Genomic DNA, 71925 nt, shown 5'->3' with positions numbered 1-71925 from the left:
CTAGGGGGTCTTGTATTTATATCCATAAGTGTCCCCTGGTCCAAGTAGAACTAGGGAAACCAATATGGATATAATCCGAGTAGTCCTTGTCGTTTTCATGTAGAACTCTATTCATCATTCCTTATGCGGAACTCCTCCTATATCCAAAAGTTGTTTTCGTATAAGACATAGTATGCGGTGGGTCCTGCCGAGATTTAGTCAACTACTATTAGGTATGGGGTATCCATAACCCTGACAAAATGCATGCCAGCTTAAAAATCTAAGCTAATAATAAGGTTTAGCCTAAATAAAGGGGATATATATATATATATATATATATATATATATATATATATAGTCAACTGATGCTACGCCTCAGTACCTGCTTGCTTGGGTTTGGGAACGTTGGATTAATATTATTAATCGGCATGACAACTAACAACACGTACGTACTATGACGTCGACGTGAGTAAAGTCAATACAGTTTGTTCTTATTACTGCCGTGCATAGATGCATGAGACTATATCTGGGTTACTGCGAAGTTTCAATGTTTCTCAACGGCCGAGATCGATCGCTATCAACCAATGTATTACGTCTGGGCCATATTAGCAGCCTGCATGTCCAATTAGCAGGGGCTCTGCGAAGTTTTCACACAGTTTCACAACTTGCAATTTGATAGTGATCGTGTTGTCTTAGGGTGAAATCTATACCTATACTAATCGGGTACTTTTTAGGAGCTCTCACGTTAACCAGAAAGATCTGGCCATTGATCAAATAGATCATATTATTGTAACCGTTGATCATTTAAGCTAAATCAGCGTGGCCCACTTAAAAGCCCGTCTACCATGTGCCATACTATCCCATCGTTCGTTGTTACCTATCTGTTCTCCAGTCATGCGAACGGAACATAGATGGAAAGCATGATCGAGTAGATTGATCTGACGGAGAACACGAGCAGATCGATCTAACATCACATCCGCAATGGAAGAGGCTCCAGTTAACCATCATCGCCATGGTCTTATCACAACCATAATGTGAGATGAGACTTCGCGAGCAGCACTTCAATCTATCTTTCTACAATTTTACTTGAACGTCAGGTAAACAATCATGTTTATTTTATTGACCTAATTAACCGTCCTTTATTCATCTTTTGTTTTTTTAGAGCAAGCTAGGGCTCAACAAAACTACCTTCGCCGCTATTTGCGTCTACCAGAATGAATGCATGTAAACGGTGCTTCTGCACAACCTGAGGACATGGCCATGCAACCATAAAAGCAGATTATCGGAGCGTACTGACAAGGTGATCATGCATGGAAAGGTTTCTTAAAAGAAGAGATGATCACGGAAGGGTGGCAGACCAAGTTTGTAAAACTAAATCAGGAGGAGTTGAGGTTAATTAATCTCCATCGGTTTATCAGTTCAATTAGCAAGCTAATCAGGTTCGCTGCCCTTCTTCGTTTGTAAATTTAAACAGGCTTCTCCCTATGCACTGTTAATTAATGAATTCATGCATTAGCATAAGCTAGCTCATTAATTTTGTAAGTACGACACACGAATATTATACATCCATTATTCAGATCTATAGTGCGTCATGTATGTTTTCATGATGTTAAAAAAAAATAATAAGTCAATCTATATATCTATGTATTTTTTAGAAGCTCTAACCGCTGATTAGGTATTTGATCCAATCCAGGTCATAGATCCTAGGAAGCAACCAGTCAAAAAAAAAAAGATCCTAGGAAGCCCAATCTGGCTTTTATGTTTGTAGGCTATTTTCATAGCCCATCTACCATATCTCAAGTTGCAGTTATCGATCGACCATTCAATCTAATCTCCAAGCGCACTTACAGAGGAAAGGCACCAACGAGAGAAATTTTGGCTGGAAATTGCTGCTCACGAGCGATACACGATGTACTTCTTTCGCTTCATGTTTTCATACCAAGCGGCGACGATGATTTGAACTCCTACTTCGCTAATGATGCGCGTCACGCTCCAGCCGTCGTTCATTCTAATTGGGGAAGAACAGTCTCCAATCTGAAGTCGAGCAGGTACTTACTAATTTTAATGGCATAGGATGCATTCGATTTTTGTTTTTGATTGGAATAAGGTACGTATTTTTTTTACTCAAGCAGAAGATTGATTTCTCATAGAAAAACGACGCCGACCTGGGCTACTTACGACATCACATAGGCCATCATCCAATCCAATAAATTTCAGTCGTCAAGAGATGGTTATCAACAAAACAAAAAAAACTGCTTGCACATCTCTATCGTCGCATTTGCGAGTATTAATTTAGTGGCCTATTTAGGACGACACTTGATTACTGATTTTGATTGGAATAATTATTTTTTGGCTGACATTTTTCTTATTGAATGGCTTGAATGTGTTATTTACCTATTCAGTCGAATTCGCATGTTCTCTCCCTATGTACCTCTACTAATTAACTATTTTTTGGGAGCTCTCACATTGATGAGAAATATTTAGACGTTGATTAGATGATCGTATTGAGCGTCATGTGCCTTTTTAAACCCCATCCAATCTACTTTTATCGTGATGTCAAAGCTTCGAACGAGGCAGCCAACCAAACAGTAGAGTCAAAAGAGAGTCAAAAGAAAAGCAGTACTCTCTCCGTACTCACGTAGTAAATCGTTTGGAACAATGTTTAAATCAAACCTTGGGAATATAAATCATTAATAACTCTTAAATTGTTGAGTTTAAAAATATAAAAATTATATGAATAGATTTGTCTTGAAAAATACTTTCATAAAAGTATACATATATCACTTTTCAATAAATATTTTTATAAAAATAAGAAGTCAAAATTGTGTTTTGGAGACCGTGTCGTCGTCGTAAACGACTTCCTTTATGAGTAGGGCGGGAGTATTAATTAGCATTGCAAGTACTTAAGTAATTTCAGTGGAAGCTATGTCATGAATTATTATAAAGTTGTACAGTAACTAATAGAGACGTTTTTTTAACTTAAGTTACTATATATTTTTAAGAAAAACCCGTGCAACGCGCGGGTAGGCGACTAGTACTTGCTAATCAAGCTTATCAACAAATAATATAAAGTCCTGGTTCGTCCTCGTGATTTATTGTTCACTCTTAATTACTTTCTCTAGCTATGAATGAGTTAAATTTTATAAAACATGTAATCCATAGGTTTACACTTTTTGATCGTTAATATATCTTTGAATAGTTCGCTTCAACTTTTGAAAATGGTATCAAAAGACGTCTTTTAAAATAGTTTTGAAATATTATTACGTACTTTGCAATCTTTTCTTGTAGAATTTATATTAATAGTTAATAATGAGGCCGCTGCCAACTTATGGAGGAAGAAAGAAGAGGTGGGGAGGGGGGCGGAGGGCCTCGTCAGCTCCCGGCCAGCCGGTGAGGTCAGACGGCGGCGCACTAAGGCGGGGGAACTGATCGCGCGAGAAAAATACCCAGCTGTTGTGGGGTAATTAAGGAGTTGGGGGAAGAATGTAGTGAGAGTGAATAGAATTGATAGAGCGAGAGAGAATTGAACGACATAATAGAACGAATGGAGTTCTCATTGATCAAAGTAGGCAATATATACAGTGTGAAGGGGTGTCAACCGCAGGGACACGATGGTTGGGAATCATCGCGTCGGTTGTTAAGAGGAGCCGAAGGGGAGAAGGGGCGCGGCAAACCGCCGCGTTCCTTCTCTGTGGGTTGTTATAGCGGATAGATTGCCTCTTTCCATGGATGGATAAGATCATCCAAATATTTCATAACAAGATGAAAGGATACACTACACTGGCCAAGGTCACCTGTGAAGGGTCCAAACCCTCACCTTTGACAGCTTTGAGCATGGTCAGTGATCAGTAGTCACTGGTGAGTCTAGTCACCTTTGACGGGTGGTCGGCCGTCACAGGTGACACCCACCTCTGATGGGCAAGTTACTAGACGGCCGTCAGAGGTATTGGTCTCCGCTATCCTAGGGCCAGTTGGGACCCGTCACAGGTGATTCACCTCTGACGGCCCTATAAATAAATGCCGTCAGAGGTGATGGTCTCTGTAGATAGGAGCTGTCACAGCTGATCTACCTGTTACGGCCCTGAAAGTAAAGTCCCGTCACAGGTAGGTCACCTCTGACGGGCCTTTATTTGCGAGTCCGTCAAAGGTGAGGTTACCTGTGACGGATTTTGGTTCCGACCCGTCACTGATGAGTTAATCACAGAAAAAAAATAAATTCTAAATATTGGCTAGCCTTAGGATTTGCTAGCCATGCCCTCTGAAAAACAGAAACATCACAGATATATTCCAGTCACCCCCCCAATATAACATCACAGATCCATCCCAAAAATTGACATCATTCACATATGCAGTTCAAATGCCACAATTTTGCACATCAAATTCATACCCTTTGAAAGCCAGAATTTCGGTCGTTGCTCATAGAACTGCATATATACTTACCAAATGGATTAAAGCCATAATGTCCTCGACCTCCACGACCTGTCAATTAGAAAAAAAAAAGCAGAAAACAAATGAATAGTACAACGTAAATCGTAGTTGATCAAATTTGATGACAAATTAGCGAACTACCATAAATATTGCACATATGAAAGTAAATTATATTGCACTCCATAATAAAAACAACTTTTTTTACATCACAATAAATTATCTAGCTAAGTTCATGAGTCTATTTGACGTGAAAACGTCCTTTCTTGTTCATTATTTCTGCAAGAATGAAGACGCACACTTCGCCTCTGATAGCGGGCAGGGGGGGTTGATAGGTGAGATCTTGAAGCTAGCTCTACCTTTCTGTTTAATAAATCAGATGTTAGCACGTTTAGAATAGCAATATTGGTATTGAAATGAGCTTATTCGCCATTAGTAACAACCTCAGGGTCGAAATCTTTCACCTCTCTTAGAAGTGTTGACATGTTGTCGCACACATGGAAACCACACTGGTCTCCGATCTGTTGTGCGTATGCGAACTTGGTGTCATGATAGAGTTCGTCCTTGCCCTCCTTGTGCCTACCACCCTTTTCCACATATGGGCCCCAAGCCATATTTAAGGACTTGGTGATTTCAGTGAAATCATAATCTTTCGTCTTATTGGAGTTAAGGTAGTTAATCCTACTCCACTTAGGTACGATGACTAAGAGAATCCAATATCGCCTGCGCGGTGGTTATGTAGCGTTAGTAATAAGAAACTTAACTTCAAAAACAATATGCACGAAGGGTATTGTCCTCTTATTCCTGGTTGTGTGCGCACATGATGTACTCCTTGTCTTGGTGGGCCCATAAACACCGGTTGACATAGTCAACCACATCAGTGAAGCTCTGGTATAAATTGACCTCGCTCACCATGGATGGATCAAGGAACCCAACCTGTTTACCATGGCGACGACTCTCGATCCAACACAACCTAAAAACATTTACTTATTAGAACTAATTTAATTAGGAGATATAGTCCAATCATATCATAAGTATGGAAGGTCTGCACTTACAAGGAGTAGCATTTTAGAAGTCCTGTGTCCAACTTCCGGATCTTGAAAAGGTCGAAGAGGTCATCAAAGCCTATAGTTAGATAGGCAGGCGACGATAGGAACGGCTGGTGGTCGTGATGTCCAACTATGGATGACTCCCTCATTTTCCGCTTGGCATTGCTTAGCTCCATGTATTGCTTATGTAGCTCTCGGCAAGCAATACCCATCACGGCTAACACATTGTCCTCCACCAATGGCATGCCTAGCTCAAATTGGGCCGGCGCCCTCACGACCTTCCTCGCTTTGCTCTCCGGCATCGACGTCGCAGACTTGCCCCTTTTTGGCACCGGCGCCAACTCCCCGACCTTCCCCTTGCCGCGTTCACGCTTCTGGCTCTTGACAAGTGGTGGGGAGCTATCGGCCTTTCTTGTGGTCTTTATTGGAGCCAAGCTTTGAGCTATATCTCCCAAGTCCATATCATCTCCATCAGGAGAATGAGGTACTGACAATGCCGGTCCACGGGAAGCCTCAATTGATAGCTTAGACTTGGGAGGTGTAAGCTCCGTCGGTCGATTTGGACGAGGAGTCATCTTCACAACTATGTCTTCTTTGGGCCATTGTATGAACGTCTTGCGTGCATCGCCCAAAGTCATGATTTCATCATTGGGGGCCACGGGCAACGGATAGCCTGACCAGGTGTCCTTTACTGTATCGATGGACACCTTGGCATACCCAGCTAGCAGGTCTGCGCCGTGGACCTTATCTGTAACCGAGGGTTTGAAAGCCATGCCCTCAGCGACTTCGGGAGTGAAAGTTGGGTGGATCCTCGCCAGTAGGACACACTGTGCTACGCCCTGCATATGTAAAAGTTTGAATTTAATATTGGAATGTGTACAGGTTTTTGATTAGATATGGATCGGATAACATCAATTACCTCTATGTGGTCCACTGCAGCTAGTGGTGCGACCGGGAGACCAGGGGCCGGCACCTCTATGGATGCACAACTACTCCTACGCTGTGACGGACTCGCGTCGTGTTGTGCACAAGGAGTTGGATGCACAGCAGGTGTTGTGCCTCGGGGTATATTCATGTCGGCGAGGACCTTGTTAACCCTTTCTTCCACCCTAGCGTCCATGCTAGCTTGTAGTTCTTGAATGACCTCCAGCTTAAGCTCGGCCTTCAAACGAGCGTCCCTCTCTTCCTTGGAGACTTTCCGTTTCCTGTATTGGGAGCTGTACTGCGGGAGTCCATGCTTCCAGGGCACATCGCTGCCAATTCCCCGAGTCCGGCCATGATGTTCTTTGGTTCCGAGCGCCTTTGTGAGGATGTCATCTTCGCGCCTCTTCGGCGCGGACTCAACCTCGCTTTGTGAAGCTTGTTCAGCAACCAACCCCAACTATAAAAAATAAGAGTCGTTTATACAAACTTCTACTTCATACGAACGGTAATTAGTTAGGTTAAGTAGTGAACTCACCAGTTCCTGATAGACGACGGCATCACTTTTGTTCTGAAATGTGACAGAGCCGTCCGGGTTGACCTTACCCCTTGCCCGCGCCCAGTTGCGAGCTCTTTGTTTAGGGATGTCCGAAAACGGGGCAGGGACATTCGCTGCTGCAGCGGCAACATCCTCTTGGGCCTATATTGGCTCCTTGCCGATGTACCCTGCGGTGCCCAGCCGATGCGGGTGCTCATTCCGCTGTTGCAGTTGGCGATGTTTCTCGCTTGATTCCCTAATCTCTTGGTTGTTCTTCAGAGAGCAGAATTCCTCCCACACTGCTTCGGTTATTTGAGGGTAATCATCGAACGGCGTATGATTGCCGGACGGGTTGACAAAGTCGGTGAAGAGCTTCGACTTCCAATTCTTCCAAGCTTTGCCCATCTTATGGAATGCCTTCCGCTTGAGCCTATCCTTTGCTTCAGCCGGAAATGTGAACCATTTCTCCATTGCCGTCTAAGCTCGCTTGACCTTGCCGATATCTTTATGGAGGATCCCGAAATTCTCACGTGCCGCCAGCCCGCAGCAGTTAGACCATCTTCCAATGACAGTCCTCGGCACCGTGGGCCTACCACTAGCATCAACCTCTCTTAGAACTTGCACTGTGGTCGGCCATATATTTTGTTTTCGGGGGTTTCTACTCGATTTACTCGCACTTGTCCCGCCCGACATCGACGTATGTTCTTGCTGGGGCGATTCTGCAGCACACACAGAAGGCAACATATGCTAAGGGGTGCTAGCTAAAATTTATGTGGTCATGTAGTGAAAATTTATCCTATAAATTACCATGACTTTCGGGTTGTTCGACCGCCGTTGTCGAGGGATGACCTTTGGCAACTGTCTCTGTGGCTGGGTTTGCTTCTTCCTGTATCCTCGCAGGTGTCGAGGAAGTCGGGTTTACGCCGGGCGTTGTCACGGTCTAATTTTTCCAAAAAACCTTATAAATTTCCTATCATTATACTAATTAGCACTAGATACATGTAATACGGGGTATACTATGAAAGATATGGCCTCAGTTTTGCTTAGAAATTATGCATCAATTACCATCATTTGCATGAAGGGAAAAAAAGAGGAAATCATCTACTAGGAGGAAAAAGCAACCCAAAGTAGAACCAAGTGTAGATAGTCTCCTCTTATCAATCCAGAAAAAAGAACAAGTATAGATAAAAAAATGAACAAGTGTAGATAATCTGTTCTTATGCATAAATAAAAGACATCCACGTCTAGTATAGATAAAAAAAATGAACAAGTGTAGATAATCTGTTCTTATTGAGCAATTCATCACTTGCCATTTAACAAGGAACACATGGGGCAGTAGCAGAAGGGGCGGCAAACATAGGAACAAGTATAGATAAAAAAGATGAACAAGTGTAGATAATATGTTCTTATTGAGCAATTCATCACTGGCCATTTAACAAGGAACACAGCAGCAGCAGTAACAATTATAGATTAAAAAAATGAACAAGTGTAGATAATCTGTTCTTATGCATGAAAAAAAGAACAAGTTTAGATAATCTGTTCTTATGCATTAAAAAAAGAACAAGTCTAGACAGAATGTTATTGAGCATTTATCACTGGCCATTTAGCAATAATCTATCACTGAACAAGGGGCACAGGGGCAGCAGCAGAAGCAGCAGCAGCAATTCGATCATATAACAATTCTATAACAGCAACAGCAATTCAAACAAGTGTAAAAAAAAATGAACAAGTATAGATAATCTGTTCTTATGCATAAAAAAAGAACACTCATTCTATAACAGCAACAGCAGCAAACAAATTCATTCTATAACAATCATCAACATTCATCAAAATCAAGCAATCAGGGCCAAACTTCATCTAATATGCATATATTTCATCTAGAGCAGCAGCAAACTTCATCTAAACAGTAAGGAGATAGTAATCAAATATGCATATATTTCATCTAAAGCAGCAATTCATTCATCTAATAATCAAATATGCATATATTTCATCAAAAAAAAAAAGGAGACAGTACTACTAACTTCATCTAAACAACAATTCATCCATTCAAGCAAATAATTGAGCAAAATAACTTCATCCATCCAAACTGCAATTCATCCAGGCGGTCGAGGATGGGGGAGGGGGGTAGCGGTGTACCTGGTCGGCGGTCGAGGAGAAGAGGTCGGGGAGGCGGCAAGGATGGCGCTGGTCGGCGGTGCAGAGGGCGAGGCGGTGGAGATCACTGTGTTGTAGAGGCCGGGGTCGTGTATCCCGACGGCGTGGATCCTGGTGTAGAGGCTGGGGTCGTGTATCCCGGCGGCGTGGATCCCGGTGTCGTGACGGCCGACGTTCGGCGTCGGGGAGGTCCGGGAGGCGGCGAGGACGGCGGCGGTGGAGATGGCGGTGGTGAGGGCGAGGCAGCGGCGGTGGAGATGGCGGTGGAGAGGAGGTCGAGAAAGTGAGTGAGAGGCGGCGGCGGCGAGGGCGAGCGGCGACGGTAGAGAGGAGGGCGGAGAGGACGAGGACGAGCAGTGGCGGTGGAGAGGAAGGCGTAAAGGGCGGCGGAGAGGGCGGAGAGGGCGAGGGCGAGGGCGAGCGGCGTTGATGGAGAGGGTGGCGGAGAGGGCAGAGAGGGCGAGGGCGAGCGGCGGCGGTGGAGAGGAGGGCGTAGAGGGCGGCGGAGATGGTGGCGGAGAGGTCGAGGCGGCGAGGGTGAGCAGCGGCGGTGGTGGAGAGGGCGGCGGAGAGGGCAGAGAGGGCGAGGGCGAGCGGCGGCGGTGGAGAGGAGGGCGTAGAGGGCGGCGGAGATGGCGGCGGAGAGGACGGCGGAGAGGTTGAGGCGGCGAGGGTGAGCGGCGGCGGTGGTGGAAATGGCTGCGGAGAGGGCAGAGAGGGCAAGGGCGAGCGGCGGCGGTGGAGAGGAGGGCGTAGAGGGCGGCGGAGATGGCGGCGGAGAGGACGGCGGAGAGGTTGAGGCGGCGAGGGTGAGCGGCGGCGGTGGTGGAGATGGCGGCGGAGAGGGCAGAGAGGGTGAGGGCGAGCGGCGGCAGTGGAGAGGAGGGCGTAGAGGGCGGCGGACATGGCGGCGGAGAGGTCGTGGCGGCGAGGGTGAGCGGCGGTGGTGGTGGAAATGGCGGTGGCGAGGGCGAGCGGCGAACACTAGAAGAGGTCGAGAGAGTGAGTGAGAGTGAGAGAGAGTGGCCGGATCTGCATCTAGAAAAGGTCCAACCCTAGGTCAACCCTAGTCAAACTTACCTGTGACGGGCGCCAACTATGGGGCCGTCACAGGTGAGGTCACCTGTGACGGGCACAAACTGCAGGTCTGTCACAAATGAGGCCACCTGTGACAGGCCCAACGTTCTGGGCCGTCACAGGTGAGGTCACCTGTGACGGCCCCATAGTTAGAGCCCGTCACAGGTGAGTTTGACTACATCGACTACAATTTTATTTTATTTAATTATTTTATAATTGTACTTCATTATTTTACTAATTTTATTATTTTATTTCCAATGGTTATACGTGCTTAATTATTTTATTTCACTTCTAGTGGGTGCTTCACTTAATTTTTTTATTTGCCTATTTCATAAGCAATATAGTATTGATCATTGCGAACATATTAGAGCCATACAGATAACAGACATGTGTAGACATAAACTACGTACATAAATTACAAAAATAATCCTTCCTCATGGTCGACGCGTGCATATTGAACGGCATCTTCTTCTTCCTCCTCTTCTAGAGGTATTTCTTGACCTATGCCATGGACGTGATGGTTGTAATGATCCTCGTCTGCAATATTGTCCAATCCAACAATTCTCCTTTTCCCTTCACGAACAACATGTAGTTTCTTGTTACACGGGTCAACTATGTAGAAGACTTGAACAACTTGATTGGCGAGAACGAACGGTTCATCCTTGTACGTGTTGTTAGCCAGGTTGACAGTGGTGAAACCTTCATTGTCAACTTTTACATTGCGAACATCGACCCATCGACAACGAAACAACGGGACTTTGAAATTCAAGTAATCTAGCTCCAATATTTGCTTAACTCTGCCATAGTATTGATCACGCCGACCACCGTCACTAGCAGCCTCGATGCGTAACCCACTGTTCTGCACTGTGCATTTGCTGTCTTGCTTTACCGTGTGAAAGGTGTATCTATTTATGTCATATCCTTGCCAGGTGGTGGCACTCCATTCAGGACCCGGTGACAACCACTGCAGTGTTTCACTAGACAAGTTCTGCAACCTGGCAATTCAGTTCTTCAGCCACTCGTTGAAAGAAGACATGTGCTTGTTTCTGACCCAACTCTCTGATCGGTCTGGGTTCTCCTGTCGGAGAACTGCAAGGTGTTCGTCAACGTACGGCACCACCTCAGTCATATGCTGCAGTACCGTGAAATGAGCTTTATCATACACCTTCCGATCCAACCTAACAATCTTCCTTCCAACAATACCAACACCATCAAGCCTCCCTTCGTGATGAGATCGTGGTAATCCAATTGAAGATGTTTCTGACATGTAGTCCACACAAAAATCGATGACCTCTTCGGTGGTGTAACTCTCGATGATACTCCCCTCGGGGTGTGAACGGTTCCATACATAACCCTTAAGGATCCCTAGGTACCTTTTGCAAGGATACATCTACGTCATGAAAGCTGGACCACAGCACTTTGTTTGCCTCACAAGGTGCACGGGAAGATGTTCCATTATATCAAAGAAAGTTGGAGGAAAGTACATCTCAAGATGACATAGGGTTCTCACAAGTTCTGCCTGTAGTTCATCTAGTCCCTCGGGATCAATGATCTTCTGGCCGATTGCATGGAAGAAGGAACACAACCGCTGGATCGTGTGTCGCACCTTAGGAGGCAAAATATTCCTTATTGCAACGGGCAACAGCTATGTGATAAGAACGTGGCAATCATGTGACTTCATTCCAACCAATTTAAGGTCTTGCAGTGAAACGAACCTACTAATTCTTGATGAGTAACCAGATGGAACCTTTATACCACTCAAACATGTTAGCAAATCAATCTTCTCTTCTTTCGAGAGAGTGTAGTAGGCTGGAGGAAGGTACACCCTACCGGATTCCGTGGTTATGGGATGTAGTTCCAAGCGAACACCCATTTCTTCCAGATCTCGTCGGGCATTGAGACCATCCTTTGTAGTACCTGGGTTAAGCAGTAATCCCATTAAACTCTCGCATACATTCTTCTCGACATGCATCAAATCTATGCAGTGGCGAACTTCAAGATCATTCCAGTATGATAGTCTCCAAAATATTGACTTCTTTTTCCACATGCTCCTCTCTTTTGTCTTTTGTTTTTCCACATGCTCTTCTGTTTTGTCCTTCGACGTGCTCTTCTCTTTTGTCTTTCCAACTTTCCTCTTTTTCCCAAACTCGTTGGTTATTCCCATCACTAAGTTGTGCACCTCTGTCCCTGTTAGCTCTGCCGGGGGTCCGGCTGTATCTCTGTGTCCATTGAAATTCTTTCTCATATTCCTATACGGGTGATACCTTGGGAGAAATCTCCTGTGACCCATGTAGACCGTCTTGTGTGAATGCTTCAACCATTTGCTTCTTGTTTCCTCCATACACTCCGAACACGCCTATTTCCCTTTCACAGTTTGGCCAGAAAGGTTGCCAAGGGCCGGATAATCGTTGATGGTACAAAACAGCATCGCATGGAGGTTGAAATACTCTTGTGCATATGCATCCCATGTTCGTGTGCCCTCATTCCATAGCCTTTCGAAGTCATCGATTATCGGTTCAAGGAACACATCGATATCGTTACCAGGTTGTCTCGGTCCTTGAATGAGCATGGAAAGCATAATATACTTTCTTTTGAAGCACAACTAGGGAGGAAGGTTATAGTTAACAAGCAGAACTGGCCATATACTGTGACGACTGCTCAAATCACCAAATGGATTAATGCCATCCGTACACATTGCGAAACGCATGTTTCTTGGGGCCTTTGAGAATTCCATGTACTGTGACCATAGGAAGAAAAATATATGATGATCGATATATTGAGAATGAAGAGAAGAATAATGTGTTTTTTACCTAGAATTTTAGCAAAAATTCGCCCCCTTTGTCCTCCCAACCGATTTGTGAACAGTGAACTGGTCAGGATGGGAAGCAGTTGACGGTTTGGGGGGTATTTATAGACCTAACACTCCTCAAACGGGTTAGGTAAAAAAAGCCCGTCAAAGGTATTGGTCATACCTTTGATGAGCTTCAATTGAGTTGCCCGTCACTGGTATCCCCTCACCTGTGACGGGCCGGAAAACAAGGCCGTCACAGGTGGCGGCCCATCACCTGTGACGGCTTATAATTCCTTGATCCGTCACAGGTGAGGGGATACCAGTGATGGGTTGGAAGCAAAACTCGTCACTGGTATACCTGTGACGGCTTTTCCTTCTGGCCCGTCACAGGTGATGGGATACCTGTGACGGGTCGCGGCCGGATGCCCCACCGATGACGACAAACCTAGCGACCCGTCAAAGGTGATGGTCATCTCTAACCAGTTCATAGGCCCGTCAGAGGTATGCCGTCACAAATGTAGGGTTCTGGCGTAGTGATAAGCGGGTTGCAGGAATCTTGAAGACATCCTCGCAGTCCAAATTTGACTGATTTTTTTTTCATTTCCATGGAACTAAAAAGAGTAAGACAGCCCCTATCAGGTTGATTGATTCTGAATTTGTCTAGATACTTTACCAGAAGGGCTTGATTCTGAATTGTAAAATTAATAATCCCCAGTCCCCCTTTAAGCTTAGGCTTACATACACTATCCTAGGCTGCTAAAGATTTTTTTTTCGAGTTTATATCAGAACCTCTCTTAAAAACAATGCTTCCTTGCTCTATTAATATTGTCGATGACTGTTTTAGGTAACTTAAAAGTGCACATATAATATATTAGCAATGATGAGAAGACTGAGTTGACCAAATTTTTTCTTGATGCGTAAATTGAGTTTTGTGTTGAAATATTATGAGGTCTTTCTCCATAGGATAAAAAGGCTGAGTTAGCATAAAGTTTTCTCTCAATTCCACTTTAGGCTTAGTGTTACCTAGGGGCAAATCAAGATAGGAGAAGGGAAAGGTGCCAATCTGACAACAAATAAAAACCTGCCAACAATCCAATCCTATATTTCTTACTTTTCATTCAGTTTAAATTGGATTTGTGTTTTTTTTTTCAAATAGAGGAACTTGAATTGAGTAGTACTTGATTCACTAGTAGTATTCCCATTGTATTATACACTTTAATGTCTGTCGTTTATTTTTTCCGTATTATAAATGTTGTCCTATATTAGTTTCCCTATTGGACTATGTGATTATCACCCTTTGCATTATTTCTACTAATCTTACAAAGTTGAACCCCCAAAAATATTTTTCTACATCCAGTTTTTTATCATATAAATATATGTTAAGTTATGCTACACTAAATATTTTGAACACGTCATATGTCTTGTCTTAGCTATCTAATTTCATCCACGAAATCTCACGGCAACGCTCAGGTATCAACTAGTATAATAGCATATAACACTAGCAGAGGCATTAATGGGTACTGCCTATCTATTCGTTTATCAGCACTGATGACTGAAATGGCAGATGGGTCTAGCTAGTTTGGTAGCGAATCTTTGGATAAATAGTTATGAGAAATTGTGACAGCACGTGGTATCACTTCATAAACTTAATTTAAATTTCTTGTGACAGCACGTGGTATCACTTCATAAATTTGCTAATTTAAATTAAACTAGAAAAAATACCCGTGCATTGCAACGGGTGAAGAAAACTGTTTCAATGAGCGTGACGGCTATAATAGTGCAAACTTATTGGGAGTATACATTGTAATTTTTTTTTCTAATATTCACAATGCTGGTGAACTTAGAGCTAAAAATGGTTAAGAGCATATCCGTTCAATAATCATTTCTAGTCTACAATGAAAATATCATATGTATGGTAAAGCTTTTTATCAAAATAAAATGTAACGTTGGGGAGAGCAGCCAGCCAACTAGCCACGCCATGCCTCGCGCTCACCTCATGTGGCTTGACCCCACCGCCCTGAGTTTCGCCGTTATTTTGATGTTAACAATAAAAGATCTTAATAAAAGCTCGGCGTGATCGGGTCAAGCCTCTTGGAAAAACTAATTTTGTTTACAATTGTTATTTTTTTTATCTCAAATCTCTACTATTATAAAAATTGAATATGTTTTTACCGGTACTTTGGTAGTTCGTTCGTGTTTGAATCGATTTTTAAGTTCGTTCGATTTTAAAAATAGAGATATGTGTTTGAGTCGATTTTTAAGTTTGTTTGCTTTAGGAAATACAAAAGACGTCTTATAAGTAATCTCTTTAAAAAAACTCGCATAATAACTTAGAACGTTTTTGAAAATACAAAAGACTCGTATAAGAAATCATTTTAATAAATCTCGCATGCTAACTTGAGATAAGAGTATACTCCTAATTACAACTCATGATTTTCCAAAAAAAATCTAAGTGAATTCACCTAGCTGGACCGTAGAACAATACTAATAAAACTAAAATAGCATTCACCCTTTGCAACGCACGAGAGCATTTATTCTAATAAATATTAAAGTAGAAGTTTATGTTATTTTGATGTGAACAATTAAAAATCTTAATAAAAATAAATTGAATTGAATCTCATGGATTAGTACAATATGTAACACAGTGTCAGTTGACCGCTATTAATTAGTTCAGGCCGTGTTTAGTTCGTTGCCTAATTTTTTTTTATACGGACACACATTTGAAGTATTACACATAGACCAATACTAGAACAAATTGCAAATTCCACCTGTAAACTGCGAGACGAATTTATTAAGCGTAATTAATCTGTAATTAGGCTCAAAAGATTTATCTCGTAACTTGCAACTGTGCAATTGATTTTTTTTTCACATTTAATGCTCTATATATGTGTTCAAACATTTGATATAATGTAAATTTTGGAATCTAAACACACCCTCAGTCTCCTATTTTTTAAAAAAAAAAAGAAAAGAAAGATTGCTGCCGGTTACAGGAGAGTAAAACGTGTGGTCGTCGAGATCCTTATCCTCTTCGTGCTGACTCTATCGCGCTCTCTCTCTCCCATCTTGTGTCTCTTTCTTGTTTACTCTCACTCACTTCACTCTCTCGTTCTCTCTCTCCCATCCTGTCTCTCTCTCTCTCTTTGCTCCCCCAAACCGGCCGGCATTCTGTTCGCTCTAGCGCTGGTCCCCCTCTCTCTCTCTCGCCACCTCTCCCGTCGCCTCGAATCCTAAGCGGTGGAGGCGGCTGCTCCCCTCCCCGGCGGCGACGGCAGTGACGACGGCTGCTACTCTTCCTCCCCGGCATGGCGGCGGCTGCTCCCATCCCCGGCGTGGTTGCAGCGGCTGCGCCCCCCTCCCCTCCCGGACGTGGAGCCGAAGGCGGCTGCTACTCCCCCTCCCCGGCCTGGGCGCGTAGCGGCAGCGGCGGCGGTTGCTTCCCTCCCCGGCGTGGTGCAGCAACTGCCCCCCCTCCTCCCCGGCTGCCCCCTCACCTCCCCGACGTGGAGCCAACGGTGGCTGCTACTCCACTTTCCCGGCATGGCGACGGTAGCGGTGGCGGCTGCTTCCCTCCCCGGCATGGTGGTAGCAGCTGCCCGACTGTCCGTCGCCCCTTCCTCCCTGGCTGCCCCCTCACCTCCCTGATGTGGAGACGATGGCGTTTCGTGGCATGGTGACGGTTTGATTTGTGAATATTTTGAGGATTTTGTGATTTGGGATGTTTATTTAGTAACCACCGTGATGGAGATTAGGTTTCTTGGGATCAAATTCATGAGCTCTAGATTAAATTTGGTTTATTTTTGGTTGTCTCGTTAATTGATTGATTTGGGGATCGCTCGGGGATTCTTTTTTCTAAGATGGACTCGGACTCAACGACCGACGACGGACGAAACGAACAAACCGGAAACCTTATGAATTTTTTAATTAGGTATAGATATAGATTTCATAGGCCGAGAAATACAAATATAAACAAATTTTTTTCTTGATGTGTAAATTGAGTTTTGTGTTGAAATATTATGAGGTCATAGACGACTATATATATTTACTAGGACATATCCTTCTATATGTGACGGCCTCTAACATACCTGAAAATAGCGGACCGTCACAGGGAAGTCATCTCAATCGGGCCGAAAAAGTATCTGATTGAGATATAGTCGCACAGACATATTAGATGGGCATAAAACTTAAGCCCATCACGGATGACACCTATCAGTGACGGGCCGTAGTTTAGACCCGGCCCAACACAGATGACTCATCAGTGACGGGCTATATACTAATCTCCGGTTGAGATGACTTAATCTCTATCGTGCGTTAACTAAAGCCCGTCACCGATAAGTATTTTTCCATCTTTCATATGAAATGTTTATATTCGTAAGTTGAACTAAAGCAATATAATTAACTACAGTATAATAATTTATTTTATGAGTCAAAATAATTTTACGGGAAGTAAATGATATCAAATGGAAAAATTATCAACAACAAGGTTGTATAACTTATCAAGATTTGCAACTTTTAGTTTGGTCATTTTTTTATATAACATTTTTTGAACAGTTTGAATTTGAATTTGAAAATATGACAACTTCAAACAATATTTTCAAATACTAAATAATTTCAACTGAAAAAATCATCAACAACAAATTTGTATATCTCATCACTATCTATAACTTTTATTTTTGTTATTTCTTCATCTGACAAAATGTTAGTAACATTGTTCACAAATTTTACATATATGTGTTATAGTTTATAAAACCAGATAAGAGATATGTCAATTTTGTGAACAATGTTACTATCCCTTTATCAGATGAAGAAATAACCAAAATAAAAGTTTTAGATCTTGATGAGTTATTCAGCTTTGTTGTTGATAACTTTTTCAGTTGAAATCATTTAGTATTTGAAAATGTTGTTTGAAGTTGTTGTATTTTCAAATTCAAATTCAAACGGTTCAAAAAATGTTATATAGAAAAATGACCAAAATAAAAGTTATAGATCTTGACGAGTTATACAACTTTGTTGTTGATGACTTTTTCAGTTGAAGTCGTTCACTAACAAAAAATTATATTTGAATTTCTCAAATTTTGAATTTCAAATTTCAAATTGTCTAAATAGAGTCAGATGGAGAAATGACCAAAATAAAAATTTTGCATCTCGATGAGCTCTACAACTTTAGTTTTGGTGACTTTTCCATTTGAAATCATTTATTAACCCTAATTTTTGTTTAAATTTGTCAAATTTTGAAAATTCAAAATTTGAATTGTTCAAATGAACTTATTTGTACAAAGGACCGATACAATAGTTATAGATCTCGATGAGTTATACAATTTTGTTGTTTATGATTTTTGATGGTTGTGTATGTGAATGAATGTATATGAATGGGGGATGTTGGGGTGTGACATCCTGGTCTAGAGCTTAATAGGATTAATAGAATACTCATACCAACAACAACAAGTTACAACTACTTTTCCGGAAGCCGATCTTTAAAGAACTTTGATGTTAAGCGTGCTTGGCCTGGAGCAATTTCAGACGGCATGGCATGGCTAGCAAAGGCCTGAGGCTAGCCAAAAAATAAAATTTATTTTTTTTTTTGGATTATACTCATCTGTAACGGGCGTTAACTTTGGCCCGATTGAGATGACTCATATGTGACGGGCGTTAACTTAGGCCCGATTGAGATGACTCATCTTTGACGGGCTATAGTTAATACCCGTCACAGATAAGGGTCATCTGTGACGGACTATAGTTTAGGCCCGATTGAGATGAGTGTCATCCGTGACGTGCTGTACTTTAGGCCCGATTGAGGTTAATAGTCATCTGTGACGGGCGCTAGTTGTGGCCTGATTGAGATAGGTCATCCGTGATGGGTTATAGTTTGACTGGTCGTCTAGGTCAAAGCTATCGGTGACGGGCTTTAATTAGGGCCCGATTGTGATAGGTTCATCCGTGATGGCCGTTTGCCCGATTGAGATAACTTTTCACATCAGTGACTTCTAGCCTGTGACGGACGCCGTGCCCGATTAAGATGGGGGCTGCCGCCCGATTGAGATGATAGTATCCGTTCTAGTGATTGTTGGTGTAACATAATCAGTTAGGGAGTACATATTATGTTGACAGTTCCTTTGTCGGTGAAATGGGCTCGGGGGTACATGCAGCAAAGGGAAGTCGCTCTCTCGTCTGGCCGCGTGGCTATGCAGCCGGGGGGGGGAGGGGCCTCGGGGTGCCACGTCGCAACCCTCGGACCCTCAGCGTGCGCCACCCCGAGGCCCTCCCCCGGCCACCACGTGGCAGGGACAAGTGGCAGGGAGGGCAGTCGGGAAGGGGGACGCCGCCCCGCCCTTTAATGCATAGCACCCCAACTGCCCCGCGCCGCATTTAATACGGTGAGAGCAGGCGTGCGGCGCCACGCGACTGACCCCCGTCAGTCGCGCGTGACCGGTCTGTGACTGGTCACAGACGACGGGACGGGTGGCAGCGCAACTGCAGCTCCCCTTTGTCAGGCGAGCAGGAAGAGTTGTGCCCCATCCCATCGGCACGTTCGTAGGAGCGCGCCCCGCGCGTGGTAAGTCGCCAAAGTCGCCATGCATTAAATGGCGAATGACGGGGCGCTCCCCCCATGCCGCCATACATTAAATGGCGAATGACGGGGCCTTCCCCCCGTGACAGGCGGGGGATGGTGTTGGGCCCCACATGAAGATGCGCGGCCATCTTGCTCCCGGTTGGCGGCACACGTGGCCGCCTGACCTAGGTAGGGTGGGTCCCCCTTACGCTGAAGGGTAGGTATGGGTGACGCATGTGGTATCCCCTTGAACTATAAAAGGAGGACCTCGCCTACTGAGAAGGAGGGCGACTCTTAGATGACTTGAGCCCTAAGGGAAGAATAGCTAGAATTCTCCCGGGAGCTTATGAACCCTTGTAAGAACTAACCATAATCCCACACACAGAAGTAGGGTATTACGCTCCATAGTGGCCCGAACCTGTATAAATCTTCCATCTCCACCACGACACCGATCGGAAGTAGGCTTTTGCTCAACGCGCCATTTCCCCCAGACGAACTCACAAAGGGGGTCTCACGATCACCCGCTAGAGAGGATGACTCATCAACATCCTTCGTATTGGAAGAAGTAGCTTGATGTAATTAACCAATATATACCCTCCGTCCCAAAAAAAAAAAGTCCAATCCTAGCTACGAACCCGGACACATGTGTGTCCAGATTCATAGCTAGAATTTTTCTTTTTTGGACAAGTAGTAATATATAACTCTATTAGAAGCATTAATGGTTACTGCCTATCTATTGGTTTATCAGCACCGATGATTGCATGGCAGATGGGGCAAGCTATTTTGATAGCAAATCTTTGGATAAATAGTTATGAGAAATTGTGACAGCACGTGGTATCAATTCATGAACTTGCTAATTTAAATTTCTTGTGACAGCACGTGGTATCACTTCATAACCTTGATAATTTAAATTTCACAGGCAGAGAAAACACAAATATAAACATAAATAGTACGTGCTCATATCAGTTTAAAATTTTCTTGATGGGTAATTAAATTAATCGAGTTCTGTGTTGAAACATTATGAGGCCATAGACGACTATATATGTTGTTGGTCTATCAGTTGCTAGCTCCCTCCGTTTAAAAAAAACCTAACCTCGTGCTAGAATGGGATGTATCCTTGTACAGTAAATTTGGATATAGATACACAAGCCGATGAGCGTGGTGAGCCGCGACCGCGAGCAGGTGGCGCCGATCGGCCGATGAGCAGCAGGACTGCAGGACAGCAGGTGCTGATGAGGAGCAGCAGCCAGCAGGCGCCTGGCCGCCGGGCGGTTGCCGGTTGGCCTGCTGGCCTCGAGCCCTCGAGTCGAGTCGACGACGCAAACACGCAGAGCGGCAGAAGACAACTATAAACATAAATAAAGATCTTGTGACAGCACATGGTATCACTTCGTAAACTTGCTAATTTAAATTTCTTAGGCTGAGAAAAACAACTATAAACATAAATAGTACGTGCTCATATCAGTTTAAAATGTTGTTCTTGATGTGTCAAAATTGAGTTTTGTGTTCAATTATTATGAGGTCATAGACGACTATATAGTGTTGGTGTGACATAATCAGTTATTAAAAAACAATTTTATGGTTCTTAAGGAGATTCTAACAGCAGATAGGAACTGTAATTTTTAGTGTTTATAATTTTTTAGTCTTGAGCAGGTACCAAGGAGTGCTCCATTTTTCATTTATTCTTTTTATCTATTTACCTATCAACAAAGATTTTTTTTTGGAGGGGGGGGGGGCGGGGGGACATCTAATATATACCCAGGAAAACAGTAGATAGTACAAAAGGATAAATTGACACAAAAACGACATGTAAGAAGAAATATAATTACACCGAAGATTTTTCTTGTCGCCTTCTTTGTTTGATTGTTCGCTGCCCGCCGGAGCCTGGAGATTGCAATGAGAAGGCAGTAGGGCAAATTCGGACATTTGTATCACAGTATTATCATAGTAGAATTGAGCTCAACCGTTGCTTTATGAGTCTTACTTCTGGTAGAAAAAAAATAAACGGTGTAGATTGGTTCTATTACCATTGGAGATGGAGCATTACTGTAAACAAAATTTTCCTAAGCCACCAGGTGACACTCTCACTACTACACAAATGATTTTCCTGGACAGGGATCTTTTAGATTGCATGCGGGCGGTAATTAGGACCGCACGGGAAAATCGATTTTCCGGTCCTCTTAAATGGACCGCACGCAAAAATGAGCCGATTTTCCCGTGCGGATCTATTAAGAGAACCGCACGGGAAAATAGTTTCCCTCCTACCCATTTCAAAAATTTCGCCTTTTCCCTCCTCTCCGCCATCCGTGCGCTCCTAAGTCCGGGAAAAATCTCTCTCTCTCTCTTTTATTTATTAACGGCCGATCCTATCATCCCTCTCTCTCACGCGACCTCTCTCTCTCACTCCTCTCTATCCTCCTCGATCTCTCTCTCACTCCACGTTCTCCTCCTAGTGGCGCGGGCGCAGGCAGCGGCAGCGGACGGCGGCGCGCGACCCCTCCCCTCCCCTCGGCTCCCCTCCCTTCCCCTCCCACCCCTTGCAGATCCGGTGGAGGGGAGTCATGGGAACGGCGGTGGCGGACCGCGGCGCGCGGCCCCTCCCCTTGCAGATCCAGCGGAGGGGAGGCATGGGGGCGGCGGTGGCGGCGGTGGGCGCAGGCTGTGGCGATGACGGGCGGCCCACAGCTCCTTCCCTCCCTCCCCCCTCCCCTCCCCTCCCCGGCAGCAATGGGAGCGGGCGACGGATCCGGCATCAGCGATGGGAGCAGGTGGCGGATCCGTCGTCGGCGACCGTGGGGGCAACGGCGGTGGCTGGATTAGGGTAAGGGTTTGTTTTTTCTTTATTTTTATTTCGATTTTTCATTTTCCCGTGCGGGCGGCTTAAGCGCCCGTGATTTTCGCGTGCAGTGCATCGCCCGCACGCAAAAATCACGATTTTCGTAGATGAATCCTTCTAGACGGTTGAATCCTCCGCACGCAAAAATTGGATTCATCCGCACGGGAAAATCCTTATTGTAGTAGTGTCTACAAACGCTCCTAAGCTGCCACGTGACAGAAAAAAATCTAACCTTTAATGTTCATTTAAATTGATGGACTCATTCTTTTAGACCATTAGATTAGATGTAGGAAAAAAACATAGAGAATCCACCCATCCTAATCTACCACCAAACTAGGCCCACCCTATTTGTGTTAACGTACGTATACGTATACGTACTCCGTACCCTATTCCTGTTCTACTCTTTTCCTTCTGTTACTTAGAAAGAAAAATATATATAAAAGCATTTGAGCAACTATAGCATTTAAATCATGCATGTACCTTTTATCAGCTTATGTTGTTAGATTGTTTACGATTAATAAATTTACAGTTTAAAACACATCTTTACTATAATTATATCAGTATTATAGATAAGGTATATATGTTATACTTTAATTTGTAACACCCTATAATTATCACCTTCCAAAATTGGGCCCACCTAAGCCTTACAACCACTAGATTTATCTTAAAGAAAAAGTTCACCTCCCAAAAATGGACCAAGCTAGGCATGTATTTAAGTGCGCACGTTATTTTTTTTAAAAAAAATATTTCCTCTTTTTCACCAATTCCTTCTTCTATTTTCATAATTTATTAGCTTGAAAAGTTTGTTTTATAACATCTAAATCATATAATTTTTTTTTGATTCGCTTATATCTTTAAATTGTTTATGACTAAATTTATAGTAGAAGAAGAAATTTCACTATAATTCAACTTTGAAATAAATGTTATTTTGGTTATATTTTTCAACTTTTGTGTGCCATTCAAGTAATTATAAAAAAAGTCTGAAATAATAAATAATATATATTTTATCACTGTATGTAACTTTGTAATTTAAATTAGATATATAATCATAATTTCCCATAATATATTTTGTTGTGTAAAGGAAGCTTTTCTTAATATCAAACGATTACATCAAGTTGATAGAACCATACTAAGAAAACCCTCGGCCTCTGCATAACTAGGATACACACAGCTAAAACACACACGCCCACAAAAGAGTTTGTAACAAGAGAAGAAAAGCAGTAAAATTTAGGGAGCACCAATCTTTAGGCTAGACCGCCACCCATATGCTTGGGTAAAACACTTCCAAAATATATCAGTTCGAAAACAAAAGTTATGCCAAAATGTAAATAACTATAACATCTAAATTATATAGCTAATATTTGATCCGTTTATATCTTTAGATTATTTTACATTTTAAAGAGCCATATTCACTATAGTTAACTTTTCATATGTCACTTTGGGGTTATATTTTTTTGACTTTTACGTGACATTCAAATAATTATGAAATTATAAAAAAAGATATAGATTTTATCGTTGTATATAATTGCACAATAATTAAATTAGATTTATAACAATATAAGTAAAATGATAAAATGACTGAATTGAACTATTTGGAGAAAATCTAATAAGTTTGTGAAAAAAATAGTTCTTATTCTTTATTAAAATTGGACAAACCACATTGCATGTTCCATTTTCATAATTATTTTTAAATGCTTAGATATTAATGGCCTTATATCAATCATATACCATAGCACTATGAATTTCATCACATATTATTGCATATATAAGGAGCCACTTAGTAATATATAGTTGGTTAAAAAGTTATATTTGTTACTATTAAATTTAAACTTTTGGACTCATGTTAATTATGTCTTTCTTTTAAAAAAACAGTATATATCACGCCTATCACAAGGAAGCGAGATCTACGACATGTCTTTATTAATTTATATATAAGTATATAACAAACTTGCGTCAATCTGAACCAACTAAAAGGATGACTAACTTGATGCTACAAATAAAACATATTTATTAATAGTTATTTAGGATTTGTTAAAAAAACCACTAAATATTGAATTAAACAAGACAAAACACCTTAATTTTAAGTTAGACATATTTTATAAACAAACTCTCTATACTGAAGAAATCATATATAATTATTTATAGGGATTTATTAAATATTATGTGTTTTGAAAGCTAACAAATAGTTTGAAAAAAAATACCTAAGCAATGTTGATGAAGAAAATTTATTCAGAAATATTTCTTTTGAAACATGGCAGTATCTACGATAAGTTTTTCAAACGCAATCTACGATACATACCCGCGCGAATGTGCCCTATCTTCCAAGTTATATAAAGGAGTAGGTTGTTCCTCAACGCTTATATACCAGGAACGCTTCTGCGTAATGCTTCTATGGCCTGGCTGTTACTTCCACGCAACAGCATTCGTATGCTCATGCTTGTACTCCAATTGACAGTACTACTGGTTGATTCTACTTCCCGCCTGCACGGCGTTGGAAGCAGCAGCAATGGCACCGGCGACGACCTGTCCGCTCTGCTGGCTTTCAAAGCGCGGCTCTCCGATCCTCTCGGAGTCCTTGCCAGCAACTGGACAACCAAGGTGTCCATGTGCCGCTGGGTCGGCGTGTCGTGCAGCCGGCGGCGGCCGCGGGTGGTCGTCGGATTGCGCCTCCGTGACGTTCCTCTCGAAGGAGAGCTCACCCCTCACCTTGGTAACCTCTCTTTCCTCCATGTTCTCAGACTCACCGGCTTAAACCTCACAGGTTCCATCCCAGCTCATCTTGGGAGGCTGCAACGTCTTAAGTTTCTTGATCTTGCCAACAACGCCTTATCCGATACTATTCCCTCTACACTAGGGAACCTGACGAGGCTTGAGATTCTTAGTCTAGGTTACAACCACATCTCAGGGCACATACCAGTGGAGCTGCAAAATCTTCATAGCCTTAGGCAAACGGTTCTCACGAGCAATTACCTGGGTGGTCCGATACCAGAGTATTTATTCAACGCTACACCTTCTTTAACCCACATATACTTGGGGTACAATAGTTTATCAGGGTCCATACCAGACTGTGTTGGCTCCTTGCCCATGCTTCGATTTCTTTGGTTGTCAGACAATCAGCTCTCTGGTCCAGTCCCTCCTGCCATTTTCAACATGTCTAGCCTTGAAGCCATGTTTATCTGGAATAACAATCTGACGGGGCCTTTACCTACTAACCGAAGCTTTAATCTCCCTATGTTGCAAGACATAGAATTAGACATGAATAAATTCACAGGACTAATCCCGTCAGGGCTTGCTTCATGCCAGAATCTTGAGACAATTTCTCTGCAAGAAAATCTTTTTTCAGGTGTCGTGCCGCCATGGCTGGCTAATATGTCACGTCTTACTATCCTCTTTTTGGGTGGCAATGAGCTCGTTGGTACGATCCCTAGTCTGTTGGGAAATCTCTCCATGCTCAGAGGCCTTGACCTCTCATACAACCACCTAAGCGGCCACATTCCGGTGGAGCTGGGAACACTGACAAAACTCACGTATCTCTATCTTTCACTTAATCAGCTCATCGGAACTTTTCCAGCCTTTATTGGAAACTTATCTGAATTGTCATACTTGGGATTGGGATATAACCAGCTGACAGGGCCTGTACCATCAACGTTTGGAAACATCAGGCCTCTCGTTGAAATTAAAATTGGAGGCAATCACCTCCAAGGGGATCTCAGCTTCCTGTCTAGCCTTTGTAACTGTCGCCAACTTCAGTACCTCTTGATATCACATAACTCTTTCACCGGGTCTCTCCCAAACTATGTTGGAAACCTCTCAACTGAACTCTTAGGATTCGAAGGAGACGACAACCACTTAACTGGTGGCCTTCCAGCTACACTGTCAAACCTTACTAATCTGCGAGCGCTAAATTTGTCATACAACCAACTCAGTGATTCCATACCAGCTTCCCTCATGAAGTTGGAGAATTTGCAGGGACTTGATCTTACCTCGAATGGAATATCTGGTCCTATCCCTGAAGAGATTGGTACGGCAAGATTTGTATGGTTGTACCTGACCGATAATAAGCTCTCAGGTTCCATACCTGATAGCATTGGTAATCTCACCATGCTACAATACATTTCTCTATCTGATAACAAGTTGTCATCGACTATCCCAACAAGTTTATTTTATCTTGGTATCGTGCAGCTCTTTCTCTCCAATAATAACCTCAATGGTACATTACCATCTGATCTCAGCCACATCCAAGATATGTTTGCCCTAGATACTTCAGACAATTTATTAGTTGGTCAGCTCCCAAATTCATTTGGATACCATCAGATGTTAGCCTACCTAAACCTGTCTCACAACTCATTCACAGATTCAATCCCGAACTCTATTAGCCATCTGACCAGCTTAGAAGTATTGGACCTTTCTTATAATAATCTTTCAGGCACTATACCTAAGTACTTAGCAAACTTTACCTACCTCACTACTCTGAACCTCTCTTCTAACAAGCTAAAAGGCGAAATACCAAATGGTGGTGTTTTCTCAAATATAACCTTGATATCTTTGATGGGCAATGCTGCCTTGTGTGGTCTTCCTCGTCTAGGATTTTTACCATGCCTAGACAAGTCACACTCAACTAATGGTAGCCACTACCTGAAGTTTATACTCCCTGCCATCACAATAGCAGTTGGCGCACTTGCTCTTTGTTTGTACCAAATGACTAGAAAGAAGATTAAAAGGAAGCTAGATATTACTACACCTACTTCTTATAGGTTAGTATCATATCAAGAGATTGTTCGTGCCACGGAAAGTTTCAATGAGGATAATATGTTGGGAGCTGGAAGTTTTGGCAAGGTTTACAAGGGTCATTTGGATGATGGAATGGTGGTTGCGATTAAAGATCTAAACATGCAAGAGGAACAGGCTATGAGAAGCTTTGATGTTGAGTGCCAGGTTCTACGCATGGTTCGGCATCGCAACTTGATAAGGATACTAAGCATATGCTCCAACTTAGATTTCAAAGCACTGCTGCTTCAGTATATGCCCAATGGCAGCTTGGAGACGTACTTGCACAAGGAAGGCCACCCTCCACTAGGATTCCTCAAGAGACTGGATATTATGCTTGACGTGTCAATGGCAATGGAGCACCTTCACTATCATCATTCTGAGGTTGTTTTGCACTGTGACCTCAAGCCTAGCAATGTGTTGTTCGATGAGGAGATGACGGCGCATGTGGCAGACTTTGGCATTGCAAAATTACTGTTAGGTGATGACAACTCTGCAGTTTCAGCCAGCATGCCAGGGACAATAGGATACATGGCTCCAGGTACTTGCACTTACTATTCATGAGAAATTTGTTTTACCATTTGAGTTCTGTAACAGAGTTAATTTAATTTGTTTCTTTCTCTCTTTTTTTGAAAAATCATTCGTTGAACAGAATATGTATTTATGGGAAAAGCATCACGAAAGAGCGATGTGTTCAGCTATGGGATCATGTTGCTCGAAGTCTTCACCGGGAAGAGGCCTACGGATGCCATGTTTGTTGGTGACATGAGCCTTAGGAAGTGGGTTTCTGAAGCATTTCCAGCCAGGCCTGCAGATATTGTGGATGGTAGGCTTCTACAGGCTGAAACATTAATAGAACAAGGTGTTCATCAGAACAATGCAACCTCCTTGCCGCGCTCTGCTACCTGGCCAAATGAAGGCCTTCTTTTGCCAGTATTCGAGCTTGGCTTGATGTGTTGCAGTAGCTCACCTGCAGAACGGATGGAAATAAATGATGTGGTCGTGAAGCTCAAGAGCATCAGGAAGGATTATTTCGCTTTTACAGGAGCAATATAAAATTAGCATTTGAGCGCATTTTGTTTATCTATATTATATGCGGACACTATCTCACTTGCTAGTAGCCACAATTATTCTCAAGTAAGACTCATTCGAGCCTAAAGTACTGTATCGACATATAAATGAAGAGAATTTTTACTGTCCAGCAGGTGGAGGCGGTACCAAATACGTCCGTTGGGACAGATCTAATGGCTGAAAATCGTCAGTATCGTGAGGTACCGTAAATCCTGTGCGATGATACCTCTTCTCCGTCCGCATGAATTGAGCAGGTGGAAGGGTAGAACTGGATTTTTAACTTAAATTTAGAGTTGATTTTGAGGTTTTTTCATCGTAGTTTATTTTTCAGCCTTTACTTTTAGATCTATATGAACACATATATAAAAGTTTTAATTTACAAATTATTTTCTATTTGCAAATATGTCGTTTCGCTTATTCGAAACGATGGAGTCCTTGAGTTTTTTTCGAATGTGAAACCAGATTACTTTCTACTACAAATAAACACCGTAGTTTTTTTTCAAAAACTATACTTTGATCTAATTTCTTTTTAATGTTATCAATAACTACAAAATTAGTATAACATGAAAGTATTTTAAAATACACATATAATGATATGATATGCATGACAGTAAGCATATAAAATAAACTAGAAGTTGAATAAAAAAACGTTTGTTCGTCCCACTTGCATCAGTACTTCTCCTAGTAATATTGATTTGTTATCTTTAACTTAGGTGGCGTTTAGATCTAGGGAGTAAACTTTAGTCCATATCATATTGGATGTTTTGACACTAATTTGAAGTATTAAACATAGACTACTTACAAAACTAATTACACAGATAGAGGCTAATTTATTGAGACGAATCTATTAAGTCTAATTAGGCCATGATTTGACAAGGTAGTGGTACAGTAAATATGTGCTAAACATGGATTAATTAGTTTTAATAGATTCGTCTCGCAAATTAGTCTCTATCTGTGTAATTAGTTTTTTAAGTAATCTATGTTTAATACTCTAAATTAGTGTCCAAACATCTGATGTGACAACGACTAAACTTTAGTCTCTAGATCCAAATTAACACCACCTTAAACTCAGTACTCCCTCGGTTACAGAGCATGTCATTTTAAACACGCATGTTTTAAGTCGAAAAAGTATACTTTGACTCCTTTAACTATCGTCTGAGTATGATTCATGACCTCCAACCATAAAATCGGGTATATCGACTCCTTTAACTATCAAAACCGGTGTAAACAATATCCCTCGCTGGTTTTGGAGGTGGTTTTGGCTGACGTGGCGCCCACGTGGCAGTCTTGACCGAATCTTTGTCCTACGTGGCGCTTACGTGGTATTAGAATAAAAACAAAAATAAAAAAAATATGGGACCCATATGTCATTCACACAAAAAAGTGGGACCCACATGTCATCCTCGCTCTCTCTCTCCCTCCCTTATCTCTATCTCACTCAGAAGCGGCGGCGGTGGCGGTGTCCGATAGGGACGAGGCGGTAGGGAGCGGCGGTGCCGGTGGCGGCGGGGACAACGACTGGCTAGCGCGGCGGCAGGGGTGGCACGAAGGAGCAGCGGCCGTGGTCGGGACGAGGCGGTGGGGAGCGGCGGCGGCAGCGGCGGCGCCGGTGGCGGTGGGGACAACGGCTGGCTTCATCGCCGCCTATGGCAAGGCCAACATCCCGCAAGAATCTGTTAATCTCTTCCGATGCCCCCACCACCACCGCCGCTTCCGACCGCCGCCGCCGCCGCTCCCCATTGCAGTCCACGCCGCCGCTCCGGCCAAGAGAAAGGCCGGGGGGAGAGAGAGAGAGAGAGATAAGGGAAAGAGAGGGGAGGAAGAAGGGAAGGAGAGGGAGGATGACATGTGGGTCCCACACAATACTTTTCTTTTGTGTGAATGATATATGTGTCCCACGTATTTTTTAATTTTGTTTTTATTCTAATGCCACGTAAGCGCCACGTAGGACAAAGACTCGGTCAAAGACTACCACGTGGGCGCCACGTCAGCCAAAACCACCTTTAAGACCACCGAGGGACATTATTTGCACCAGTTTTGATAGTTGGAAGAGTCAATATACCTGATTTTATGGTTGGAGGTCATGAATCATAATCGGACGATAGTTGAGGGAGTCAAAGTATACTTTTTCCAAGTGAAACCAACTCATCGCTACGTTTTGCCTTTTCATACATGGGTCAACACTAGAGGAGCCAAGGCATGCCAACCTCATCATCATTAATTAATTTTTGCTACTGAGTGAATCGGTACAATTAAGCATCAACTGCAAGAGTTTACTATCGAATCTCTGCTTCATCAATCAATAATAAGATTGCCGTTGATTATACAACCGTCGTTGTTGATTTGGACAAGAGAAATCTATTATTTGTGCGGGCCTCATCAGTACAGCAGCAGTGGTCGTTCGACTCGCCGTCGCACAGGCCTCCGTTGAACCCCTTGATTTGGCAGTCACTCATGCACTTGTTCATATCGCAATTTACAAGGACCATGCACGAATCCATTTCTCCATATCCACCTATATATATATATGCACATGTAAAATACATATTTTTAGAGGAAAAATCATTATATTGTTAATGACCCCGACTTTTACAGAGAGCCGAAATAGTTCATACAGAAAATGTAAAATGCATATATACTTGTCAGGCTATATATCAGATTATTCCAGCATCATTGATCACTAATCATTTCATGCAAAAGAGAACAAATTAAACTGTTTTTGCATTTGGATGTGATCAATCGAGAGGTGTATATATATATATATGTATACCTTGTGTAGTATGACCGGATGAGAAATTTACGGTGGCCATCACCATAAGAGATGTGAAGAAGAACACTGCTGCAGCCTTCTTGTTGAGAATTTGCGCCATGATGAGATGAGATGAGAGGAGATCCTTTTGACAAGGAAGCTACTGCATATGCTGGCTACTACCTGGCCCCTAGCTTCATTTTGCAGCTGTTTATATAGAGTCACAAGAGCAAATCTTGGATGATTCATTAGTAAATTACCTCCATTATTATGCATTAATGACGTGTGTGAGGTTTCATTAATGACCGTTTCTCAAATTTATTGCATGAGCATATCGTTTCAATTAATTTTGTTTCTATATCATTTTACCTATGTCGTCGTTTAGTGTCCACCTCTACAAAATATTCCATTGTTCAAACAGGCCTAAATGTACGTTGAGTCATTCGAATGAAACAAAAGCCCATTACAAACATAGGCCCATGGGCTATAAAGCATGTCAGGCTACCAGAGAAGTCCACGACAAAGGCCCAATGTTTACAAGCAAACCACATTCCTTTTTCAGGTCAGAATATTCCTTTTTTTTTTTGTTTCAGCCAGAAATAAGAAAATACAAGGAGCACATCATCTACTTTCATTTTCATGATGGAAATTTATTGACCAGCAGTTCAATCACATTTTTACACCAACTATAAATTGTTGCAGAACCTGAAGCACCATAGATATTGAAGTTTTGGGAATTTTTCTCTAGAAGCTTCACTACTTTTTTCATTTCTCTAACTCTGCTATATACATGTACATATGAGTAGTATATGGGCCTCATGGGCCAACACATACATAACTCAACACTCCCCCTCAAGATGGGCGATAGATATCTATCATGCCCATCTTGTTACATGATGAAGTACACTCCCCAACACTTAAAGCTTTTGTTAAACAGTCAGCTACTTGTTCCCCCGACATAACAAAACCTAGCTTCAAAATCCCTTCATCTAGTTTTTCCTTGATAAAAAAACGATCTATCTCCACATGTTTTGTTCGATCATGCTGAACTGGATTGTTAGCGATGCTAATAGCCGACTTATTGTCACACCACAACTTCATGGGAATATTCATTAGCAACTTTAACTCAGAAAGAAGATTTCTCAACCATAACAGCTCACTTAAACTCACTGACATTGCCCTGTATTCTGCCTCAGCAGTTGAGCGAGACACTACCGGTTGTTTCTTGCTCCTCCAAGAGACCAAATTGCCACCAACAAATACGCAGTAACCAGAGGTTGACCTCCTATCATCAAGGCTGCTAGCCCAGTCCGCATCACAGTAGCCCTCCACACCTAGATGTCCATTTTTCTTGAACCATAAGCCTTTTCCTGGGCTCCCTTTTAAATATCTCAGGATTCTATATACTGCGTCCATGTGACCACTTCGAGGGTCATGCATGTATCGACTAACAACACTCACAGCATAAGTTATGTCAGGTCTGGTATGACACAAATATATCAATCGTCCCACAAGTCTTTGATATCTTTCTTTATTCACTGGATCTCCTAATTCAGCACATAACTTATGATTTTGCTCAATTGGTGTAGAGGCAGGTCGGCAACCGAGCATACCTGTGTCACAAAGTAGATCCAATACATACTTTCGTTGTGAAAGAACTATCCCTCTAGGAGATCTTGCAATCTCAATGCCCAAAAAATATTTGAGCTGACCAAGATCTTTGACTTCAAATTCTTTGCTTATATTCTCTTTTAACTGAGCTATTTCTTGAGTGTCATCTCCTGTAATAATTATGTCATCCACATATACAGCCAGGATGGCAATCTTCTTTCCACGGTGACGATAAAACAATGTATGGTCTCCATTGCACTGTTTGTAGCCCATGCCACACATTGCACGTCTAAATCTATCAAACCAAGCCCTTGGTGACTGCTACCTGGCCCCTAGCTTCATTTTGCAGCTGTTTATATAGAGTCACAAGAGCAAATCTTGGATGATTCATTAGTAAATTACCTCCATTATTATGCATTAATGACGTGTGTGAGGTTTGATTAATGACCGTTTCTCAAATTTATTGCATGAGTATATCGTTCAATTAATTATTTTTCTATATCATTTTACCTATGTCGTCGTTTAGTGTCCACCTCTACCAGCGCAAAATATTCCAGTGTTCAAACAGGCCTTAATGTACCCATGGGGTATGAAGCAAAAGCCCATTATAAACATAAGCCCATGGGGTATGAAGCATGTCAAGCTACCAGTGAAGCCCACGACAAAGGCCCAAATTAATGTTTACATGCAAACCACATTCCTTTTTCAGGTCAGAATATTCCCTCTTTTTTTTTTGTTTCAGCCAGAAATAAGAAAATAAAAGCAGCACATCATCTACTCCCATTTTCAATCACATTTTTACACCAACTATAAATTGTTGCAGAACCTGAAGCACCATAGATATATTCAATTCAACCGTAAACACATAGAAGCAAAGGGTAATTGATCACTGGGTATACACTGATGCTATTCCTAATACAGAAGAAATGGATGCAAAGGATATATATATTTCATTCGCTCATATACCACGAGAGAGCGATGAATCACTGCTGCACAACGCTCACTGTGGTTGCCATCAATTTGACATAGTCCTTTCTAATCTTGTTCAGTGTCACGACCACATCGCTCATCGCCATCCTTTGCTCGGGGGAGTCAGCCGAACAGAGCAAGCCCAGCTCGAACACTGGCACAAGGAAGTCATGCATGTTACTTGAAGAAGAAGAAGAGCCATCCTGTAGAAGTTTGCAGTCCACCACATGGACAAGCTCTGCAGGAAACGCCTGTTGAACCCACTGCCTGATGTTCAGTTCTCCCACAAACATAGCATCTGTGGGTCTCTTCGCAGTGAACACTTCAAGCAGCATGATGCCGTAACTGAACACATCACTCTTCCGTGATGCTTTTCCTAGAGTCCCTTACTCTGCTCAAGAAAAATTAGACACCAAAAATTAGTTGCACCCTATCTACTCAATAATAATAAAAGATCGGGCAAAGTTTGAGAAAGACAAGAAAAACTATTAAGTACCTGGTGCCATGTACCCAACTGTTCCTGGCATGCTAGCTGAGATCATGGAGTTGTCATCACCTAACAACAACCTTGCAATACCAAAGTCTGCCACATGTGCCGTCATATCATCGTCAAATAGTACGTTGCTAGGCTTCAAATCGCAGTGTAAGACCACCTCATAGTGCTCATGATGCAGGTATTCCATTGCCATTGACACATCTAGCATAATATCCAACCTCTCGAGAAAGCCTAATTGCTTCCCTTGTTCTGAGTGCAGGAGTGCTTCTAAGCTACCCTTGGGCATGTACTGAAGTACCAGTGCTTTAAAGTCCAGGTTGGAACAAGTGTTCAGAATCTTTATCAGGTTGCGATGTCGAGCCATTCGGAGCACACGACACTCGGTGTCAAAGCTTCTCATGGCATGTTCCAGATGCTGGTGTATAACTTTTATGGCAACCACCATACCGTTGCTCAATCGTCCCCTAAAAACTTTTCCAAAGCTTCCGAAGCCCAACATGCTATCATCGCTGAAATCATCGGTTGCACGAAGAAGCTCTTGCAATCTGTTGATTATAGCTTACCGGGTCAGGGCTTTTGCCCCAATCTGTTTTCGACAGCATACTGTCGTTGTAAGCTCTTTAATTGTATTGTACCCTTCATTTCTTAATGAAATTGGTCGACCGAACCTTTCGGCTGACCCGGCAAAAAAAAAAAAAGCTCATGCTAGGAGAGCAATTGATGGCTGATAAGGTCAGCCTTACCAGCAGAAGTATTTTGATGGTTAGCTTTCTTTCTAATCACTACATACAGGCAACAAGCTACAATTCCAACTACTATGATTATAGTAGGTAGCAAATATTTTAGCATGTGACCATTATTTCTGTTGGGGGAGGTGGTTTGGCATGGTGGGAATCCTAAACGGGCAGCACCACATAGCCCTGAGTTTCCTTCCAAGTATTGTAAAGTGATGTTTGCAAAGACACCTCCTTCCGGTATTTGACCATGTAGTTTGTTGAAAGATAGGTTCAAGCTAACAAGGGTCGTAAAATTAGCCAAGTAGTTTGGGATGGTACCAGAAATACTGTTATGGGATATGTCCAAAGTTTGCAAGCCAGTTAAATTACCAAAAGAGTCTGGAACAGAATCATAGAATCCGTTAGCTGATAGATTCAGGTGTGTTAACATCTGAAGTTGTCCTATCGAATATGGGATTCTACCAGAAAAGTGGTTGTCAGAGAGATCCATGATGGTAATTTGCTTCAAATACCCTACATCAACCGGCAGTGCACCACTCAAGAAGTTTCGAGAAAGATCTAGCCTGACGATTTTATCAAGATGAAATAAGCTTGGTGGTATAGTTGACGTTAATTTGTTATCAGACAATAGAAGGTGCTCTAGATTAGTGAGGTTCCTCATGTCCTTTGGTATGGAGCCAGAAATTTCGTTGCTTTCAAGGAACAGTTTTACAATGTTCCTTAGAAGTGCAGTATTCGATGGGATGAAGCCAGACAAGCTATTTCCACTTAGGTCAAGCCATTGGAGATTCTCAATCGTCATGATTGATTCTGGAATTGCATTGCGCAGTTGGTTATGTGAAAGATCTATCACCTCAAGAGCAGTTAAATTTGAAATGGTAGCTGGAAGCGTGCCAGTTAACTTGTTGTTAGATAACGTGAACCATTTCAGCTGTGACGACAGGTTCCCAACATAGTCTGGGAGGATTCCGGTGATATAATTCAGGTCCATTTGGAGGGTAGAAAGCTTCCTACAATTGGAAACAGTAGAAAGGAAGTTGAGATCCCCGTGTAGATTGTTTTCAGTAACATCAACTGCCGTTAGTGAGTTCATGCTATCAACTGTCGATGGTAATGATCCATCCAGCAAGTTTCCTTTCAGTAGCAGGATTGCCAACGATGAAAGGTTGCCAAGAGAAGCAGGAATAGGTCCTGTTAGTTGATTCATCGCAAGATGCAACCATGAAAGTTGGCCTAGGTGCCCAATATCTGCAGGGATGTTTCCTGTTAGGTTGCACGTCGTCAAATCTAAGACTGTCAGCATGGTGAGGTTGCTAAGTTCAGTAGGGATGGGGCCAGCATCAAAGTTATTCCCACCCAAGGAGATGGCATCAAGATTGGTCAACCTGCCCAGCCATGGTGGCAAAACACCCTCGAATAAATTATAAGGCATGGCAATAACTTGGAGGTATGGACACGCTGCGAGCCCCAGTGGAATCTGACCAAAGAAATTGTTTTTACTGATGGCGAACCATCGTAGAACTGGGAGGCTGAAACTTGTATTACCAGGGATAGGGCCAGTTAAACCATTCGATATAAGAGAAATGGTACTTAATTTAGACATGTTGAAGATGGCTGGTGGCACCGCCCCAGTTAAGTTATTGGCCTGAAAGTTAAGGTGTTGGAGGATTGGCAAGGAACCGATGCAACCCGGTATCAGTCCTGACAGGCTATTGTTACCAACGTTGAGATAAGTTAGCAAAGGCGTGTTGTTGAACAGATCGTCCGGAATCGATCCAGTGAGGTAATTGTGACGGAGATTCATGCTGCCAAGACTGTGCAACCCCTGCAGCTCTGCTGGGATTGGACCGTATAGCTGGTTAAACTGTAGATTAAGTAGCTGAAGCCTCGTGAGGTTCCCTATGGCGATTGGGATGCCACCAGACATGGCATTGTGGCCAAGATCAAGGAGCTCGAGGCGATGCAGCCTTCCTATTTCGTTCGGCACCGAGCCAGCGAGGCCGGTGTTGGTGAGGTTGAGGATGAAGAGAAAAGAAATGTTACCAAGGTGAGAGCTGAGTTCTCCTTGGAGCGGTGACGCGCTGCCGCCGGCGGCGGTGGCTGCTGCACGAGACACCCACCCGCCGGCAGAACGGCGTTCCGGTGGTCCAATTGCCGGCAAGGATGTTGTTAGGATCGGAGAGCTGGGCTTTGAAGGCCAGCAATGCAGCGAGGTCGGTGTCGCTGCCGTTACTCTTGCTGGCGATCGGACCTAGAGAGGGAGCACAAGGCACAGTACTGGACGAAGCGATTAACAACGCCGCAACGAAAATCCATACTGGCAATCGAACAAGAGCCATGTCTGGTTGTGTGTGATGCATTGGCAGCAAGAGTATGCATCATACTTCACAGTGACGATCAAGTTGAGCTTTATTTAGCACAGTAGTGCTAGTTTGCTTTCGACATGTAGGACGACCTTGACTGTTGCTCTCAGAAAGCGAAAGAAACTTAAATGATACTCCTTCCGGTCATAAATATTTGACAGCACTACTAGGTAAACGCTGGAAAATAAAGACATCACAAAATATATATTCAGCAGATCGCGGTGTGCACGACACGCTAGATATGATAGCTGTGTCGCTCCGTCATCAGCCATAGGCTCACTGAAATTTTTTTTTTCTGTCAAACAATTTGACGGCAACGGCCTTACGTACTCTTTTGTTGATTGGGTGGTTAGAACGGCAACGATTGTGTAGTTAGAGCAAGTTTAATAGTATAGCCTGCTACTAGCTTCAAATCATCTATAGCTAACGTAATAGACAATTCATACAATAGTTGTTTACTATACTATTAATATCTGGTCTCACCTGTTATACACACATTACGTCTTGTAATCCATGCTGCAGCTGACTACAGATATGTAATCTGCTGCTCTTCTCTCTCTTCCTTTATTTCTTTAAAGTATGATTATAGCTGGTATATAGCCTACTTTTGTACTTGCTCTTAAGCAGTTTCAATAGTATTGCTGGTTGCCAGCTCCATCCATGTCCACATTAACTAGAGTAAGCTAGCAGTTAATCTCGAGATGTATTTCTTTTTCTTGTGGGACCCAACTGACTAGCATCTTTCATTGCATTCATCTCACTACTTGTGGGCCTATGGCCATTTTTAAAAATTGAAAATTCCTACCTCGTAGACTTTTTCACCTTAGAGCTCATGTAGAGCTGGCCGACTATTGTCACCCGTTCCTACTACCTTTTTTCTTCTCTGTCCTACAGCCTCGTTAGTTTTACTGAGATGGCTATCGGTTATTGTACCCGCTCTCATCCGGCTTTCTGATCTTTTTTGCGTGCATGACAGCCTGAAGATGTGCTCTCTGAAGACCCTGTTGTCTTGTGGACCTTTTGATGTTCTGTTAGCCTGGAAAGCTTGTTAAGTTTTTCTGCTTAGGTGTAACGACCCGCCTCTCCCAGGCCGGGCCCACTTACATCGGTAGCTTTTATAGGTCATAGAATGCCCTCACACCACTTACATCTGGCAGCTTTTATAGGTCATAGAATGCCCTCACACCACTTACATCTGGCAGCTTTCATAGGTCATAGAATGCCCTCACAGACCAACACATGTCTTTTCTGCAACACTTTGTCCTCACTCGTGTGCACCCGGGAAGAATTTCCCGGTCGGTCACCCATCCCAAATTGCTTCAGGCCAAGCACGCTTAACCCTAGAGTTCTTTGGAGATTAGCTTCCGGAAAAGAAGTTGCAACTTGTTGATATGAGTATTCTATTAATCTTATTAAGCCCTAGGCCGGGATGTTACACCTGTCACGCCCCGAACTAGCCCCGACCGGAACTAGCCCGTGACGCTCCAAATTAACCTGTTAATCGATACCAGTCCCAGGAAACAGTGCTGGTATCACAAGAAGACAGAATATCACAGCAACAGAGGTCTCTTTATTATAGAGTAGGAGTACAGTCATGTTGGGCTGCGGACAGATCCCGAGCTCACAACTGCATTACAAAAGGGAAGCAGAAGCCAAGACTTGGACCAAACATCACAGGCGCGACTTGGGAACTAGGCCGAAACCCTAAAACTCATCGTAGCCGGCTTGCTCCTGGAAGAACTCCTCGTCAACGGGATCCGCTTCATCTTCTTCAGCAACTGGGGGGTTATTTATATAGAGCAAGGGTGAGTACAGCAGTACTCAGCAAGCCATGGGAAATAAGTGTTTAATGCAGGCTTCAAAGAAAGGCTGTTGTTTTTGCAATTGATTTTATTTGAACTCTTTTCTGAAACAATCTAAGGGAGTGCTTCTCAAATGACACGGATGAGACAGTGCGTCTCGTCCGATCAGAGTATGTGCAATGTATCAGTCTTTTAAATTGATCAAGATTGGCACCCGGCCAACAGCTTTCAAACGGCCACCCAGGTCTGGCTGATCTCATCAGCCGCAGATTTTCCAACCATCAAACCCATTCCACAACAGCAAATTTCACAAGGCAGTAGTCAAACAAAACTACGCTAGGAATCACCTCACATCCGCCCATGACCGTGGGCACGGCTGTTCGAACAGTTTGTTAACCTCTGCAGAGGGGGTACACTTTACCCACACGACATTACTAACCCGGATCACCCAGCCCGTGGGGATCAGCCACGTCCGGAGACCTCCAAGCTTTCATGACAAGGCATTTCGAAAGCCGACACAGGTTCACCATATGCCAACGAGAGGGGTCCCAGACCAACACCAGATTAGGTCCCAGACCATACTATGCCAGGAAGCCCAGGGGTCCTCCCCGACACCACCCCGACGAATCCACATGTCTCTCGGCATCAAGGCTCCCCTGATAAGCTAGTTACTCAGCCAGGGGTGTCCCATTCCACCCATGTGGTCGTACTTGTCTTATGTTCGGATGAAAATTCCAAGGAAACGGTCCTTAAGTGCAAGAGCGGGAAACCGTACACCCGGTACGTTCCCCGGTCCGCGGTGTTGGAAATTCATTTAGTTCGCAAGCACCGACCCAGGTGTCGGGTTTTCCAAGTCTTTTGTAAAACCCAAGTTTTACCCAAGATGTTTTTCAGATTTTAAGTTTGAAGGCGACCGTCGATACTCGTGCAAAGTGCACGATTTCCGAGGCGCAACTGGGTGGTTACAAGGGAATATGGTATAACAATTAACAAAGGAAGGATCAAATGCAACAAATTAGGTAGGTCCGCCAATCTGCCTTGCAGACGAGACAAGCAGATTAAGTGCGATCCTATCAATGCATAATATTTTTCAAGCAACATATTTAAGTTCAAATATAGGCTCAAGATGTTCAAAGGTGGCTTGCCTCGCTCGAGATCTTGAGCTTGATCCTCGAAATCCTCGCACTGCAGGTCTTCGGGCTTCGAAACTACACGCAAAACGGGACAACTCAACAAACGGCGAAAATAAAGCCCTATTAATGACCTCTAAGCGTGCCATTAGATAGATCTCGAGATTTGACGAATTTTGGAAGTTGAACGGAGTCAAACGGATTTACGGTTGGGAAGATATTGAATTTCTAAGGTTATTGGATTTTTGGTCTAAAGGAAAAGGATTTATTTAAATCCTTTTTGAAAAAGAAAAGAAAAGAAAAGAAGGAGGGAGGGAAATTAGACTTCCCTCGGGCGGCTAGGGCGTGGCCCGAGAGAAAGGGGCGGCTCGGCCGAGCTTAATGGGCCGGCCGGCCCAAGAAGGCGGCCCAAGGCACGCGCGCAGGCGGGGAGGGGAGAGAGAGAGCCGGTGGGCCGGGTCCATCCCGCGTGGTCCCGGGTGGGACCCGCTTGTCGGTGGCTCGGCTCACCGTGCGGAGGGAGCACGCGGCGCGCGCTAGGGTTCGGGGAGAGAAACGCGGTGCACGCGCGCGGTTCGCGGAGGACGCGGATGCGGCGGGCCCACGCGCAGCCTCACGTCTCGCGGTGGACCGCGCCCGCGAGCGTGGTCGGAGGGAGCGGCTGGCCGGGGTCGGCTCGACCCGGTCTTGGCCGAGCTGGCGCCGACGTGGTGCCTACATGGCTGCCACGCGGGCCGGCGGGAGGTAGACGACGATGTCGGCCGAAACGGACGGCGGATGGCGGCTGCGAAAGACGGGGCGAACCACGGCGATACAGGCGAAAGCAAGCACACCGGGTGGTTGCACGAGACGAGGGGAGACGAGCCAACGGCTCGGATTCGCCGGAGGGAGCTCGACGGCGGCGGATTGCGATGGCGGCAACCGGCGGCGAGGGAAGGGGGAAACGGCGATGAGGTCACGATGGGCCGATTCCCGGCGGTGAGAGCATCTACGCGGCTACGGGAATCCGTTGCTAGTGTCGGATTGGGTGGAGCGACGCCGAGCGAGGCCGGCGACGAGCAGGCGTTACGGAGCACGGGCGGCGACGGCGGCGAGCACACAGCGAGCGGCGGCAACGGTCGGGGCGGCGCCAGCTAGCTACGGGAAGACTACACATGCTACTACCGAAAACTAAGGGGAGGAGATGGAACGAGGAGAGTGAACGGAGGAAGGCACTACCGAGATGAGGCGGGGCGCTGTGACGAGAGGCCGACGGCACTGGAGTGATCTCTCCGGCCTCGGGCCAGGGAAGAGGAAGGAGAGGGTGCGTCCGGAGTCCCCTTCCGCGTCCTAACGCGCACCGGCTCCTCCGGCACACGCGATGGCGGCGGCCGGCGAGAGAGACAGCAATGGCGCGGGCGAGAAACGGGGAAGATTGGGAGGGGAAAGAGGAAGGGAGGCGCTTGGGTTTATAGGGCGGCGATGTCGGTTTGGAAACCGACCTTGGGCGGTCAAGGGAGCGAGCTGGCGCTCGTCGCTCGTGGCCAAAACGGCGACAGAGGCGGATGACGCCGGTGGGGAGGGGAAAAGGAAAAAGGAAGGGAGAAAGGGAGCTTGCCCCTTGCCACTTTGGGAAAAGAAGGAGGGAGCGGGGGCGACGCGGCAGAGGGAGGAGGAGCTCTGCCTCCGTCCCTTGGAGGCTAGCGCGTGGAGTGGCGGGGGCCGGGTTGTGACGACGGCGATGACGGTGGGGGCGGTGTGGAGCGGAGCGGCGACACGGGCGACAGGCGCGGGCAGGCGCGGCAGATGCTGACGGCGGCAGCGACCAGGCGGTCGGCCACCATGGCGCGCGCGCGCGCGTAAAGCAACGGGCGGCGCGGCGATTTCGGCGGCGTCGGCGGGAAGCGGCAGCGAGGGAGGAGGGCGCTCAGCTCGGCGCGGTTCACGCGCACGCGTGTGCAGCGCACGGGCAGAGCGGGGGAGAGGGGGAGAGAGAGAGAGAGAGAGAGGGAGATGGGCCGAGAGGGATTCGGCCCATCGAACCCGAGGGAGGCGAAATAGACTTTTGCGGAGGGATTTGATTTGGGAAGGATTTGGATTCGGGATTGAACTCAACGATAGATCGGGGATCTGAGATCTGAGATGGTACGGACACTAGTCAACAAGCAAAGAAACGGATTTCGCAAATAGGGTTTTTAAGAGATAGTTTTCCCGCTAGGCGCCACGACGGAACGGGCGCTACATTAGGACTGTTAATTGTGGTTGTTTAAGGCTGAATGAGCCGGAGTTGTGATGCTGTGCCGATAATATTCCTTTTTTATTTATTTATTTTGGCCAGAAATAAGAAAACATAAGTAGCACATCATCTACTCCCATTTTCGTGATGCAAATTTATTGACCAGCGGTTCAATCACATATTTACACCAACGAAATTGTTGCTAAACCTGAAGCACCATATATATATATATAGAGTATTCAATTCAACCATACACAAATACAAACAAAGGGTAATCGATCACTGATGCTATTCCTAATGCAGAAGAAGAAAATGATGCAAATGATATGTATTTCATTCGCTCATATACAACGACAGAGCGATGAATCACTGCTGCACAACGCTTACTGTGGTTGCCATCACTTTTTTGCCGGGTCGGGTGGCTGCCATCAATTTTTTTTTTAAACCGTAGCCAGGCTAACTTAGAGTTATATTAAAGAGAATAAAAAGTATTTACAATATCATCAAGGAAGGAAGGTGAAAGAGAGAGAAAAAAGAAAACATGAAGAAAAATAGAAAAGAAACACACACTAAATAAAATGAAAATCTAAGCGGATATTCTCGCAATATTTTTTGCCCCACACATGCGCCATAACTTGACATAGTCCTTTCTAATCTTGTTCAGTGTCACGACCACATCGCTCATCGCCGTCCTTTGCTCGGGGGAGCCAGCCGAACAGAGCAAGCCCAGCTCGAACACTGGCACAAGGAAGCCATGCATGTTACCTGCGGCGGCTACACGATACACCAACCCACTGGCAGAACGGCGTGCCGACGGTCCAGTTGCCGGCAAGGTGAAGGATGTTGTTAGGATCAGAGAGCTGGGCTTTCAAGGCAAGCAGTGCAGAGAGGTCGGTGTCGCTGCTGTTGCTCCTGCTCTGACCTAGAGAAGGAGCAGCAGCAGCAGCAGCCACAGTGGATGAAGTGATCAAGAACAACACAACGGATATGCATAATATTGGAGATGCAAACTCCATGTTTGGGCTCTGATGCATTGCCAAGATGATGGTTGCATTGTTTATGGGGATTATCGGCTTGAGATTTATTTAGCTCTCCATTCCTCTTGTGCATGTATGTATGCTGCATCCAACCATCTATGACCTTCAACATCCAAGACTTTGACTATCAGTCAACCTGAGGTCAACAATTGCAGGAAACTACATTATGAATCTTTTTTTTTTCTGGAATACTTCTTTGTGCACTTTTGTATTAAGAGACTGTGAACCTTATCTAGCTCCTGTACTGTTCCCATTTTAAAAGGGGGTGAAGGAGACCTTGATGAAAAGAGGCCAGGATTAGGATTTGTAGTTGGGTACCAATCTGAGCCGTTGGTTCTTGTCGCCGGGAACGGAGAGGAGTTCGCCGCCGCCGCCGCCGCGGGCTCCCTGTCCTACCCAGGACCCTGCCACCGCTCCCACCTCTTCCGCTGCCACCATCTCCACCAACTGCTCATGCGGCCCCCATCCCCCTCTTCGCTCCGCCCAGTTTCAAGTCGCCGCCAAGATCCAGGACCTCCTCGACGCGGCGCGCTCGCCGGAGTCAGCATCCCCAAGATGCTGGGCTGCTTTCAGTCCCTGATGAAGGATTTCAAGGTATTTGATCTCTGACAACTCCATGAAAACGTGTCTGCTTTTCACAACTCGTATGCTGATTTGAACCATCTCCTGTCTCTTCACATCCTAATCGTGGTAGCTAATTGGCGTGATTCTTCACTTATCTATCTATCTATCTATCTATCTATCTACCCATTGGTTGATTAATTCATCTAGATATTTTTGTTCTTACCAAAGATTATCTCTTGGACTGTTGCGTACTCGTTGATTTCGGTATCATCGATTTGTCCTAAATAATAAGAACTATAATCATATTTCCATTTCCCGTTTGGGCAGTGTGTTCATTGTTCTCTCCATTTCAATGTTATAAATCAAACATTGCAAATCGTAAACAAGATAGTAATATATAAGGAAAACTATCCTGTGACCTATGACTATGAGCGTATCTATGCAACAGATCATTTCCTGCCATGTCATGGTGCAAATTTATGTAGCAGCAGATCAATCACAGATGTACGCAATTTAACTATTGTGTAACTAACTAAGAAACAGAAGAGATTTATTCATATTCATCCATACACATAAAGAAGTAAAGAGTAATTGATGCTATTCTTCTGTTATTCTTAATTAATGCAGAAGCAAATATGGATGCAGAGGATGATTCGTTCTTTCGTATACGCAGTCAGGCAGGGTCAATGGAACACTGCTGTTTGGTTCTCATCTCTTCCCATAGTTGCTATCGACTTGACGTACTCCTTCCTAATCTTCTTCAACGTCACAACAACATCACTCATCACCATTCTTTGCTCTGGCGAGTCAGACGAGCAGAGCAAGCCCAGCTCAAACACTGGCATAAGAAAGGCATCAATGCTACTGGTAGAAGAAGAGCTGTCCTGTAGAAGTTGGCCATCTACGACATGGACAAGGTTTGCAGGAAATGCCTGAAGAACCCACTGCCTGATGTTTAGTTCTCCCACAAACATAGCATCTGTTGGTCTCTTCGCAGTGAACACTTCAAGCAACATGATCCCATAGCTGAATACATCGCTCTTCCGTGACGCTTTACCAAGGGCCCCGTACTCTGCTCAAGAAAAATTGGTCACCAAACATTAGTTGCACCACTTGATAATTACTCTATAAAAGATCAACAGGTTTTATCAAGCACAAATGCGACTAATTACCTGGTGCCATGTACCCAACTGTTCCTGGCATGCTAGCAGAAATGATGGAGTTATCATCACCTAACAGCAGCCTTGCAATGCCAAAGTCTGACACATGTGCTGTCATATCATCATCAAATAGTACGTTGCTAGGCTTCAAGTCACAGTGCAGGACCACCTCGCAGTGCTCATGGTGCAGGTATTCCATTGCCAGCGACACGTCTAGCATAATGTCCAACCTCTCAAGGAAACCTAATTGCATTCTTTGATCAGAGTGTAGGAGTGCCTCTAAGCTTCCGTTGGGCATGTACTGAAGAACCAGTGCTCTGAAGTCCAGGTTGGAACATGTGTTCAGTATCTTTATCAGGTTGCGATGTCGAGCCATTCGAAGAACACGGCACTCAGTATCAAAGCTTCTCAGGGCATGTTCCAGATGCTGGTGTATAACTTTTATGGCAACCACCAAACCGCTGCTCAGCTGACCCTTAAAAACTTTTCCAAAGCTTCCAGACCCCAACATATTATCATCACTGAAATCATTAGTAGCATGAGCAAGCTCATTATATGAGAGTAATTGATGATTTATAGTGTCAACCATATCAGCAGGATTCTCTTGATGCTTAACTTTCTTCCTAATCATTACATATAGGCAACAAGCTACAACTCCAACTGATATGAATATAGCGAGAAGTAAATATTTTAGCATTTGGCCATTTCTTTTGTGAGAGGTTTGGCACAGTGAAAATCCTAAACGGGCAACACCACATAGCCCTGGGTTTCCCACCAAGGATTGTAGCGTGATGTTTGTGAAGACACCTCCTTCTGGTATCTGACCATGCAGATTGTTGAAAGACAGGTTCAAGCTTGTGAGGATGGTAAAATTGGCCAGATATTCTGGGATTGTACCCGAAATTCTGTTGTGAGATAGATCCAAAGTTTGCAAGCCTGTCAAGTTGCCAAAAGAATTTGGAATCGAACCATCGATTGAATTGGTTGATAGGTTCAAGATGGTTATCATCTGAAGTTCCCCAATCGAATCAGGGAGGCTCCCAAGAAAGCGGTTCCTGGATAGATCCATGCTGTTTATTCGCTTCAGTTGGCCTATATCAATTGGCAATGCACCACTCAAGAAGTTTTGAGACAGATTTAGCTGGATAAGGCTTTCAAGACGAAATAAGCTGGGTGGTAAAGTGGATGATAATTGGTTATTAGATAACCTTAGGATCTCTAACTTGGTGAGGTTGCCGATGCCCTTTGGTATGGAGCCAGAGAATTTGTTGCCTTGAAGGAATAAATGTTCTGCATTCTTTAGCATTCCGGCATTTGATGGGATGGAGCCAACCAAGCTATTTCCACTAAGATCAAGCTCAAGGAGATTCTCCATCTCCATGATTGACTCTGGAATTGCCCCTTGCAGTTGGTTGTCTGAAAGTTCTATCACTCTAAGGCCAGTTAAATTCGAAAAGGAAGGTGGAAGTTGACCAGTTAACTTGTTCCTATGTGATCTGAATTCTTGCAGTGTACCTGATAGGTTCCCAATGTAATCTGGGATGCTTCCAGTGAAGTAATTCATGCCAATATAGATCCAGGAAAGATTTCTACAGTTGGAAAACGTAGAAAGGAAGTTGAGATCCCCATGTAAACGGTTTTCCGAGACAATAAAGTCTGTTAAATAGTTAATGTTCCCTATTGATGCTGGAACCGATCCATCCAACTGGTTTTCGTTCAATACCAGGCGTGCTAATGAAGACAGGTTGCCAAGAGAAGCTGGAATCGGTCCTGTTAGTTGGTTCCCTAAAAGTTGTAACTCCCAAAGTTGGTCTAGCTGTCCAATATCCACCGGGATGGCTCCTGTTAGGTTGCAACCGTTGAGATCTAGTGCAGTCAGCATGGTGAGGTTGCTAAGTCCTGCAGGGATCGGACCAGCATCAAAGTTATTCCAACTCAAGGTGAGGCCAGTGAGATTCCTCAACTTGGACAGCCATGATGGCAAAACACCCTCGAATAGATTGTCATGCATGGAAATGGTTTGAAGGTATGGGCATGCTGCCAGTCCCATTGGAATTTGACCAGTAAAATTGTTTATACTAATGTAGATCCGTTGTAGTGCCGGGAGGCTGAAACTTGTGTTGCCCGGGATAGGGCCAGTTAAGCCATTCGAGGCAAGAGCAATAACAGTTAACCTAGACATGTTGAAGATGGATGGTGGCACTGGGCCTGTGAGATTATTGTGCTGTAGGACAAGCCACTCAAGCATGTGCAAGGAGCCGATGCAACCTGGTATTGGTCCTGACAGGCTATTGTTGCCCATGATCAGGCGACGCAATGAAGGCGTATGGTTGAATAGGTCGTTTGGTACCAAGCCAGTGAGGTAATTCGTCTGGATATTTATGTTGATAAGGCTACGCAGGCCCTGCAACTCTGTTGGGATTCGACCAGATAGCTGGTTAAACTGGAGATTAAGAAGCTGAAGCCTGGAGAGGTTCCCTATGGTGGCTGGGATGCCACCTAACATGGCATTGTGGCCAAGATCAAGGAGCTCCAGGCGATGCAGCCTTCCTATGTCATCCGGCAACAAGCCTGTGAGGCCAGTGTTGGTGAGATTGAGGACGGAGAGGAAAGATAGGTTACCGAGGTGGGAGCTGAGCTCTCCTTGCAGGGGAACGTTCGGCAGCTCCAGGGCAACGACACGCTGCTGATGGCGGCTGCACGAGACGCCCACCCACTGGCAGAACGGCGTGCCAGGGGTCCAGTTGCCAGCAAGGATGTTGTCAGGATCATGGAACTGCGCTTTGAAAGCCAGAAGTGCAGTGAGGTCAGTGTCGTTGTTGCTGCTCTCGGTCAGACCTGGAGAAGAAGCAGCAGACACAGTGGACAGGGGGATCAACAACAAAGCTGATAAGCATACTAGAGATCCTAAAGCCATGTTTGGGCTCTGATGCATTGCCAACAAGATGGCGCTATTTCAAGGGATGATTGGCTTATATTTATCCAATACATCATTCCGCTGTGCATGCAGTCATCGCCTTCAATTGTAAACTCTTTTCCCTACCTTGCTTAATCAATCTTGTCGGCGTCAATCTGGTTGCTCGGTGATGAAGTCAACCAAGAAGATGCCATAATTTCAGGGGATGATTAGCTTGAGATTTATTCCACTGCTCAAGTAAACATCTGCCACCTTCAATTATAAATTGTTTTCCCTCCATTGCTCAATAAATTTGTTGGTATCAATCTGCTGGTCTGGTGCGGTGAAGAAATCAACCAAGAATATGGCATTATTTTAGCGGATGATTGGCTTGATATGTATTCAGCGCTCAACATTACCCTGCCCTTGCAACCACATGGTATGGTGCCTTCAATTGTAAAATGTTTTCACTTCCCATATGCTCTATAAATTTGGGTGTCAATCCGCGGCCGGCGAAAAAGTCAATCAAGAACATGACATTATTTCAGAGGATGATTAGCGCTGAGATTTATGGAGTTCTCCATTCTTTGTGGATGCAACCATCTGGGCTCCTTCAATTATGAACTGTTTTCCCTCCATCGTTCTATACATTCGGGCAGTGCCAATCGGTGGACCCGGCAAAAAGTCAACCAATATGTCATTATTTATGATTGGCATGAGAATTATTCAGTTTTTCTCTATATCTACTGAACGTGTCATTGTTTTGTTGATTGCATCCATCCGGTGCCTTCAATTATAATTTTTTTCGCCTACATTGTACTCCCTCCATCCCTAAATGTTTGACACCGTTGATTTTTTTAAACATGTTTGACCGTTCGTCTTATTTAAAAAATTTAAGCAATTATTAATTTTTTTCTTACCATTTGATTCATTGTTAAATGTACTTTTATGTATACATATAGTTTTACATATTTCGTAAAAGTTTTTGAATAAGACGAACGGTCAAATATGTTTTAAAAAGTTAACGGCGTCAAATATTTAGAGAATGAGGGAGTATAAATTTGGGCAGTGTCAATCTGCCGACCAGCAGCCAGAGGTGAAAAGGTCAACCAACCAAGAAAATGTCACTATATCAGGGGATGATTGGGTTAAGATTTATTCAGCTTTCCATTAATTATGCCTTGCATGCAACCATTTAATTTGGCGCCATCAATTATAAACTGTTTTCAAGGGAATAACTAGTCAATCTAGGCATTCTGGTAAAAGTATGCATCTCCGTTGTCTGGCTGTATAGATGGACATGTGTTGACAGTAATGTTCAGGTTCAGATTATATGTATCCTGATTCCTGAATTGAGTACTACATCCTTCGGTTACAGAAATATGTCGCCCGCCGTCCGCCGGTCGCCAGCGGTTGCAATCTTCACAATCACGGTGGTCACACGCCTGTGCGTGAGTGTAAGACGGAAGCAGATCCTCTAATATGAACTCCCTACTAACGTGATCACTGATAGGTGGGCCCGCAACCGCAAGCGATGGGGCCCTCATGTCAGCCACCATGTTCCTCTTATTTTACTTCAGAGGATCCTAATCCGTGTGAGATAGGGGTGAAAACGATATAGAAACTTTCCGGATTCCAGACTTATTTTCGAAAACGGAATCTATCAGTCGTAATTTTTTCGGAAACGTAAACGAATTCGGAAATATTTTCTCGGAAACGGAATAAAAAATGATAAGGGCAATTTTCGCTGGAACTCAGAATCGGTCGGAAACTTTTCGGAAATTTTTGTGACTGAAATACTCTGGATTCTTTTTTTTAAGCACTAAATAGTGAATACCATGTTATTTGGCTGTTATTTTTTAAAGAGTAAATTTCAGAAAACTATACGTTTTGTGGTCCAAGTTGCAGAAAACCACACACTTTGACACTTGACACTTAAGTACATATATTTTGGTAGTGTAGTTTCACAAAACCACACTATCAATGAAAGGATTCACCCGCGAGATGACGTGGCTGTTTCACAAAGGACGAGGGCGTGGCATCCTATTACCAGCCATCGCACGAAATTAATATGATATGCCACATCATCATCCTAGATGGAATAACTACGTCATCACACGGGTGAATCCATTCATCGATAGTGTGGTTTTGTGAAACTAAACTACCAAAATATATGTACTTAAGTGCCAAGTGTCAAAATATGTGTGGTTTTCTGTAACTTGAACCATGAAACATGTAGTTTTGTGAAATTTACTCTTTTTTAAAAAATATTTGCTATGCAAATATGATGTTACATAAGAATATTTTTTTCCTGCAGTGGGATTTACCACCAGCATTACTCTCTTAAACATAGATAATTTATTCCATAGATTGTGTTTTATGATGTACTGTTGAGAATTAACAATTGGACTTATATGATTGTGTTTTATAAATAATTGTTGACCGTTGAGACCTGAGAATTGGATTTATCAGTTTGAGGGGTTGTTGTATTCCGATAAATTTTCGTTACCGTATTCACGCCGGTTCGTTTTCACTCCGTTTTCGGTTTCGATAATATTCAATTCCGTTTTCGTATCGGGGTTTCCGATTCCGAAAAAAATATGAAAACGAAAACGATAAAAGTGGCAGAATTTCAGAAAGGACCATTTTGCAAATATTACATCCATATCAGGTGTTGTTTCGTAAATTTCAGTGCCGAAAATTTAATGTCGGTTAAAGAAAGGGATTTTTATGAAAAAACGTCAGGAGGAGGAGGAGAGTTGGGTACCAATCTGAGCCGTTGGTTCTTGTCGCCGGAGACCGCCGCCTCTCTCTGACGCCGGCGGCGGCCTCCCCGTCCTACCCAGGACTCCGCCACCGCTCCCATATCCTCCTCGTCCACCTCTTCCGCCATCGCCATCTCCAGTTCCTCCACCAACTGCTCATGCCGCCCCCATCTCCAGTACCTCTTCGCTCCGGCCAGCTGCAACTCGCCGCCAAGATCCAGGACCACCTCGACGCTGCCGCGCGCGCCGGAGTTGGCTGAGTGGCGACCACCCGCAACCCAAGCTGCTGTGCTGCTTCAGTCTTGGAGGAAGGATGGATTTCAGGGTAATGGTCTCTGCGAACCCCCATGAAAATATGTGCTTTTACTGAACTCCAATGCTCACTTGAACCAACTCCTACCCAACATCTACACATTGCTTGATCTCTTCATCTACTAGATATCTTTGTTCTTAGTAATGATTATCGCTTGGACTGTTGCGTTCCATTTCCCATTGGGTAGTGTTCGTTGTTCTCTCCATTTCTGTGTTGTCAAAAAAAAAAATTGTGCAAATTGGAAAGAGGATATGAGGAAGGCTATATATCCTATGGGCCATAACAGAGCGGGCATGTCAGGCAACCAGTGAAGCACATGTCTTAATGTCCAGTGTTTGCACCCAAACTTGATTCCTTTTCTAGGTTTGCAATGTTCTTTTTTCTATTATTATTATTATTTTCACCTGAAAGTAAGCACATTCAAGCAGCATCCATCATTTACTCCCATTTTTACAGTGAAAATTCATGAAGCAAAAGATCAGTCATACATGTACACCAAACAAATATTGTATAACTAACGAACAGAAGAAATATGTTCATATTTGACCATAATAAAGATATAGAGGCAAAGATTAATTGATCACTGGACATGTTGCTGATGCTATTCTCTTGTTATTCTTAATGCAGAAGCAGAAATGGACACAGAGGACAATTCATTCTTTCGTATATGCAGGCAAGGCCACGCTTCCTGTCGTTGATATCGATTTGACATAGTCCTTCCTAATCTTCTTCAGTGTCACAACCACATCATTCATCGCCATCCTTTGCTCCGGGGAGTCAGCTGAGCAAAGCAAGCCCAGGTCAAACACTGGCACAAGGAAGCCATGCAAGCTACTGGGAGAAGAGCAATCTTGTAAAAGTCGGGTGTCCAGTACATGGACAAGCTCTACCAGAAACGCCTGGTAAACCCACTGCCTTATGTTCAGTTCCCCCACAAACATAGCATCTGTGGGTCTTTTCCCAGTGAACACTTCGAGTAGCATGATCCCGTAGCTGAACACATCGCTCTTTCGTGACGCTTTTCCAAGAGCACCATATTCTGCAGGAATAAAATTGGTCAATGCTTATTGATTGCACCATACGATAATTATGAAAATACCACTACTTTGAGCAAGAGTACAGAAGCTGCTAGTACCTGGTGCCATGTACCCAACTGTTCCCGGCATACTCGCAGAGATCATGGAGCTGTCATCACCTAACAATAACCTTGCAATGCCAAAGTCCGATACATGTGCAGTCATCATCGTCAAGTAGCACGTTGCTAGGCTTCAAATCACAGTGTAGGGCCACTTCATGGTGCTCATGATGCAGGTATTCCATTGCCATTGAAACATCTAGCATAATGTCCACCCTCTCAAGGAAACCTAATTGCATTCTTCCTTCAGAGTGCAGGAGTGCCTCTAGGCTACCATTGGGCATGTACTCAAGAACAAGTGCTCTGAAGTCTAGGTTGCTACAAGTGTTCAATATCTTTATCAAGTTCCGATGTCTAGCCATTCGAAGCACATGACACTCCGTATCAAAGCTTCTCATGGCATGTTCCAGATGTTGGTGTATAACTTTTATGGCAACCACCAAACCGCTACTCAGCTGACCCTTATAAACTTTTCCAAAGCTTCCAGCCCCCAACATGTTATCATAACTGAAATTATCAGTAGCACGGACGAGCTCTTGGTAGGAGAGTAATCTGTTGCTGATCATGTCAACCATACTAGAAGAAATCTTTTGATGCTTCTTAACTTTCATTCGGATGACTACATATAGGCTGAAAGCAAAAGCTCCAACTACTATGGTTATAGCAGGGAGCAGATATTTTAGCATGCGGCCATTTCTTTTGGAAGAGGTTGTTTGGCATGATGGAAGTCCTAAACGTGCAACACCACATAACCCTGAATTCCCCACCAAGGATTGCAATGTGATATTTGAGAATACACCCCCTTTTGGTATCTGACCATGGAGATTGTTGAAAGACAAGTTCAAGCTAATAAGTATGGTAAAATTGGCTAGATACTTGGGGATGGTACCAGAAATATTATTATGGAATAGATCCAAAGTCTGCAAGCTAGTTAGCTCACCAAAAGAATCTGGAATTGAATCATCGAATGAATTAACAGATAGGTTCAAGTAGGATATCATTTGAAGTTGCCCAATCGAATTTGGGATGCTACCAGTAAAGCGATTGGTAGAGAGATCTATGTTGTTAATTTGCTTCATATTGCCTATATCAACCGGCAACACATCACTGAAAAAGTTATGAGATAGGTCTAACTGGATAAGGCTAGAAAGATGAAATATGCTCGGTGGTACAGTTGATGATAATTGGTTATTTGATAGTACTAGGTGCTCTAACTTGGTGAGGTTGCCCATGTCCTTTGGTATGGAGCCAGATAATTTGTTGCTTTGAAGGAATAGCTTTTCAGCATTCTTTAGCATTCCGGCATTTGATGGGACAGAGCCAGCCAGGCTATTTCCACTGAGATCAAGCCACCGGAGATTCACCATTTCCATGATTGATTCTGGTATTGTACTGTGGAATTGATTATCCGAAAGTGCTAGCACCATGAGGCCAGTTAAATTCGAAATGGTAGACGGAATTTCACCACCTAACTTGTTTCCAGCTACAACAAATGACTGCAGTGTGCTTGACAGGTTACCTACATAGTCTGGGAGGTTTCCAGTGAAATAATTAGAGTCAACTCGAAGGAAAGAGAGCTTTCTACAGTTGGAAACAGTAGAAAGGAATTCAAGATCCCCCTGTAGGTGGTTTTCCGCAATATTTAATCCCCTTAGCGAGTTCATGTTACCAACTGTTGCTGGTACTAATCCATCCAACATGTTTCCCATCAATAGCAGGTATGATAATGCAGAAAGGTTGCCAATAGAAGCAGGAATGGGTCCTGTTAGTTGATTCATTGAAAGATGCAACTCTGAAAGTTGGCCTAGGTGTCGAATGTCCAACGGTATGGGTCCTGTTAGGTTGCATGATGCGAGATCTAGGACACTCAGCATGGTGAGGTTGCCAAGTGCAGCAGGGATCGGACCAGCATCAAGTTTATTCCCTCCCAAGGAGACGATATTGAGATTCGTCAGTTTGCCCAGCCATGGTGGGAAAGCACCTTGGAATAAATTATTAGGCAGGCCAAGAACTTGGAGGTACTGGCATGCTGCAAGCCCTACTGGAATTGGACCAGTGAAATCATTTCTAGTGATGGAGAACCATTGCAGAGCTGGGAGGTTGAAACTTGCGTTGCCAGGGAGAGGACCAGTTAAGCCGTTCAAGCCAAGAGCTAAAGCACGCAGCGTAGACATGTTAAAGATGGCTGGTGGAACTGGGCCTGTGAGATTATTGACTTGCAGGACGAGAGTCTGTAGTATTGGCAAGGAGCCAATGCAACCAGGTATTGGTCCGGACAGGCTGTTGTTACCAATGTTGAGATAAGTTAGCAAATGTGTATTGTTGAATAGATTGTTTGGTATCAAGCCAATGAGGTAGTTCCTACGGAGATTAATACTACTAAGGTTCTGCAGGTTCTGCAGATCTGCTGGGATTGGACCAGATAGACTGTTAAACTGGAGATCAAGAACTTGAAGCCTCGTGAGGTTCCCTATGGTAGCTGGGATTCTACCTGACAGAGTGTTATAGCCAAGCTCAAGTATCTCGAGGCGATGAAGCCTTCCTATATCATCCGGGAGTGACCCCGTGAGGCCGGTGTTGGTGAGGTTGAGGATAGAGAGGAAAGAGAGGTTACCGAGTTGAGGGCTGAGCTCTCCTAGCAAAGGAGTGTCCCGCAAATCTAGGGCAGTGACGCACTGCCGGTGGTGGCTGCAAGAAACACCCACCCATCGGCAGAATGGCGTGCCGACTGTCCAATTGCTGCCAAGGATGCTGAGAGGATCACTCAGCTGCGCTTTGAAAGCCAGCAGTGCAGCAAGGTCGGTTTCGCTGCCGTTGCTCTTGCTCGGACCTGGTGGAGAAGCAGCACTCACAGTGGACAGAGCAATCAACAGCACAATGTATATCCATACCAGCAATCCAAGCGCCATGTCTGAGCTCTTATGCATTGGCACGGCAGGAATAATCAGCTTGAGGTTAATTTATTTAGCTCTCCATTCCATTGTGCATGCAGGCATCTGGTTCTTTCTAAATCTAAGATGTTGACTATTGGTCAACCTGACATGAACAAGTCCAACTGTCCAAGCATGCATGATGATTTTTCCTTCCCTAGTCTAAAAGCATATGAGCACATGCAACTTTTTCCCTTTCCCACTTGTGACTAACCAAGACCTTGATAGATACAGGACAAATAGCTATCAGTATTCTTAGAAAAGATTATCTCCCTGACTGTTGCATACTCGTTAATTTCGGTATCATTGACCTGTTCTAAATAATGACTACAATTTTATAAATCAAAGATTTTGCAAATTGTAAAAAAAAAAAGAAATGAGGAAAATTATCCTGCGGCCTATAAGCAGAGCTGGCCTGTCAGGCAACCAGTGAAGTCCATGTCTTATCTTGAATGTTTACACCCAAACTTCATTCCTTTCTAGGTTAGAATATTCTTTCTTATGTTGGCCTGGACATAAAGCATATTTTAATAGCAGATCATTTACAACCATATCATGGTGCAAATCCATGAAGCAGCAGATCAATCATACATGTACACAATTTAAATATTGTGTAACTAGCTAAGAAACATAAGAGATTTATTCATATTCATCCATACACATAAAGAAGTAAAGAGTAATTGATCATTGGACAAGTTGCTGATGCTATTATTCTGTTATTCTTAATGCAGAAGCAAATATGGGTGCAGAGGATGATTCGTTCTTTCGTATACGCAGTCAGGCAGGGTCAATGGAACACTGCTGTTCGGTTCTCATCTCTTCCCATAGTTGCTATCGACTTGACGTACTCCTTCCTAATCTTCTTCAACGTCACAACAACATCACTCATCACCATTCTTTGCTCTGGCGAGTCAGACGAGCAGAGCAAGCCCAATTCAAACACTGGCATAAGAAAGCCGTCAATGCTACTGGTAGAAGAAGAGCTGTCCTGTACAAGTTGGCCATCTATGACATGGACAAGGTTTGCAGGAAATGCCTGAAGAACCCACTGCCTGATGTTTAGTTCTCCCACAAACATAGCATCTGTTGGTCTCTTCGCAGTGAACACTTCAAGCAACATGATCCCATAGCTGAATACATCGCTCTTCCGTGATGCTTTACCAAGGGCGCCATACTCTGCTCAAGAAAAAATGATCACCAAACATTAGTTGCACCACTTGATAATTACTCTATAAAAGATCAGCAAGGATTCAGCAAAACAGATGATACTAGCTTACCTGGTGCCATGTACCTGACTGTTCCTGGCATGCTAGCAGAAATCATGGAGCTATCATCACCTAACAGCAGCCTTGCAATACCAAAGTCTGACACATGCGCCGTCATGTCATCATCAAATAGCACGTTGCTAGGCTTCAAATCACAGTGCAGAACCACTTCGCAGTGCTCATGGTGCAGGTATTCCATTGCCATTGAAACGTCTAGCATAATATCCAATCGCTCAAGGAAACTTAATTGAATTCTTTGATCAGAGTGTAGAAGTGCCTCTAAGCTTCCATTGGGCATGTACTCAAGAACCAGTGCTCTGAAGTCCAGGTTGGAACAAGTGTTAAGTATCTTTATCAAGTTGCGATGCCTAGCCGTTCGAAGCACCTGACACTCAGTATCAAAGCTTCTAATGGCATGTTCCATATGTTGGTGTATAACTTTTATGGCAACCACCAAACCGCTGCTCAGCTGACCCTTAAAAACTTCTCCAAAGCTTCCAGAACCCAACATATTATCATCACTGAAATCATTAGTAGCACGAGCAAGCTCATGGTAGGAGAGTAGTTGATGACTGGCCATGTCAACCATACCAACAGACATCTTTTGGTGCTTAACTTTCTTTTTAAGAATTACATGTAAGCAGCAAGCTACAGCTCCAACTGTGATAATTATAGGAGGGACTAAGTATTTTATGATCCGATGGTTTTTTTTGGGAGAGGTTGTTTGGCATGGTGAAAATCCTAAACGGACAGCACCACATAGCCCTGAGTTCCCAACCAAGGATTCCAGCGTGATGTTTGAGAAGACACCTGTTTCTGGTATTTGACCATGTAGGTTGTTGAAAGATAGGTTCAAGCTGGAAAGGACAGTAAAATTGGCCAGGTATTCCGGGATGGTACCGGAAATATTGTTGTGGGATAGATCCAAAGTTTCTAAGCTGGTAAGCACACGAAAAGAATCTGGAATTGAATTTTGGAATGAATTGACTGATAGGTTCAAGTAGGCTATCATTTGAAGTTGTGCAATTGAATCTGGGAGGATGCCAGTGAAGTGGTTGCTAGAGAGATCCATGATATTCATTTGCTTCAAATAGCCTATATCAGCCGGTAATGCACCACTCAAGAAATTGTGGGACAGATCTAGTTTAACAAGTCTATCAAGATGAAATAAGCTCGGTGGTACAGTGGATGCTAGTTGGTTATCAGATAAATCTAGGTATTCTTACTTGGTCATGTTACTAATGCCCATCGATATGGAGCTGGAGAATTGGTTTGTTCCAAGAAATAATCTTTGAACATTCTTCAGCACGCCGATATTTGACGGTATGGGGCCAAACAAGCTATTTTCACTGAGATCAAGCCACTGTAGAATCTCCAAATCCATGATTGATTCTGATATTGTACTGTGCAGTTGGTTATCACTAAGATCTAGATACTTGAGACTAGTTAAGTTCCAAACTGTAGATGGAAGGACACCGGATATATTGTTTCGACGTGCGATGAATGCTTGCAGCGTGCTTGATAGATTGCCCACATAGTCTGGGAGGTTTCCGGTGAAATAATTTGAGTCGATTTCAAGGACAGAAAGCTTCCTACAGTTAGAAAGAGCAGACAAGAATTTAAGATCCCCCTGTAAGCTATTTTCGAAAATAACAAAGTATGTCAAAGAGTTCATGCTGCCAACTGTTGATGGGACAGATCCATCCAACAGGTTTGTGCTCAAATCCAGGCGTGATAATGCAGATAAGTTGCCGAGAGAAGCAGGGATGGGTCCCCTTAGTTGATTCCTTGCAATAAGCAAATCTGAAAGTTTTCCAAGCTTTCCAATATCTGCTGGAATGGTTCCTGTTAGGTTGCACGTGCTGAGCTCTAGGGAAGCCAGCATGGTAATGTTGCTTAACGCATCAGGGATTGAACCACCATCGAAGTGATTCTCACCCAAGTTGAGCTTGACGAGATTCGTCAACTTGCCCAGCCATGATGGCAAAGCACCCTCGAATAAGTTCTGAATGAGGGAAAAAACTTGGAGTTGCTGGCACGCCGCAAACCCCTGTGGAATTGGACCGGTGAAATTGTTGGCATCAATGGAGAAAAACCAGAGACTCGGGAGTCTGAAGCTTTCGTTGCCTGGGATAGGGCCAGTTAAGCCGTTCAAGGCAAGAGCAATAACTCCTAGCATAGACATGTTGAAGACGCCTGGTGGTACTGGTCCGGCAAGTTGATTAACCTGCAAGTCAAGGAATTGAAGCATGGGCAATGAGCCGATGCAGGCTGGTATTGATCCAGAAAGGCTGTTGTTGGCAATGTTGAGGTAAGATAACAAAGGTGTGTTGTTGAACAGACTGTTTGGGATCGACCCAGTGAGGCCATTGTTCTGAATGTTGATGCTGCGAAGGCTGTGCAGGCCCTGCAGATCGGCTGGGATTTGTCCAGAGAGCTGGTTAACCGCGAGACGAAGAACGCCAAGCCTCGTGAGGTTCCCTATGGAGGCTGGGATGACCCCTGAGAGGGCATTATTGCCAAGATCAAGGAGCTCGAGGCGATGCAGCCTTCCGATATCGTCTGGGATTGAACCCGTGAGGTTTGTGATGGTGAGGTTAAGGACGGAGAGGAAAGATAGGTTACCGATGTGAGGGCTCAGCTTTCCTTGGAGGGGAACTCCGGGCAGCTCCACTCCGGTGACACGCTGCCACTGCCGCCGGCTGCAAGTGATCCCCATCCACCGGCAGAACGGCGTGCCGGCAGTCCAGTTGGTGGCAAGAATGTTGTAGGGATCGGAGAGCTCACCTTTGAAAGCCAGCAGCGCAGCGAGATCGCTGTCGCTGCCATTGCTCTTGCTCGTCCCTGGAGGAGAAGCAGCAGCAGCAGCAACCACAGGGGACAAAGTGATCAACAGCAGAGCGGACATGATGATGCATACTGGAGATCCGAGCGCCATGACGACGCTGAAGTGATGCTTTTGTGGCAATTAACTTTGCAACAAGCTAAGAACTAACAAAGCATTATATGTATTTCCCTCCTCCTGATTGGCTGACTGACGGTAATCAATGAGCCCTTGGATGTTGTTTTCTCTCCACATGTGGGATTGTGGGGCATGAAACTTGTTTCTTTCACACTATTGACGAATCAAGACCTTGACAGATACAAGGTACATATAGCTATCTTTGCCGAATGAGTCGAATATATTGACTGTTGACCAATCATGCACGCACCGGTTTTGATTGGAACCTTGTTTGAGCTTTCTTTTTTAAAGCTGGATCAAAATATCGTCACAATCCGCTGGTGGAATTAGAATGGCAAAAATGAACCGTTCTGTCTGATTGAGATCAGTTACAGCACTGGAATATTCACTTGCTTTGGGTTGGTTGGTAAAACCACCTGAGTTAACTTGTTGACAAGCTGCTCTACAGTTCGATCCATGGCGTCTGCACTAGAGCGAATAAGGTAAATTTGACAGTGAAACCATTTCTTGCGTTCAAAAAAAAAAAAGGCTAAACCATTTCAGTCGCAAGAAATCTATTCTGATGGGCAAGGCAAGAAACTCTTACATGATTGCGTGACAGAAATACATGTTATGATGTTAAATTGGTAATTTTACCATCCTTAAGAAGATACCAAGAGATACCATATTTTCTAATGTAAAATTTGGTATCTTTAGGTACTAAGTATCTCAAGGTATAATTTAGATACCTTGATGTACTTTTCTAATAACGGTAAAATTCTTCTTTATAGTAATGTTTGTACAAATATCAATCAGCATGATGCTGCATATAACTCGCTAGAAGATTTACATGGGCCGGCCCCGAGAGCAATCAGGCACTGGGCCTTTATAACGGCACATGAGATGACGGCCCAAATAATTCAGGAGTAAAAAACGGCCTCAGGGCCGACGAATCGAAGCGGTCTGAAAAATTCAGGAGCTGTTTTTTAAGATTGCGTGGCTAGTATCGTTATATTTTTTTTTATATAATAGCACATATATTTTTATATTTTATTATTAAAATATATCAAAATGTATTTTATTTTTTTAAAAATAGTGGAGTGAGTCGATCAGACAAAACAAACGAACGGAAGAAAATAACAAAAACTAAATATCAATGTTTGTGCATTGAATGTATTAGTTTCTATCGATTAACAGTCGGTCAAAGAATAATAAGCTAGCTAGAGAGAGAGAATAATTAATGTGGACGAATTAACTTGAGTAACATGCACATAATTAAACACTACAGGAGTTCATTGCTTGTGTCAAAATTATGTGACGAAGCTTTGTTTCGTCACTGTTTATCGTATTTGTAATGATAAAATAAGGTTTTTGCCACTGTAATATCAATCATTAGTGCTAAAATGTTATAAGTCATCACAAGATATAGTATTAGTGACAATTCTTGAGCGAGAAATTATTAGTATTACATGTAAACAAAAGACACTACAATAAACACTGCAACGGTAACAATAGAAACGGTGTAATTAATACTACAATGCGGCGTCACGCAAACTCAAACCAACGTGCGTGATATCTGCTGTGCTGGGTAACGAGAGGCAACAAGCTAGCAAAGTCATCGACGGACCAACTGACCGAGAACCTGAAGATCGGGCTTGCATTCATCCAGTCGGCGTACGTGTAAATCGATCATCTAGGACGACACACGCGTGCATATTTGCTCTCTCAACTGCTTAAGCTCCTTGACAACATCCGCCATGGTTGGTCTCTTCTCCACCTTGTTTTTGAGACACCGGACCGCGACGGCCGCCATCCTGTCAAGGCACTCCATGCAGTAAGGATACAGTGCATCTGTAGACGACAACATGTCCTGGTCATACATCTTCCTCCTTTCGTTGTTGTCTTTGTACCGGTTGACAAATTCTATTGGGAGGCTTCTCCCATCGTCGTACTTGGCCTTTTTCCGGGTGATGAGCTCCAGGAGCACGACCCCGTAACTATAGACATCGCTCTCCATAGTACAGTACTTGCCCGTTTGTATGCATACAGGGTCGACATAGTTCATATCAGCACACACATGCTTCATTTTCAATGCGAGCTCAGATGACCCAAAGTCGGAGACCTTAGGGATAAGGTTGTCATCAAGAAGGATGTTGGCTGGCTTGACATCTCCATGAACAACGCTTTGGAGGCCAGATGAGTGCATATAGGAGAGAGCCTCTGCGGAACCAATGGCAATGTCAAGGCGATTTAGTAGCGAGAGAGTTTGCCGCTCGAATCCGTGTAGTTTTTTCTCGAGGCTCCCCTGGGGGATGAACTCAAAGACCAGCATGGGGACCTTTGTCTGTAGGCAACATCCTATGAGACGAACCACGTTCACATGCCTAATAAGTGATTGGATCCTTAACTCATCAACAAATTCTTGGCCACGCGCTCGCGATGATGGAACTTTTGTTGGAACGAGAAATTTTGGCCAACGAAAAGCATTTTGTGTTCGTGTTGCACCCTTTGCGATGGAGTATTTGACGGCGACCTGCTGGTCTTTGTAGGTTCCCATGTAGACTTCACCAAAGGCACCCTGCCCAATCTTGGTGCACTTCCCTTTTGTTATACTGTCCAGCTCCTTCTCCGTGAATATAGTAATGCCCATACCCTCAAGCAGCCGGCCACCGTTATTATCAAAGAACCATCTACGCCTCCATTTCTTTTGCAAGAACAAAAGAGCAAGAAAAGCAATCACCGCGCAAACCGTGGCTGTATATATAGTGAGAGAAATAGTCAAGAGAGAAAGTCATTATGTCTTTTTTTTTTACCAAAGGTTAGAGACCCGGCTTTTAAATGAAAGCCAAAACAATATAGTTTAGCTGGGGACGCCAGCGTACAGTAGAGGAAGCTCCCAAAGGGATCAGCCAACACCGGAGCCCAACTAGCCATCCAACTCTTAAGCAACGAAAACTATTTGATTGAACTCCCAAATATTAACACTACTAATCCCCCACACATTACGTCTTTTTGCCGGTCATTGAAAAATAATCCTCCCTTCCGCATTGTGCCATTGTAAATGATCCAAACTAAAGTAGCACTCAGATTTTAACAAATACCAAAAATAACATGAAAACTAAATTATGGCCACTTAATAATATTCATAGAAGCATAAAACTGGTATTTTATGATATTATTATTATTATTATTAAATATTCCACGGGCATGTTTTGGTATGTTTTACAAAATAATGTGTACCATAGAATTATATATATGCATGGTATATCATAAATATTTTTTTGGAATATAAGAGATATGCAATATATATATATGAAGTGTGAAAATATTTTTCTTCAAACATTTTGTTTTTGAGCTACATGTACAAACATTTCAAGCTATAATTAAAAAAGAACTTTCCTCTCATCTTTTTGAAATTTTCTTACCATAAATTTGATTACAGGCACTACTTCAAAACCACTCATAGGTATCGGGACATAGGTGCCGGTTCTTTTAAAACCGGCACCAATAGGCCTTTTCCCATCTTCGTGTGATAAAAAAAATCGGCACCTTTGAGCCCTATAGGTATCGTTTATAGAGGAAAAACAAACACCTATACTATATGTGCATTTTTTAAAAAAAAGAGTTGGTACCTATAATATATTATAGGTACCGGTTTTCTAAAGAACCGACAACTATAATATATTATAGGTGCCGGTATTTTAAAAAAACCGACACCAATAGAAACAGACCGAACCAAACCCCCACCGAGCCGATAGCCCCCACCACATAAAAAAAAACCCCATCTGCCGATCCGCGCAACCTTATCCTCTCCCCATCCTCTGTCTTCTCACACCTTCCTCCCCCTTCTCGATCCGGTTCTCTCCCCTCCCCTTCCCCCCTCCGTCCGTCCTCCTCCTCCTCTCCAACTACGCCCACCTCCTCCTCATCTTGAGAAGCTCGTGAACGATGGCAGTCACCGTGGCCGGGAGATGCGAGGAGGTGTGCTCCACCGACACCACTCCTCTGGGATCACCTCGCGCCAGCGCCAAGGCCAGTGACGGCCGAGAAGGCTTCCTCCACAGCTTCTTCACTGTCGGCTCCACAATGGGGCATGAAGGCGGCTGCGGCCGCGGCTAGAGGAGGTGGGGCAATGTGGCGGGGTTGTCTCAGGGCGGTGTTCCTGGCCGTGGTGCAGCTCAAATTGACGCGGTACAAGAAAGCAGAGCAAGAAGTAGCTCAAATTGGCCATGGTGGAGCGCTCTCACAAAATGAACTAGAGAGGTGGAGCTTTGGTTTAGGCAGCTCCTCAACTCCACTCCAGACTCAACTCCTAGAGTTAAATTTAGGAGTTGGAGCTATACCAAACCAAACAATACCAAAATTTGCCTTGAGCTGGCGGCTGAGGGTGCGATTGCCTTAGCGTGGAGTTGTGATTTGGGATTTTTTTATTTGGATGAACTTGTTTTTGTCAAATGAAGATTGTGATTTGGGGATTTGTGTGTGTGTGTGTATTGTGAGTTGTGATCTATGGATGTGGATTAAATTTGCTTTGGGGCAACAGGGAGTAACTCGATGCATCGGCTCGAATCGAGCTGATGGATCGAGATTTTTTTTTTATCGTGTGTTCCTTAAAGGTGCCAGTCCCACAACCGGCACCTTTGACTTTGGACTATTGGTACCGCTAAATTGGTACGGTAAAAAGAAAAATAAATACTAGCGGAAGATCTAAAATTTTGATAGTGGAAGAGGGAATATGGTCTCAATTAGTGGAAACAAAGAAATAAAAATTCTCAATATATAGTTAATGATAGTACCCGCCCGCGATCGGTATATTTTAGCTACCTACTTTGCTATTTTATTCGTATTGATCAATATTAATAGCCAAAATTAAGTGAGCTTAATTATAGAATAATTAAGGTCAACTCACCAAGTATCGCTACGATAGGTGCTGGAATCATGGGCCTGCATCCCTGGTCACTGGTTTTACCATTCCCTTTAAGTCCAAAGCGGCATTTGCAGTCATAACCACCAACTGTGTCGATGCATCTGCTACCACGGTAACAAGGATAGAGTTTCTCGTACTTGGCGGGATCAGCTTTCCTAAGCTCACACTCATTAATATCTGCACATCGGTGATAAAAAAGCACTAAATCTGTCATATTCAAACAGACTATATTCAATCAACTAATGCTGTAAGCAAATTGAATACTGTAGTAAGCTACTTATATGCATGAATGGTAACCCATGTCATATGGAAGAAAATTGCCCGAGATCAGTAGTACTACCTCCTTCCCAAAATAATTATATTTCTAGGATTCAAAATTCATCTCAAAATAATTGTAATTCTAGAGTACTAATTGCCCCATCAATCATCTCTCATTCAAATTTCTCCCTATTTTACCCTCAACCATCTTTCCACTCTCACATAAACACCATTTAACGAGGGACATCATAGTCTTTCTTTTCGAACCTTAATATATGTTAAACAACATAGAATTACAATTAGTATATATACTAGTACTCCGTATTAATTAAGAACTAACTTGTGCATCCGTCGTTGCCGGTAACATAGGGATTGCCGGCGTATCCCTCGGAGCACTTGCAGAGGTATCCATTCCCGTTGGTGACATTGACGCACTTACTGTTTGCGCTGACACAGGCAGGAGCTACCTGTCCTGCAGCTGATCTTGCAGCTGATGGGCACGATCCATTTTTCCTGATGGCCCAATCAAGCACCGTTGGGACCATGTTCTTCCCATTCCGGTGTCCAAACCTCTTACTGCCGGCACGACTGAAATCTTTCCTGGTGAAATTGTACCTATATTACGTAGTAAAAAATTATATATGTATGCACAAGGTACAGTACATTCATAGATAACACTGACATTCTAAAACATGACATCAGGAGTACCATATATGGACACTTTAGCTTTTTTCTCTAGAATTTATTTTTATTTCGAAATAAATTTACTATGTTTTAGAATTAGGAACTATAAGGTTGTATGTGTGTGTGTGTGTATATATATATATATATATATATATATATATATAGAGTAGCTCTATTATAGATCCCTTCCCTAGAATAACTATTCTACATCCCCTCCCCCCTCCCATCCGTCCCCACCTCCCTTTCCCCATCCCACGCGCGGCCCCTCCTCCTCTCGCGCCTCTCTCCCCCTCTTTTTTCCCTCCTCTCGTGCTTTTTTTTCTTTTCCTCCCGATCTCTCTCTCCCCCTCCTCCCGATCTGCCTCTCTCCCCCTCTTTTTTCGTTTTTCTCTCCCTCCTCTCCTGCCTTTTTTTTCTTTTCCTCCTGATCCTTCTCTCCTCCCTCCCGATCTGCCTCTCTCCCCCTCTTTTTTCGTTTTTCTCTCCCTCCTCTCCTGCCTTTTTTTCTTTTCCTCCCGATCCTTCACTCCCGATCTGCCTCTCTCCCCCTCTTTTTTCGTTTTTCTCTCCCTCCTCTCCTGCCTTTTTTTTCTTTTCCTCCTGATCCTTCTCTCCTCCCTCCCGATCTGCCTCTCTCCCCCTCTTTTTTCGTTTTTCTCTCCCTCCTCTCCTGCCTTTTTTTCTTTTCCTCCCGATCCTTCTCTCCCCCCTCTTTTTTCGTTTTTCTCTCCCTCCTCTCCTGCCTTTTTTTCTTTTCCTCCCGATCCTTCTCTCCTCTCTATTTTTTCGTTTTCTTTTTCTTTCTCTTCTCTCCCTTTGCTTCACCTTGAAAGAAAATTAAAAATTAAAGACAAACCAAGACTTGAACCCATGATCTCATGTTTCATAGCAAACTCTTCTAGCCAATTTTCCTTATGATACTATGTGATTTGATCATTGTTTGCTTGCTTTGTATGTATGTCCAAATTTTATGAGAACAAATTAGCTAGTTATGTTACTGTAATAATCATACATTGTTATTATGATTCGGCAGTAACATTACCATGTAAGGGTAGTAACATGATATGTTACTACAAAATTTATATCTTGTTACTGGCAGTAACAACATGACGAAATTTGTAGTAACAAAGAACCTGCATAGTAACAGCGGCCGCCCTATAGTAGTAATGTTTTTTAGATCTAGAGTATTTTAAATCTCAATCTTTATAGAGTACTAATGTACACGTCATGTCTTATTTTTCTAACCCATTTACATCATGGCGTTCGTAAAAGAAAAGTGCTTAACGAAACTAGAACTATCATAACTATTTTTTAACGTTGTTACTGCGAAAAGCAGAAGTGTTACTGCATATTGGCCATCGTGTTATTACGCTATTCCAGTGAGACGAGGACTAAAAAAAGAGGTAAATCTCAATCTTTAGAGAGCAATATCTCTCACATCATATCTTGTATTTCCAATCTGTTTGCACCATGAAGTTTATAAAAAAACGCTTAACAAAACTAGATCCATCATGGCTACTTTTTGACGTTGTTATTGCGATAATGTTGTCTTGTTACTGCACGATGACCGTCCTGTTACTGCACGATTCCTGCAAGACGAGAGCAGCAAAGTGGTGGGCGGGTTTGATTGGCGGGAGGATGCTTTGACCGAGGTGGGAAGGGGGTTTTGGGCCCTAGGAAGGGTGGGGGAGGTGGGTTTGACCCATGGGAGGGTGGGGGTGTAGAATAGTTATTCTAGGGGTGGGGTGTAGAATAGATTCACTCTATACACACACACACACACATACTTTACATACTTTATCTATAAAGTTACAATCCATTAGGTCTAAATCTCAACAAGCAACCATGCCACATCATCACCTACTAGGAACAATTACATATTTAACTTCATGCAAGCATGTAACATCATCTACAATCTATTTAATTCTACAAATCAACATGTAAGCATATCCAATCATCAACCCTCACATCATTTCCATAATATTTTAACAAATCTATCTATCATTTTTATAATATTTAACATATAATTATTAATATATACGTTTTATGTTAAAGCGTGTGTATCATTTATTTGTTTTATATACTAATAAACCCACCACCTGATGTTTCATTATTTTTTTCTTTTTACTTCTATCTCGATTGTTGAAAAAAAAATATTGAAGATTGCTTAGTAATTCCCGTAGTCTCGCAGTATATCTTGAACTTCTAACATGCACCACTTTTCCTCCAGATGTAGTCGATTCATTTGTTTCTTGTTTTTTTCTACTTCTAAAACAACATTTTTGTTGTGCAGTATGTAAAATATCTTTGTTTTGTTCATACATAGTCTGGATGATTCAATATTACAATTTGCATGATAATAGAATTAGTCTAGATGCATTATTATGCTTATATAAACCATAAGACCTCATCTTTTCACTTATGTTTATGCTTATCAGCTAAAATATGAATTTTCAATCTTAAATTTCGAGCTGCTTTTGGGATTTTTTTTTCATCGAAGTTTATTTTTCAGTTTTTGCTTTTAGATCGCTAAGAACACATGTATAAAAATTTTATTTACAAATTACTTTTCATTTGCAAATATGCCGTTTCGCTTATTTCACGAATAAGTGAAACAATGAGGCTTTATATAATTTCTAGATTTATACTCTCTCCGTCCTATAATATAAGTGATTTTGGGTGGATGTGACACATTCTAGTACAATAAATTTGGGCGTATAGGATGTCTAGATTCATTGTATACTAGAATATGTCACATCAATCCAAAATCCATTATATTATGCGGCGGAGGGAGTATAAGGCAGTGCTGCATCCCAATTTTCGGGTGAAGTTTTAACAAATGCTGTGCACTTACCAGCCTTTCTCGGCAACGAAGGCGTAGCTGCAGGGGCTGTCTGCCCGCACGAGGTCGTCGTCGAAGCCGTCACCCCAGGAAATATTTAAGACACTAAGGTTGGGCGGGATGGAAGGCACCTGGCAGCAACCCAGCCCCGTACATGGGTCACCGTCGTGGGCGGCCTTATCCAAGCTCGCGCACGTCGAGATGCATCCGGTCGAGTAGCTCCCTTTCTTCCTGCCAATCAGAAACGCTACCGTGTTGCAGCCGATCGCCGTGAACTCGTTCCTTTTCCGCGACAAGCGAGATTTGCCATGGAGCTTCAACCGCGTGGAGACGTGCTCCTCGTGGTGTGATGAGTCGTAGCATTGGTGGGCCACATGAGTGTAGACGCGCATCTCCCCTGCCTCCAGCGAGATGTCCTTGATCTCTATGGTGCCCGTGTACGGCCTGGGAGGGCTAAAGCTATGGTTGCATTTGATGGTGAAGCCCGGCCAGGCGCAGTCGACGCCGATGCCGAATGGGTAGGGGATCTCCACGTTGCCGCACTTGCTCGGGCACGCCGCCGGCACCGGCGCCGGCGCCGGCGTAGCCGGCACTGCCAGATCAGAAAGTGTCGCCGCTGCTGCAGGAGCATGAAGAAACCAGCATAGCACAACTACTACTATGTGTGGCATGGCAATTAGTCGTCGTATGCGAATTTCGTCGTTTTTGCCCATTTCTAGTAGCTAGCTATGCGTGCGGATTTGCAGTGACCACGCATGTCTTTATATAGTGGATCGAGTTGTACTACTAGTAGACATATATACGGTGTTTAGCTAGCTAACGTTTTTAATCCTATATTATGCATCAAGATCGCCAATGATGGTCTCCTAACATACAACCTCCGCCCCTAAATATTTGATGCCGTTGTCTTTTTTAAACATGTTTGACCGTTTTAATAATCTGTTAGATACAATCATCTAGAGTAACCTGAAGCACCATGATTGTTTACTAGCTAGATCGTTGTACCCATTACTTGAGTGCAAGCTATTAGACGTCTACAACTTGAAGGCAAAGTAAATTTTCTAGCACCATTATAATTTTTCTCTATTCAAGATAATAAATAGATTACTAAGTTAGAATAGATAAAAAAAAACACAACCATGTTTTCCTCTAAATTAGAATAGATTAAAAAAAAGTTGTTGTATGGTACACAGTCTATGGAGTTATATGTGATTTGTTATATATCCGTTGGCGTTGTTAATTGGGGCATTTGCAAATTTGCCACCGTTTTTTCAATATTGCAAGGATGTCACTCGAATGATAGTTCTAGTGGTATTTTTGCAATTTTCTATTGGCAATTTTACAATAACGATTTAAAGTAGTGGAAAATTTACAATTGCCCCTTGTTAATTAGGTTTGCCTAGGCTCACACAAATTTCTAGATCTGCCACTGTATGGACATTTTCTATTATGGGACTCAAGCTAGGTTAACCGTAGTTTCGCCACTGTTTAATTAATGCTATACGCAAATTTCACATTCTTAATACTCCCTCCCTTCCAAAAAAAAATACAATTTATACCCGGCATGGATGAAAGTGAGAGGGTGTGGTTGGGTAAAATGGAGAAATATAGTCAGGGTAGGTTGTTGGAGGGGAAATAGTACTATAAATATTCTAGAAATTTATTTTTATGGGATAAAATTTAAATGTTAGGATTGAATTGTCTATGGCATGGGTTGGAGGGAAGTATATTGTCTATGCCGTCTTTGGATACCATTACTAGTATAGACGTCGGCGATGTTGGGTTAAATATATATAATAATTGGCATATATAGACGTTGGCCATTTCTGGAGTATATATGCCGAGTAGCTGACAAGTATCTTTGTAATTACGTCGTCAACGAGTAAAGTCAACAGTTAATTACTACAAAAACGTGCATATAAATTAATGCACATGTATACCAGACTTAATATCTCGCTACTCGCGCGCGTTGTTGCCAAGTTTCACAAATCATAACACTAACAACAACTCGCTATCAGACAATGAAACAAACTATATACTCTATGTCAATACAGTGGTCTGTGTCATTCTGTCCATCTAGCTGAGGTTTGACTTGTACATCGCTTATTTAATGGAACGAAACAGACGGCGGACGATGACTTGTAAATGGCTGATAAGGAGGAATTTTTTATCTGGTGTGTACTAGTGATATGATTGACGAACGATGTATTATTTGATTAAAGGTTGGCGCCAAAGATTATTACAGCATGCAAGTTGTAGGGTGGATTGGGCGTCGGAACAGCAGCACACACACTCCAGACGAAACCTTTTACGTTGCTGTGGAAAATGGTAGAAAATTAAGTGTAAGATGAATTTATTTGTTAGCTAGACAACGTAATTTTAAATCGAACGACTCCTAAGTCTCTAACATCTGCGGTGCCCTTACTGTCTCGCTCATCTCCCAGTTTCTCTTTATTTAGGATGCGGTGCTTCACGTACAACTCTCGCCAGGGGGTCGAGGATCGTCTCGTTTGGCGATGGATGTCTGACCAGCGCTGCTCAGCGCATTCGGCGTACCAGGCATTCTTCTATGGCCTCCATTCTTTTGCCTGTACTAATCTTCTCTGACACACAAAGGATCCTGCTAAATGCAGGTTCTTCCTTTAGTTTGCATTCCAGCAGTGCTGCTGGACGGCTGATCTCCTCCAGAAACGTGGTATCGATAGTCACTCGGCTTGCCCCTTTTGTACTCAGGATCTTGAGACAGTGAACCACATTCTCCTTGATTGCGTGTTCGCTCGGCAAGTCTGGTTATGGTTCCAGGACTGGTGGCCATCCTCCAGAGCTTGCTTACCTGAGCATCTCTGTGCCGGCTTCGACCCCCTGGTGCTCCTGGTCTCTTAGCAGTTATGGAAGGAACGGAACTCTAGGGTTTTTGACTCCGTGCTCTCTTCCGTCACAGTGGTTCTGTAGTCCATCCGTTCTGAGGGCCATCTGTGGTCTTTAGCTGGCGTTGCCGCTTTTGGGGACTTGTTGAGAGTGTAGCGTGGCTAGGCCCCTTTCCGCTGCTTGGAGTTTGTGTTTAGCCACCGTAGTTTCTCTAGCTTTAACTTTTTATTTTGCTTTTTCTCCCTTCCCCTGCCATAAGCTGGTCTGGCTGATTGCGTGATGTAACTAAAATTCCGAACGTTTTGTATACATAATTAAGAGAATAACTGAACTTGTGACAGAAGTAAATCGTCTATACACATTCATTACAGCTGAGGATTAAATGCTGGGTGAATTTGTATGGCTGAAAATATAAAGACTCTGTAACATCAACGCGAGTAAAAGCTTAGCCGAATTAGTCCGGTCATTATATTCTTACTGATGTAACCTGGCCGTGTACATACGGACATTACTCTTGTAACATTGTAACATTGGCTTGTTTTGAAGGGCGACGATCGAAACGGATGCCATGGCTGAGAAAGAGCATTGCCACGACAAAAGGAAGAATTAATTAAGTTTGTCAATAGCTGGACGCGCATTCACACTTTGCGATGTATATATTGACTGTGTGGCTCGTGGATCTATACAATGGATACACACGTTAAACGACACCTTGAAGAAAACTCTTGTGAAATTAAACTGAAGCTTTCGGATCAGAATCTGTACTCGACAAACGCCGTGTTTAGTTCCAAAATTTTTTTAAAACTTTTAACTTTTTCATCACATCAACACTTTTCTACACACAGAAACTTCCAACTTTTCCGTCACATCGTTCCAATTTAAAGCAAACTTCCAATTTCAACGTAAACTAAACACACCCAAAAGCTGAGTTTTGGGAGGATCTACAGTATGTATACAAACACAAGAAGCACTTTTCAAATCAAGCTAAAACATGTTTACTATCATATACTAAAAATTTTCATATTAATTAGTTAGAAAAAAATTCAAGTAGAAATACAATTCAAAATATATGAAATTTAAATTAAAGAAAATTCATTTAGAATACAATATGGA

The 71925-nt window shown here is 43.4% G+C and overlaps 4 protein-coding genes, 2 long non-coding RNA genes and 2 pseudogenes across 6 annotated transcripts; 2 read left to right on the top strand and 6 right to left on the bottom strand.

Moving 5' to 3' along the window:
• Positions 1–24679: 24679 nt before the first annotated feature.
• Positions 24680–28285, top strand: LOC4351165 (probable LRR receptor-like serine/threonine-protein kinase At3g47570). Its single transcript, XM_015759756.3, has 2 exons — positions 24680–27625; positions 27737–28285. Exons 1-2 carry the CDS (start codon positions 24709–24711, stop codon positions 28138–28140), a joined length of 3321 nt encoding a protein of 1106 aa, XP_015615242.1. The 5' UTR covers positions 24680–24708; the 3' UTR covers positions 28141–28285.
• Positions 28286–30339: 2054 nt separating this feature from the next.
• Positions 30340–31144, bottom strand: LOC136354254 (uncharacterized). The gene is made up of 2 exons (XR_010737928.1): positions 30926–31144; positions 30340–30670 (listed from the first exon to the last, which is right to left on the bottom strand). It is a non-coding gene; the product is annotated as an uncharacterized lncRNA (long non-coding RNA).
• A 2185-nt stretch (positions 31145–33329) lies between these two features.
• Positions 33330–37094, bottom strand: LOC4351164 (probable LRR receptor-like serine/threonine-protein kinase At3g47570; annotated as a pseudogene).
• A 6457-nt stretch (positions 37095–43551) lies between these two features.
• On the top strand, positions 43552–48677 carry LOC136354116 (uncharacterized). Its single transcript, XR_010737872.1, has 2 exons — positions 43552–43858; positions 44456–48677. It is a non-coding gene; the product is annotated as an uncharacterized lncRNA (long non-coding RNA).
• LOC4351162 (probable LRR receptor-like serine/threonine-protein kinase At3g47570) lies at positions 44347–47923 on the bottom strand. The gene is made up of 2 exons (XM_015760894.2): positions 45001–47923; positions 44347–44900 (listed from the first exon to the last, which is right to left on the bottom strand). The coding sequence occupies exons 1-2, from the start codon at positions 47921–47923 to the stop codon at positions 44512–44514; spliced, it is 3312 nt and encodes a 1103-aa protein (XP_015616380.2). The 3' UTR covers positions 44347–44511.
• Positions 48678–51554: 2877 nt separating the features above from the next.
• Positions 51555–55089, bottom strand: LOC107279533 (probable LRR receptor-like serine/threonine-protein kinase At3g47570; annotated as a pseudogene).
• Positions 55090–55529: 440 nt separating this feature from the next.
• LOC9266918 (probable LRR receptor-like serine/threonine-protein kinase At3g47570) lies at positions 55530–60028 on the bottom strand. The gene is given in 2 exon segments (XM_015762298.3): positions 55530–56203; positions 56305–60028. Coding segments are annotated over 2 exon segments (3315 nt in total). The 5' UTR covers positions 59231–60028; the 3' UTR covers positions 55530–55814.
• Positions 60029–60601: 573 nt separating this feature from the next.
• On the bottom strand, positions 60602–68694 carry LOC4351159 (wall-associated receptor kinase 2). Its single transcript, XM_015760366.3, has 4 exons — positions 67957–68694; positions 64759–65033; positions 64143–64337; positions 60602–61987 (listed from the first exon to the last, which is right to left on the bottom strand). The coding sequence occupies exons 1-4, from the start codon at positions 68655–68657 to the stop codon at positions 60927–60929; spliced, it is 2232 nt and encodes a 743-aa protein (XP_015615852.1). The 5' UTR covers positions 68658–68694; the 3' UTR covers positions 60602–60926.
• Positions 68695–71925: the final 3231 nt, after the last annotated feature.

Source organism: Oryza sativa, chromosome 11 (assembly GCF_034140825.1).
Source record: "Oryza sativa Japonica Group chromosome 11, ASM3414082v1".
NCBI lineage: Eukaryota > Viridiplantae > Streptophyta > Magnoliopsida > Poales > Poaceae > Oryza > Oryza sativa.
The sequence above is the reverse complement of the archived record's forward strand: the minus strand, read 5'-3'. Positions and strand labels throughout refer to the sequence as shown.

Bases quoted from the DNA above. Each gene is read 5' to 3' on its own strand.
- LOC4351165 (XM_015759756.3), top strand. From the start codon at position 24,709: ATGGCCTGGCTGTTACTTCCACGCAACAGCATTCGTATGCTCATGCTT. The intron at 27,626-27,736 runs GTACTTGCACTT...TTCGTTGAACAG, and splicing joins AATAGGATACATGGCTCCAG to AATATGTATTTATGGGAAAA.
- LOC4351162 (XM_015760894.2), bottom strand. From the start codon at position 47,923: ATGCATCAGAGCCCAAACATGGCTTTAGGATCTCTAGTATGCTTATCA. The intron at 44,901-45,000 runs GTAATTAGTCGC...TTTCTTGAGCAG, and splicing joins AGTTGGGTACATGGCACCAG to AGTACGGGGCCCTTGGTAAA.
- LOC4351159 (XM_015760366.3), bottom strand. From the start codon at position 68,657: ATGGGCAAAAACGACGAAATTCGCATACGACGACTAATTGCCATGCCA. The intron at 65,034-67,956 runs GTAAGTGCACAG...TACGTAATATAG, and splicing joins TTCGTTGCCGAGAAAGGCTG to GTACAATTTCACCAGGAAAG. The intron at 64,338-64,758 runs GTTAGTTCTTAA...ACCGATGTGCAG, and splicing joins CGGCAACGACGGATGCACAA to ATATTAATGAGTGTGAGCTT.